General features: G+C 34.8%; 5 protein-coding genes across 10 annotated transcripts; 3 read left to right on the plus strand and 2 right to left on the minus strand.

The window, feature by feature from the left end:
• The first annotated feature begins 16,440 nt into the window (after window positions 1-16,440).
• LOC114262728 (zinc finger CCCH domain-containing protein 20) lies at window positions 16,441-17,958 on the plus strand. Its single transcript, XM_028203098.2, has one exon. It carries the CDS (start codon window positions 16,477-16,479, stop codon window positions 17,494-17,496), a length of 1,020 nt encoding a protein of 339 aa, XP_028058899.2. The 5' UTR covers window positions 16,441-16,476; the 3' UTR covers window positions 17,497-17,958.
• An 8,477-nt stretch (window positions 17,959-26,435) lies between these two features.
• LOC145805248 (protein FAR1-RELATED SEQUENCE 5-like) lies at window positions 26,436-28,371 on the minus strand. The gene is made up of 3 exons (XM_082900348.1): window positions 27,980-28,371; window positions 26,658-27,117; window positions 26,436-26,501 (listed from the first exon to the last, which is right to left on the minus strand). Exons 1-3 carry the CDS (start codon window positions 28,369-28,371, stop codon window positions 26,436-26,438), a joined length of 918 nt encoding a protein of 305 aa, XP_082756474.1.
• Window positions 28,372-36,031: 7,660 nt separating this feature from the next.
• LOC114262747 (uncharacterized) lies at window positions 36,032-38,682 on the plus strand. The gene is made up of 3 exons (XM_028203133.2): window positions 36,032-36,366; window positions 37,550-37,679; window positions 37,783-38,682. Exons 1-3 carry the CDS (start codon window positions 36,231-36,233, stop codon window positions 38,372-38,374), a joined length of 858 nt encoding a protein of 285 aa, XP_028058934.1. The 5' UTR covers window positions 36,032-36,230; the 3' UTR covers window positions 38,375-38,682.
• Window positions 38,683-51,641: 12,959 nt separating this feature from the next.
• LOC114262727 (vacuolar protein sorting-associated protein 32 homolog 2) lies at window positions 51,642-57,664 on the minus strand. 6 transcript variants are annotated; one of them, XM_028203097.2, is made up of 9 exons: window positions 57,391-57,634; window positions 56,288-57,269; window positions 55,887-56,027; window positions 55,602-55,701; window positions 54,754-54,839; window positions 54,567-54,658; window positions 53,116-53,230; window positions 52,837-53,032; window positions 51,642-51,931 (listed from the first exon to the last, which is right to left on the minus strand). In XM_028203097.2, the coding sequence occupies exons 4-8, from the start codon at window positions 55,690-55,692 to the stop codon at window positions 52,841-52,843; spliced, it is 576 nt and encodes a 191-aa protein (XP_028058898.2). In that variant the 5' UTR covers window positions 55,693-55,701; window positions 55,887-56,027; window positions 56,288-57,269; window positions 57,391-57,634; the 3' UTR covers window positions 51,642-51,931; window positions 52,837-52,840. The 6 variants fall into 6 exon arrangements, with proteins under 6 accessions (XP_028058898.2, XP_028058895.2, XP_028058896.2 ...); XM_028203094.2 differs by lacking the exon at window positions 55,887-56,027 and having other exon boundaries at window positions 57,178-57,269; window positions 57,391-57,664; XM_028203095.2 differs by lacking the exon at window positions 55,887-56,027 and having other exon boundaries at window positions 57,178-57,309; window positions 57,391-57,646.
• Window positions 57,665-64,795: 7,131 nt separating this feature from the next.
• LOC114262746 (clathrin interactor EPSIN 1) lies at window positions 64,796-71,145 on the plus strand. Its single transcript, XM_028203131.2, has 11 exons — window positions 64,796-65,053; window positions 65,156-65,207; window positions 65,920-65,999; window positions 66,125-66,203; window positions 66,331-66,414; window positions 66,535-66,680; window positions 66,773-67,030; window positions 67,799-67,959; window positions 68,901-69,097; window positions 70,111-70,495; window positions 70,759-71,145. Exons 1-11 carry the CDS (start codon window positions 65,013-65,015, stop codon window positions 70,977-70,979), a joined length of 1,704 nt encoding a protein of 567 aa, XP_028058932.2. The 5' UTR covers window positions 64,796-65,012; the 3' UTR covers window positions 70,980-71,145.
• The last annotated feature ends 944 nt before the right edge of the window (window positions 71,146-72,089 follow it).

Consider the following 72,089-nt stretch of genomic DNA (forward strand, 5'->3'; position numbering starts at 1 on the left):
TAGGGAAGGGGTGTCTGTTGATATATCCAAGGTAGAGGCAGTGCAAGATTGGGTACAACCTAAGAGTGTGTTTGAGATTCGCAGTTTTTTAGGATTAGCTGGGTATTACCGTCGGTTTGTGAAAGATTTCTCCAGGCTAGCTTCGCCATTGACTAGATTGACGCGGAAAGGGGTCAAGTTTGTGTGGAGTGAGACTTGCGAAAAGTCGTTCCAAGAGTTGAAGGTTAGATTGACCACTGCTCCGGTCTTGATTATTCCGGAGAGAGGGTTGGGTTATGCGGTGTATTGTGATGCCTCACGAAACGGTTTGGGTTGTGTGTTGATGCAAGAGGGAAAAGTGGTAGCTTATGGCTCACGTCAGTTGAAAATTCACGAGAAGAATTACCCTACACATGACTTAGAGTTAGTAGCAGTGATCTTTGCCTTGAAAATTTGGAGGCACTACCTTTATGGTGAGAGGTTCGAGGTGTTCTCGGACCACAAGAGTTTGAAGTACCTGTTTACCCAGAGGGACTTGAATTTAAGGCAGAGGAGATGGATGGAGTTCATTGAGGACTACGATTTTGAGTTGCACTATCACCCGAGAAAGGCCAATGTTGTGGCCGATGCCCTTAGTAGGAAATCCATTAGTGATGTAGCTTGTATAGCCATCCGGGAATGGGGGATGCTGGGTGTACTTGGCGAGTTTGATTTGCATTTGGGCGAACCTATTGAGGCTGCGGCCTTATTTTCTGTTGTTGCGCAGCCTACACTTGTGACTAGAGTGTTAGAGGCACAAAGAGGTGACCTTGAGGTAGAGTCCTTCCGAGAGAAGATCTCCAGTGGAAAAGTTGAGAAGGGTTTGACGGTGTATCCCGACCAGAGTGTGAGATACCGAGACCGTTTGTTTGTACCGGAGTCTTGCCGAGAGGAAGTACTCCGAGAGTTCCATCATTCACGCCTTGCGGTGCATCTGGGAGGCACTAAGATGTATCGAGATTTAGGTCGCCAGTTTTGGTGGTGAGTTATGAAGAGAGATGTGGTTGTTTTCGTATCGAAGTGCCTTACTTGCCAGCAAGTGAAGGCCGAGCATCAGAGGCCAGCGGGTTTGCTGCAACCCTTGCCTATTGCCGAGTGGAAGTGGGAGCATGTGTCACGACCCAAACCCGGCCCTATGGGTTTAGCACCGTAACCGGCCAATAATCCGAGATTACCGAAGGCCTGCAGAACAGTAATACAGTAAAACAGAGTACAGGGCCTGGCGGAAGCCAATACAGTAAATAAACAATGTCCAATGAGCTGTGACAGTCTGTATGCAAAAGATTTTCCATGCCTTCATACATAAACGGTACAAAACAGTATGAACAATATTCACATCCATTCAAACTAGGGACTCAACCCTACATAACAGTACAGAAAACATTCCGTCTGTACAAAACAGTACGGTCTATACAAAATTTACAGTCACACAGTACAGGGACCTAATCCCTGTATATCAGTACAGTAAACAGTCAGTCTATACAGAACAGTTAGACAGTACAGAAGACAGGCGGGGGAAAACAACCAAAACACCCCCAAGCCATAGCATGGCAACTCGGAACCTCGCAGTGAGGCGCAAAGGCTGGCTTGACAAAACTGGAGTTACCCTGACGCTCCTAGCTCCGATCTGGTGCCTGTACACCTACATATATATATGAGCAGTGAGCTAAAGCCCAGTGAATAACATAAAGCGTAAAGAGGTTTAGAATGAATGTCCTTACAGTAATGAAAACAGTTCAATTCAATCAGTATTTCAGTCGTTCAGTACAGTAAACAGTCATATGTGGTACATCCATTAGCATAACAGTAACAGTAGGTCTTGAAAGACCGAACAGTAATGATGGCCATCAGTCAGTAAACAGTAGTGGTTCCACGAGGGAACCGACAGAGATCTCTGTAACAGTAACAGTAACAGTAAACCGTAGGTACTAAGGATGCCACAGTACAGTTCAGAAATAAAGGACATACATTCATTCAGTAAATAATACCAGTTCAGTAAACAGTTCAGTTCAGTATTCAAAAGATATCAGTTGAACATATCTTTACACAATTGTTACTCACAGAGTTCTGGGCTACAGTATGCTAGAGCGTGTCTCCCCAGTTGCCAACCCTACACAGTTCACAGGTTGAACACACTAAGCTACACAGTTGGGAAATCTCATAACTTAATCCCTAATTTGCCTTGGTGTGTTCTACAATGATATCCTCATCAAGATGCCTTAAACTAGGCCTAAGAATGCCTAGGATGGGATGAGGATGCAAAAATACACTTAGAAAATATTTCGCAAAGTTTGCTGAAAATAGGAGCCTCGCTCGAGCGAGACTTTCTACGCTCGAGCGTAAGTCCAAAATCAAAGTCTTCGCTCGAGCGAGGAATCCTTCGCTCGAGCGGTCTGCAAAACAGTAAAAGTACTGGATGCTGAAATTTTACGCGCGATCGTCGCTCGATGGTCACTCGAGCGGAGCCCTGGACAAAGGTGCTCGCTCGAGCGGGGAATCCTTCGCTCGAGCGAGGAAGCCAAATCTGGAATTTCCAGATTTGCCTCCCAAGCTCAAACCAAGCATTCAACCACTCCAAACTCGACCTCTTGGGCCCAAATTCTAGAAAACATCATTAAATTCAATGTATAACAAGTTTCAAAGCTCAATTTGTGAATTCAAGCCCCAAAGGTGAGTCAATTAAAACCACATTCAAACCCATTTTCAAGAACAACATTCAAACATGTCGTGTATGAGTTTTAAACCAAATTAAAGCTCCAAAGCTTGATCAAATGAGCTCATTTCTTTTCAAACCAGTTGGAAACATGGTCTATAACAACAATATGAGCATGCATGCACTAATGTCCATGTAATCAACCTCAAAATGCAACAATACCAACATGCATGCAAGAAATGATCTTCAATCCATCATTAATGAACCAAATCATGACTTAGCTCTACAAATTAACATGAATCATGCAAGAATGAACTCAAGAACAGCAACAAGAAGATGGATGTCCTACCTTAGTCTTGTAGAATTAGGAGTGAGGGAGCTCAAATATGCAAATACACTTCAATTACCAAGCAATTCTTCAAGTTTCCAAGGAATTCACAAGGTAGAACTCAATTTCTCTCCCTCTCCCTCTCTTGGTCGGTTAAGCACAAGAAAATGGCTGAGCAAATGTGTTTTGATTCAAGTATAAGGCTCAAGTGTGTGTATATAAGATAGTGGCAAAATGGTAAATATGGCAAACTCTTTAATTGGCTTATTTTAATCTAATTTAATCATACCTAATCAGTTTTCAGATAAATATACCATAAAATCACATTAATTATGAGGGTCACGGAACATCAATCGGTTTCTAATTCGGCCGCCGATAAGGCCTTCAATTAGCAGTTTAAACATATAAACATGAACAGATAATCAGACAATCAAACAGATAGAATGCAATTAACTAACATATACTCAGTCAATTCAGTTTCAATTTCAGTCAGTCAGTTCAGTACTTTTAATCAGTTCGATTATCAGTCAGTTATCAGTTCCGTTTAGCAGTAATCGGTGATTATCGGTAATCAATCAGTCCTTAATCAATAAACAGTATGAGGGTTGTTACAGCATGTCACTATGGACTTCGTTGTAGGTCTTTCGAGGACTCAGCGGGGTAGTGATGCCATTTGGGTGGTTGTAGACCGGTTGACTAAGTCGGCGCACTTCATTCTTATGCGCGTGAGAGATTCGGTAGATCATCTTGCCGACTTGTATATTTGGGATATAGTGAGATTGCACGGGGTCCCAGTGACGATCGTCTCAGATAGAGATCCTCGTTTTATTGCTAGGTTGTGGCAGAGTTTGCAGAGTGCCTTGGGCACTAAGTTGACCTTTAGTACGGCTTATCATCCTCAGACTGACGGGTAGTCCGAGCGTACTATTCAGATCCTTGAGGATATGCTTCGGGGTTGTGTCCTTGACTTTAGTGGGACGTGGGAGAGGCACTTGCTATTGGTAGAGTTTGCCTACAACAACAACTTTCAGTCTAGTATCGGTATGGCACCGTTTGAGGCCTTGTATGGCCGACCGTGTAGGTCTCCAGTTTGTTGGGCCGAGGTGGGTGATGCACCTTTGTTGGGTCCGGAGTTGGTTAGGAAGACGACGGAGAAATTTGAGCTTATCCGTAGGAGGCTTGTTACAGCCCAGAGTCGCCAAAAGAGTTATGCCGACCGTAGGAGGAGACCTTTGGCGTTTGAGGTAGGTGATCATGTCTTCTTGAAAATATCACCCAGGCGAGGTTTGATGAGATTCGGGAAGAGTGGGAAGTTATCCCCTCGGTTTATTGGTCCCTTTGAGATCCTTGAGAGGATTGGCGAGGTTGCTTATAGTTTAGCCTTACCGCCGCAGTTGTCCGGAGTGCATGACGTGTTTCATGTGAGTATGCTTCGGAAGTATGAGCCGGATCCATCGCACGTGTTAGATTGGACCGACTTAAAGGTAGATGAGGATGCCTCATATGAGGAGAGACCGGTTCGGGTCTTGGATAGGCGGGATCAAGTCCTGCGTAGCAAGACCATCCCTTTGGTAAAGGTTTTGTGGAAACATCACGGAGTGGAGGAAGCCACTTGGGAATGTGAGTTGGAGGTCCGCGAGAAATATCCAGACTTGTTTATTGATGAGTAATTTTGTATTTAAATTTTGTAATGTTGATTGGACTTAAGAGCTTTATATATGTCTTAAGTTGTAAAACATTGGTAATGTTTTGGTTTAATGAAAGTATGTTGTAGAACTTATCTTGATATGGGAGTTGATTATGACATTGCATACGTTGACTATATTGTCGAATTGGAGTTGTATCATGTATATTGATTATGATATGAACTGTGAACCATGTATGTTGGAAATGGTTGGAAATGGAAGAAAATTGCATGTTGATAATGCACTTGTAATATTATGTTGTAATATTGTTGAGAATGGAGAAAAAAAAAAAAACCTATTTTTGAAAAACTTGTGTTTAATTTCGGGGACGAAATTCTTTAAGGGGGGGAGGTTATAGCGATCCCGGTTGTCCCTTTACTGTTCTGTTGTATTCCGGACTCGATTCCGTGGAGTTGGTAGTTGTATCTATCTTGTTGCTATCCTTTAAATCCATTGTTTGAGTTTTGGGATGTTCATAGGCTTGTGTTGAACAGGTGGGCTAAGCCTTGGTCTATATCCTCGTTGCCCAGGTTTTTGGTGTTACGCTCGAGCGGGTCATTCTGCGCTCGAGCGGAGTTTAGCTTCTAGTTTAGCGCTCGAGCGGGTGTTCTGGCGCTCGAGCGGAGATTGCACACTCCCAGTATTTCGTGTCCCTGCAAAACTTCTGCAGATGTGTTTTCTACGCTCGAGCGGGTTTTTCTGCGCTCGAGCGGGTGGCGCTCGAGCGGGATTGTTGGCGCTCGAACTGGTACTACTGTCTTGGTGAGGGTTCTGGGAGAGGGAGATTTGCGCTCGAGCGAACTGGTTTTCTCGCTCGAGCGGATGTACTTTATTCCTGTGTCTTGGCGCTCGAGCGGGCCTTATTGTGCTAGAGCGTGTCCAGATTTTTGTTCTTGACGCTTGAGCGTTGTGTTTTCCACTCGAGCGGGACTGTCGTATAACAGAGGGCAGCTGGGCATTTTTAAATCACTTTCTACACTTCCTCTCGCTCTCTTACTTTCTAAAAAGATATTTTGAGAGCCTCTCTCTCTAGAAACTCCCTTCTCTCTAGGGTTTGATCTAGTTAGAGTACTTTCCTTCCCTTTGCCCTTTGTAAAGGTTGTGTTGATCGTTGAGGGCTCCGTTTTGGTCCGTGAATCTTGGAGTTTGGAGCATCTTGGTTTTCTACATCTTCTCCTCTCCGAATTTGAGGTAGGGATTCCTACTCACTTTTATGGTCTTTAACATAGATTTTTGGTGATTTTGATAAAGTGTTGAAGTTGGAAAATTTTGGGACTTAGGGTTTCAAAAAGTCAAAGGGAGTTTTATTATTTTGAATCTAAAATGAGTATTTTGGGTTTCAAAATAGTGGTATTGATGTTGGTTGTTGATATATGGACCATTGGGTCAATATTGAAAAATATGGGAGAAAGCCCTAAATTGTTGTTTAAAATTAATTGGTATAATTAATTTGGAAAAATTGTGAACTTATGGAATTGAGTTGAAAATAATGGAATTGGCCCATTATGTTGTGAAATGATGGAGTTGGATTTATAAATCGCTTGCTTTTGAAAACATTGATATTTTATCTGTTGGAGCTTTTATTATCTGTTTAGAAATAATTGCTTGGGCTACCGGTGGAGGGTAGCTTTGATTGTTGTAGACAATGCATGATGATTAGGCAAACTAAAACTAATCAATTGGATATGTCATAGAGTATGACGGTTGATAGAATACATTAACGTTATGTATTGATTGATTGTGTATATGACCTTTGTGTATATATGCATTGTGTGTGTGGGAGGAGATAGGGGATGTACTCCACGGTTTAGGGGAAGATAGGGGATGGACCTCTAAACCGGATGTTGTTTGGGAGGAGATAAGGGATGGACTCCACTTATACAGCTCATATGCTTGTCAGATAATGTGTTGATACAGCTTATATGCTTATCATTGGAAGTGTTGATACAGCTCATATGCTTGTCATTGGAAGTGTTGATATAGCTAATATGCATATCTGTTGAAATGCGGATACAGCTTGTATGCTTATCTATTGAGATATTGATATAACCTGTGTGTTTATCTATTGTAAAAATGGAAAATGTTTAATATGAGTCTTTGTCTCATATAAGTGGTTGGCCAGGTTCTGAGCCATTGATGGAAATTGTGAAATTGATAAGAAATGGAAATGGATTATGAATTGGTTTATGAAAATTGAACATTTATCAATTGCTAATGTCTTAGTCATTGCTCATACTGTGTTTAGCATATCTCTACTGGGCTGTGGCTCACCCTATATGGGAATATCATTTTCAAGTACAGGTAGCATGCCACCTCCAAGGACGTAGTTTGGGAGGCTAGAGGCGGGCAGACTTTTGTTGTTTAGTTTCTTGATGTATTACATGTATATTCAAGCCAAGGGCTTAATGTGTAAATGAGTTAGTACTCTTTTGTTGTAACCAAATGTTAACTTGGAAAGCTGTAAACCTTTAGGGCATTTGCTTTTGTCGTTAACATGTAATACTTTTGGTAATGGAACTCTAATGAATAGAAGAATGTGGAACTTTTATATATCCTTGCATGTCTCTACTGATGGGTTTATTGTTTTTATTTTGAGGGCGTTACAGAAAATTGAATCGGGCTACGGTTAAGAATAAGTACCCTATGCCCCGTATAAATGATTTGTTTGACCAGTTGAAAGGGTCCCGTTGTTTCTCTAAAATAGACTTGAGATCGGGTTACCATCAGTTGAGGGTCAGGGAGGAGGATATTCCGAAGACGACATTCCGTACGCGGTATGGCCACTATGAGTTTCTGGTGATGCCTTTCGGGCTCACCAATGCACCGGTAGTGTTTGTGGATTTGATGAACCTGATATTCCGGGAATTCCTAGATCGTTTTGCAGTCGTTTTCGTAGATGACATTCTGATTTATTCACCTTCTGAGGAGGAGCACGAGGAACACTTGAGAGTGGTGCTTGAGTTGCTTAGAGCCCACAGGTTGTATGCCAAGTTTGGAAAGTGTGAGTTCTGGCTAAGCGAGGTTAAATTCTTAGGCCATGTGGTTTCCGAGGAAGGGGTGTCTATTGATACATCCAAGATAGAGGCAGTGCAGGATTGGGCACAGCCTAAGAGTGTTTTTAAGATCCGCAGTTTTTTGGGATTAGCTGGGTATTACCGCCGGTTTGTGAAAGATTTCTCTAGGTTAGCTTCACCGTTGACTAGATTGACACGAAAGGGGGTCAAGTTGTATGGAGTGAGACTTGTGAAAAGTCGTTCCAAGAGTTGAAGGTTAGATTGACCACCGCTCCGGTTTTGATTATTCCAGAGAGAGGTTTGGGTTATGCAGTTTATTGCGATGCCCCACGAGAGGGTTTGGGTTGTGTGCTGATGCAAGAGGGGAAAGTGGTAGCTTATGGCTCACGTCAGTTAAAGATTCACGAGAGGAATTACCTTACACATGACCTAGAGTTAGTAGCTGTGATCTTTGCCTTGAAGATTTGGAGGCACTACCTTTATGGCAAGAGGTTCAAGGTATTCTCGGACCATAAGAGTTTGAAGTATCTGTTTACTCAGAGAGATTTGAGTTTGAGGCAGAGAAGATAGAGGATTATGACTTTGAGTTGTACTATCACCCCGGAAAGGCCAATGTTGTGGCTGATGCCCTTAGTAGAAAATTCATTAGTGATGTCGCTTGTATAGCCATCCGGGAGTGGGAGATGTTGGGTGCACTTGGCGAGTTTGATTTGTTTCTGGGCGAGTCCGTTGAGGCTGCTGCCTTGTTTTCTGTTGTTGCGCAGCCTACACTTGTGAATCGAGTGTTAGAGGCACAGAGAGGTGACCTTGAGGTAGAATCCCTTCGAGAGAAGATCTCCAGTGGGAAGGCTGAGAAGGGTTTGTTTGTGTATCCCGACCTAAGTGTGAGATACCGAGACCGCTTGTTTGTGCCGGAGTCTTACCGAGAGGAGGTACTCCGAGAGTCTCACCATTCACGCCTTGCAATATATCCGGGAGGTACCAAGATGTATCGTGATTTGGGTCGCAAGTTTTGGTGGTGGGGTATGAAGAGAGATGTGGCAGTTTTCGTAGCGAAATGCCTTACTTGTCAGTAAGTGAAGGTCGAACATCACAGGCTAGCGGGTTTGTTACAACCCTTGCCTATTGCCAAGTAGAAGTGGGAGCATGTCACTATAGACTTCGTTGTAGGTCTTCCGAGGACTTAGCGGGGTAGTGATGCTATTGGGTGGTTGTAGACCGGTTGACTAAGTCGGTGCACTTTATTCCTATGTGCGTGAGAAATTCGGTAGATCACCTGGCTAACTTGTATATTCGGGACATAGTGAGGTTACACGGGGTCCTAGTGTCGATCATCTCTGATAGAGATCCTCGTTTTACTGCTAGGTTGTGGCACAGTTTGTAGAGTGCTTTGGGCACTAGATTGACCTTTAGCACGGCTTATCATCCTCAGACTGACGGGCAGTCCGAGCATACTATTCAGATCCTTGAGGATACTTCGGGGTTGTGTCCTTGACTTTAGTAGGTTGTGGGAGAGGCACTTGCCCTTAGTGGAGTTTGCCTACAACAACAGTTTTCAGTCGAGTATCGGCATGGCACCGTTTGAGGCCTTGTATGGCCGACCATATAAGTCTCCAGTTTGTTGGGCCGAGGTGGGTGATGGACCTTTGTTGGGCCTGGAGTTGGTGAGGGAAACAACGGAGAAAGTTGAACTTATCCGTAAGAGGCTTGTTACAACCCAGAGTCGCCAAAAGAGTTATGCCAACCGTAGGAGGAGGCCTTTAGCATTTGAGACGAGTGATCATGTTTTTCTGAAAATATCACCTAAGCGAGGTTTGATGAGGTTTGGGAAGAGTGGGAAGTTGTCCCTTCGGTTTATTGGTCCTTTTAAGATCCTTGAGAGGATTGGTGAGGTTGTCTATTGCTTGGCTTTGCCGTCGTAGTTGTCCGGAGTGCATGACGTGTTTCATGTTAGTATGCTTCGGAAGTATGAGCTGGATCCGTCCCATGTGCTGGATTGGACCGATTTGGAGGTCGACGAGGATATCTCGTATGAGAAGACACCGGTTCGAGTCTTGGATAAGCGGGATCAAGTCTTGCGAGGCAAGACCATTCCCTTGGTGAAAGTTTTGTGGAAACATCATGGAGTGGAAGAAGCCACTTGGGAACATAAGGTGGATGTTCGTGAGAAATATCCAGACTTATAATGCATATTGAGTATATATTATGAAATGCCTCTTGAATAGAGATGGAATGACCGGTTATGGGTCAGGCTGTTGAATATTGAGTTGTAATACTGTTGAGAATTGAGAAAATCACGTTTTTAAAAAACTTGTACTTAATTTCGGGGACCAAATTCTTTAAGGGAGAAAGGTTATAGCGATCCCGGTTTGTCCTTCCTTTATTTATTGTATTCCGAATTAGGTTCCGCGGTTGTGTTGCTGTCTTATTCTCATTTCCATCCTTTACTCTTTATATTTGAGTCTTAGGTTGTGTTAGGCAGGTTTGAAACAGGTTGGTTGTGCTTTGAAACCAAACGTTGATGCCCAGAATTTCGCCTTCACGCTCGAGCGAGCCCTTCGTTGTTGCTTCTCCGCTCGAGCGTAAATTTCCATCTCCTAGTATTTTTCTCTGCAGGTCTTCGTACGCTCGAACGGGAGTTTTGACGCTCGAGCGTGACCCTTTGATTTTTGTCCCTCCGCTCGAGCGGGGACCATGTCTGCAAAATTTTTGCAGGTGTGCAATTGACGCTCGAGCGTGAGTCTGTGTCTGACGCTCGAGCAGGGCGTTCCACGCTCGAGCGGGGAGTGCAGTATATCAGTCCGAAGTTCGCCCTTTTTGATCACTTTTTTAACTCATTTTATCTTTCTTACTTTTCAAAACCTCCATTGGAGAGCTCCTCTTTCGAAAACCCAACTTCTCTCTAGGTATTGATCTAGTTAGAGTGATCTCCCACCTTTGAGCCTTTGTAAAAAGTGTTAACCTTGGTGTGGGCTATCTTTTGATCTGAAAATTTCTTGATTTGGAGCACTTCGAGATTTCTACATCTTCTTCCTTTGAGCTCCGAATTTGAGGTAGGGATAACTACTCATTTCTATGGTCTTCGACATAAACTATTGGTCATTTTGATGTAATGTTGAGTTGGGTGATTTTGGGTGTTAGGGTTTCAAAATGTATAAAGAGGGGTTTTGTATTTTGAGCCTATATAAGTGTATTTGGGTTCTAGAAATGAGATTATTGGTGTTGTTGTTGATATTTGAGCCTTTGGGTCAAAGTTGCGAAAAAGGAGAGAAAGCCCTAATTTTTGTTATGAATTAATTTATATAATTAATTTGGAAATGTTATAGAAATATGAAATTGAGTTGGGAATAATGAAATTGGCATAATATGAGATGGAATAGTGGCGTTGGATTTATTAATCACTCACCCTTTTGAAAATTGTTGATAAATTATCTGTTGATATAATTATTTTCTGTTTAGAAATAATTGCTTTGGGCTATCGGTGGAGGATAGTCTTGATTGTTGTAGACAATGCATGATAATTACGCAAACTAAAACTAATCAATTGAATATGTCATCGAATATGACGGTTGGAATAATGCATCAAATTTATGTATTGATTGATTATGTATATGATATGTGTTTATATACATTGTACTGTGTGGGAGGAGATATGAGATGTACTCCACGGTTTAGGGGAAGATAGGGGATGGACTCCTAAACCGGATATTGTTTGGGAGGAGATAGGGGATGGACTCCATCGATACAACAAATATGTGTATCTATTGAAGTATTGATACAGCAAATCTGTATATCATATACGAAGTACGGAAGTGTTTTGTTTGAGATTGATACAGCAATTATGTGTATCTATTGTGAAGTAGGAAGTGTTTAATTTGAGTTGTTATCTCAATTAAAATGGAAGTACTGTTGATATGAGATGTAATCTCATTTAAATTGTTTGGCCAGGTTCTGAGCCATAGTTATGAATTGAGAAATTTGATAAGAAATGGAAAATGAAATGAAACATGGACATATTGGTCATATAATTGAAATGGGATATGAATTGATTTATGTAAGTTAAACATTTATCAAATGCTAATGTTTTAGTTATTGCTCATATTATGTTTAGCATATCTCTGCTGGGCGTTGGCTCACCCTGGAACATCATTTTCAAGTTCAGATAGCATGCCGCCTCCAAGGTCATAGCTTGGATAGTTGTGGGAGTTGAAGACTCTCTTGTTTATTTTTGTGTATTAAATGTATATCAAGCCAAGGGCTTATTTTGTGTAGAGTTGGTACTCTCTTTTTGTAACCAAATGTTGGCTTGGAAAGTTGTAAGCCTGTAGGACACTTACTTTTGTTGTCAACATGTAATACTTTTGGATTAAATACTCTGATGAATAGAAATATGTTTATTTCTCTTACATTTATGGATGTCGTGAATGTATGATAATATGGGTTTATTTTGAGGGCGTTACAGGTCTTCTAGACCGCCTGTATTTACTACTTTTGAATGTACTACTCGAATATTCTACGTGAAATGTTATGCTTCTCAAGCTTAGTATGAACTTGCTTAGCTTGTGTTTCATTTTGTATTATAATTATCATTCATAATCTCTTTATTCAGTTGTTATTTACTAGGCCCTACCTCACATTTTGGTATACCATGTAGGTGATCCAACTCAAGACAAGGCGTAGTGGCGTCGGTCTTACCCCAGTTTTGTCGAGCTAACCATTGTGCCTCACCGCGAGATTCTCATCTACCTAAGTTTTGATATGGCCAATGTTCACCCTTCTATTGTGCGCCCGTGTGTTTGGTCAGGAATTGTCGTCCATGAGCGTATCTTTTCTCCCTTTTTATTTGTCTTTTAAACAAACTTGTAATAGCACGTTGTACTTCCACATGTGTATATGTTTATATGTGTAGCAATGTCTTTTGCCTCATGTAAATGCACAACTCATTGGACGTTTCTTACATAATAGCTTCCACTATCCCCATTTATATACTTTGTTCATTCAGGCCTTCGGTAATTGCGGATTACTGGCCGGTTGTTGTCCCAAACCTAGAGGGGCGGGTTTGGGTCGTGACAGGGAGAGTTTAGAATTTTTTTTGGTTTGTTTGGTTGTATATTTCGGAAATAGTTTTGGAGTATGGAAGTTTGAGATGATTTGATATTTTGTTGTAGTTGAGCAAACGTGTGTGAGAGAAAAAAATGATTAAGAATGAGAGAGGAGAGAGAAAAAGTGATTGATTGATGTGTAAAAGAAAAAAAGTGATTTTGAATTTTTTTTTTTCAAATTCACTAAATCAAACAAAATTTTGAAAATTTTTCTCAAAATCACTCTCTCAAAAGCAAACTAAATAAGGCCAAAGACTTTGTTTGGTTTGCCTTTGGAATTACGATTTTCAAAGTAAAGTTTTTAAATCATTTTTCAAAATTCATAATCAAACATATAATTTTATATTATTTAAAACTCAATTCAAAACTCAATTTTAAAACTCATAACCAAACACACAACTTAAAACTCAATTTAAAACTTATAATCAAACTCTTTTCAAAACTCTATCTTAAAAGAAAAAATTCAAAAAAATAATTATTTTATTTTATTTTTTAAAATTATTTTTAGAATAATAATTTGAGTGTGGAGTTGTGTTTTGAGTTATGAATTTTGAAAATAGAAAATTTGTTTAGTTATGAGTTTTGAAAAGAATTTTGAATTGTATTTTGAAATTTTTTGAAATTATTATTTTTAAATATTTAAATTTTTTCTTAATTTTATGTTTTAGGGTCAATAATTATTTATTTATTTTAATGTGCACTATATTTTATACATATATGTGCTGTATTTTTTTTTAATATTAATTTTTTTAATTTTAAATATACTTTTTATTTTTTATTTTAAATATTTTAATTTTTTTGTTAGGTATTGATATGATTTGAGTGTAGAGTTTTGAAAACAGTGTGGGGTTTCGAGTTACGTATTTGGTTATGAGTTTTAAAAATAATTTTTGAATTGAGTTTTAAGTTATGTGATTGGTTACGATTTTGAGTATAAAGTTGTGTTTTAAATTAAAATATTAAAATTAAAAGTTAAAATATTTACAAAATAAAATAAAATATTTAAAATAAATAAATTTAAATAAAAATTATATATTTTAAAAAAATAAATCTAAAAAATTCAAAATATAACTCAAAATGCAAAAACTCGACAATTTTGTGCATTTTAAAACAATAAGGTGCCGTTTGGTAACATTTACGTTTTCAGTTTTCTGTTTATATTTACAAAAATTTTAAAAACTCAAATAAAAACTTGTTTGGTAAAATTTTTGATTTATAAATCAGTGGTCTCAGTTTATAAATTTAGCCAAAAAATGAAAACACAAAAAATGTGTTTCCGTTTTGAGTTTTGAGTTTTTTTTTTTTACCACCCAACATTAGCCACCACCCGCCACCATTTGCCACCACCGTCTTCCGCCGCCACCACCCATCACCCACCCCCTACCACTACCTGCCACCACCACTCATCACCCACCTGCCACCACCACCCACCCCTCGCCGCCGTCACCACCACCACCCACCCCTCGCCGCCGTCACCACCACCACCCACCTGTCATCCACCCACCACCCGCCACTACCATCCACCACCCGCCACCACCACCACCTGCCACCTACTTGCCACCACCACTCACCACCCACCACCCACCTGCCACCACCATCCACCACTCACCACCACCAGCCACCCGTCACCACCACCCACTTGCCACCCACCCGTCACCACCACCCACCACCCACCACCACCACCCACTACCCACCTGCCATCCACCTGCCACCACTCACCACCACCCGCTATGGTCACCCACCCACCCACCCACCACTACCACCACCACCACCCGCCACCTACCCGCCATCCGCCACCCACCTGCCACCACCACCCACTACCTGCCACCCGCCACCACCACCACCCACTACCACCCACTACCGCCCATTCGCTACCACCCACCACCACCACCCACTACCCACCCACCATCTACCTGCCACCACCCACCACCACCACCACCCGCCATGGTCACTCACCCACCCACCACTACCACCATCCGCCACCTACCCGCCATCCGCCACCCACCTGCCACCACCACCCACTACCTGCCACCCGCCACCACTACCACCCACCACCACACACCACCGTCCACTCGCTACCACCCGCCACTGTCACCCACCCACCATCACCATCACCATCACCATCACCATCACCATCACCACCCGCCACCTACTCGCCACCGCCCGTCATCCGCCACCCACCTACCACCCGTCATCTGCCACTCACTCGCTACCACCCACCACCCGCCACCGTCACCTATCTACTCACCACCACCCGCCACCTACCCACCACCACCCGTCATCCGCTACCCACCTGCCACCACCACCACCACCCACTCGCTACCACCCACCACCCGCCACCGTCACCCACCCACCCACCACCACCACCCGTCATCCACCACCCACTTGTTACCACTACCCACCATCCGCCGCCGCTACCACCACCACCACCCACTCGCTACCACCCACCACCCGCTACCGTTACTCACCCACCCACCCACCACCACCATCCGCTACCCACCACCCACCGTCACCACTTTCCACCACCGTCTTCCGCCGCTACTTGCCACCACTTGTCATTTCTCATTCTTTTTTATATTTTTTAAATTTTTTTAAACATTTTGTCAATTACCAAACGCGTTTATAGTTTATGTTTTTTTAAAAATAAACAAAAAATAAACAAAAACCAGTTTATAAAATTTTTGTAAATAGAAACTGAAAACGTAAACGTTACCAAACAGATTACTCAACTTTAATTTATTTTTTGAACCTATTTTAAAAAAAAATTAATTGAGTTGAGCATAAGTAATATTATACGATTCTATAATGAGTTTATTATCAAGCTTTACTCATCATACTAATGACTTACAAACTGTATTAAAATTAATATTTTATATAGCGAGTCATTACTTACAAAATAATAACAATAATAATAATAAGAACATGAATCAAATTTGATTAGGCTTGGGAAACATTTTTTAGGTAAAATTTCTAAAAATCACTATAAATTATTAAATTATTTTATATACTTTTCTACATGTTTATTCATAAAAAATTTAAAAATTATTAAAAAAATCAATTCTCAAATCTCTTTACTTGATTCATTTTTAAATTGTTTATTTAAACCTCATTTAGCCTCTGTTTGGCAAGTTGGTTCTTGGGCTTTTTTGGCTATTTTTGCCACAAAAGACAAAATAGGCTATTTTAGCCATAACAAACAAAACATCACATCCAACCCATAATCATTACATTCTTCTCTTACAAAAAAACTCAAAAAAGTCAAAAAGCCAAAAAGTCCTTCCCAAACCAAGCTTTTAAGCCCAGGTTAAAATAACTAAAAAAGTCAAAAAACCAAAAAGCCAACCCACTTCTCAAACGGAGTCTTAAGAAGCCAATTTATAAATTATTTGTGGATTTATTTATTTAATTCATTTCGTAATGAATAAAAAAATCAACTAATAAATCATATCTAAAACAATCTTTAATCGGAAGTTACTAGATAAGGCTGTGAACGTTTTTCCAACACAGACCAGTGAACTTTAAGTTTGACCATATTTTAACTTCTAGTGGAGGTGGAAGACGGTAGATTTTTTTGACACGACCACGGTTAGCTTAACTTAACCACGGTTAAGTACTCACTATAAATAGGACCCTATGGCTCTTTCCCCCTAGCGCTCTCAGAGAGAAGCACACACTGATGATGGTGATAACCAGCGAAACCACTCGTTCAAATACGATCGTCCATGTCCCACCATGGAACCTCCTCGACGATCCAACTGCCACCACCGTCAACCTCTACCGCAATGCCACTGGTGACACCACCAACTTCGAAGCCCTGGCGGCGCTCCACCGCTATCTTCCCTCAAACACCACCACCGCCGCCGCGGACTCTGATTTTCTGAGCGACGACTACCACATTCCTCTGGGCGCGTTCTCATGCGATCATTTTCGTATGTTCGATTTCAAGGTGAAGAAGTGCGCACGTGCGAACTCACACGACTGGACGGAGTGCCCGTACCTGCACGCCGGCGAGAAGGCTCGCCGGCGTGACCCCCGGAAGTTCCACTACTCCGGCACAGCGTGCCCGGAGTTTCGCAAAGGACAGTGCAAAAAGGGCGACTTGTGCGAGTTCGCTCACGGCGTATTCGAGTGCTGGCTCCACCCTTCTCGCTATCGTACGCAGCCCTGCAAGGACGGCACCCATTGTCGCCGCCGTGTCTGCTTCTTCGCTCACACTCCCGATCAGCTTCGGGTCTTGCCTCAGACCAGTCCCAGAACCACCGATTCGTATGACGGGTCGCTGAGTCGACTCGGTTCGTCTCCGACATCGACTCTGTACTCGCCATCTGACTCGCCGAATGTGAACTCGGTGAGTGAACTCTCTTGGTCGATGATGAAGAATCTGCAGATTGGGAAGGTGAGGATGAGCATGAGTCCGACTTCTCAAATGGGATCCGAGTGTTGTTCGCCCCGAAGTCCGTCGGGTCTCCGATCCGGGTTTTCGAGCCTCCCTTCGACTCCTACTCGGACCCCAAGTCGGTCTGGACTCGATTTCTGGGACCAGACCTGTGAAGAGGAGCCTGTAATGGAGAGGGTAGAGTCTGGGAGAGACCTGCGTGCAAAGATATACGCGAAACTCAGCAAGGAAAACTCACTGAAGCGAGTTGATTTGGCTCCGGGTCCTGATTTCGGGTGGGTGTCCGAACTGGTGAAGTGACCGAAAACGGATCTTGGTTTGGTTCGTTGTTTTGGGTTAATGGGTTTTCGGGTTCAGTGGCATGACATGTGAATATTAAAAGACCTAAAGATTAATTGCAGATTAATCTGATGTGAAGTTTTTGATCAGTGATTAATCTTGTGTAAATAGTGGATCGGGAAGGAAGAGATTAGACATTAATCTCTATTTTGTGTTTTGTGTTTTGTGTTTTTGTTTTTTGGGATAAAACTTGCAAGTTTGTGTATAAACAACAAGGGTTTTGTTGGCTGCTGAAGAAAGTGATGTAGCATTTTGTTTTGTTGATCATATATTTGTAATTGATCTTATGAATTTGCTGTGTTTAGTTTTGTTGAGAAAGTGATGATCTTTTGTAAGCTCATTCACATTCAAACCCATCTGCTCTTAATTTTACAATTTGTAAGAATTAAAAAATATGTATGTATTGTGTTTTTTTTAGCACCATATTAAAGATTTATTTTGTTTGTTTGTTTGTAGTTGTGATCTCCTCTTGATTTTGATTATGCACTTGTTTATTTTGATAATAAATATTAAATAAATAAATAAATAAATGAAAAGGGTTGGTAAACTAGAAAGAAATTGGGCAAATTACATATACACCCCTCGAGGTTTGGCTAAATTACAGATACCCCTTGAGGTTTGAGAAATTACGAATTTTTCCCTGAATGCTATATTTGCATAAGAAATTAGGGGTAATTTGTTATGAAATATAAACCTCAAGGGGTAAATTGTTATGAAAATACAAACCTCAGGGGCGGGATGTAATTTCCGAAACCTTAGGGGTATCTGTAATTTAACTAAACCTCGAGGGGTGTATATGTAATTTGCCCAAAGAAATTTGATTTGGATTTTTCTCGTGCTTCTATTTGATCCAGCGGGCCCAAATTGTAGTTATTGGGAGTCTCATTTTTCTTATGACTGGGCTTTTGGCATGGGCTCATCTGACAAATTCCATAACGGTTGGTTCTTCAATAATGGGTTGTCTAAATGATAAAGCAATTTTTCAGAGCCCAAAAGCCATCAAATTGGGACAACGGCAATTCTGTAGTGGTATAGACGCAGAAGCATCACAAAACTACATATTATTGCAGCAAATGATGTTTTATAGAGCCTCTACACATGTATGCATTGACATTTTACTAAGTTTATTATCTTTCCCAACGTTAAGGTTTGTTGATTCTTCCACCATTTAGGAGATTTGAGAAAACATTTAAAAATAAATAAAAAATAAAAAAATTAAATAAAATATAAATATATTTTATTCATATTGTACTTATTTTTTTTCTTTACTTTTTAAATTCCTCTTTAAATTCTCCGATCAAACGCATTTTTCATTCAACTTCAACCATGGCCCTGTGTGGGCTTTAGAAACTGAAACTGTCAAGGCTTACACGAAAAATGTGAGACACCAGTACTAGCCACGCTGGCTCCAATACCAATTGAAGCCCTTACATGACCACTACCCAAGTCCAACACAAAGGCTGCCACGTGTTATATTTTAGAAATGAGATTTTTAAGTAGGCCATGTGCAACTCCCTCTCCCTCTCTCCCCTTTTGCTTGAAGCAGCAAAAAAAAATAAAATACAACATGCCATCGCATAAGCGGGCATAATTTGGAGAAAAAACTTAAGAGGGACGGTTCTAAAGATGTGTTTGGTAACGTTTACGTTTTTAGTTTATATTTATAAAAGTTTTGTAAATTGATTTTTGTTTATTTTTAAAAAAATATAAACTACAAACGCGTTTGGTAATTGATAAAATGTTTAAAAAAAATTTAAAATATAAAAAAGAGTAAGAAATTGCAAGTGGTGGGAAGTGACGGCGGAAGACGGTGGTGGAAAGTGGTGACGGTGGTTGGTGGGTAGCTAGTGGTGGTGGGTGGTGGCGGGTGGGTGGTAGTGGTGGGTGGGTGGGTGAGTGGGTGACGGTGGCGGGTGGTAGCGAGTGAGTAATGGTGGTGGTAGTGGCGGTGGCGGGCAGTGGGTGGTGGTGGCAGGTGGGTGGCGGATGGCGGGTGGTGGCAGATGGGTGGCGGTGGCCGGTGGTGGTGGTGGTGGTGGTGGTAGTGGTGGCGGGTGGTAGTGGCAGGTGAGTGGCGGATAGCGGGTCGTGGGGGGTGGGTGGTGACGGTGGCGAGTGCACGGGTGATAGCGAGTGAGTGATGGTGGTGATGGTGACGGGTGGTGGATGGTAGTGGCAAGTGGGTAGCGGATGGCGGGTGGTAGCGGGTAGGTGGCGGTGGTGGTGATGGCGGGTGGGTGGTAAGTGGTAGCGAGTGGGTGGTGGTGGTGGTGGTGGTGGGTGGTCAGTGGTGGTGGCAGGTGGGTGGCGGATGGGTGGTGGCTGGTGGTAGCGGGTGGGTGACAGGTGGCTGGTGGTGGTGGGTGGCTGGTGGTGACAGGTGGTGGATGGTGGTGGCAGGTGGGTGGTGAGTGATGGTGACAAGTAGGTGGTGGGTGGTGGTGGCGGGCGGTGGATAGTAGTGGCGGGTGGTAGTGGGTGGTGGGTGGTGGTGGTGGTGGTGGTGGTGAAGGGTGGGTGGTGGTGGTGAAGGGTGGGTGGTGGTGGTGGTAGTGGTGGTGGTGGTGAAGGGTGGGTGGTGGCGGCGAGTAGATGACAGGTGGGTGGTGGTGGTCGTGGTGGTGAGGGGCGGGTGGTGGTGGCGAGTGGGTGGTGGGTGGTGAGTGGTGGTGGGTGGTGGTGGTGGAAGACGGTGGTGGAAATGGTAGCGGGTGGTGGCTAGTGTTGAGTGGTAAAAAAAAAAAAACTCAAAACTCAAAACTCAAAACGGAAACATATTTTTTGTGTTTTCATTTTTTGGCCAAATTTATAAATTGAGACCACTGATTTATAAATCAAAAATTTTACCAAACAAGTTTTTATTTGAGTTTTTTAAATTTTTATAAATATAAACTGAAAACTGAAAACATAAGTATTACCAAACGACACCTAAGCGATTTTTGGCGTGATTCTTGGTCCGATTTTGAGGCGTCAACACCGGCGATAAACAATTTTCGGCGAGGGGAGGGAGGGTTTGCCGACTGTGCTATGAGCTGTTTTGGCTCTTCTTTTTTTTTCGGTTTAGATTTGATCTTTCTCTCTCCTCCTGCGATTTGGGCATATTTTCGACGCCTTTTAATGGTTATTCCGATCCGACGACCCAGAGGTTTGTTTCGACGTGGGTATTCCTTGTTACGGTGTGTTAGTCCTGATCTGGGTGTTAGTTGTGTTTGCTTGGTTGTATTGGCTTGTTTTCGTTATTTGTGTTTGGGGTGTGTGTCGGTTTCGTGCGTTTTTCTTTTGTCGTAATGGTTGGATTCATTGATGTTGAAGAAAGGTTTCTTCCTTACATCTAAGTCGGTCGTCAGACGCTCATCAAAAGAAGATAAAGGTAAAGGTATAGTCATGGAATGGGAGGTCTTACAGGCTAAGACCAAAGGTTCTTTGTCTTCTGATATGTTCAAATTCTTGGATCCTCTGAACATTGCTTTGATCAAGGATTCTCTTGACGATGACTTTTTGTTTGATCGGGATTCTGTTATGACCCAATTTAAAAATTCCATGGGTTTCGATGAAACGGACTATAAGATTGACTCTCTCCCAATGACGTGCCATGATTTGCCTGAGCCTTCACATGTTGGTGTTGGTTTTAGTCCGGGTGGTTCTTCTAAGATGTCGCCCTGCTCTACTAATTACGATAGTGGGTTTGGTGGAGGCACTAGTAACTTGTCTGTTGAGGTTTGTGCTAATGAATACAGAAGGCACCAAGGTTCGTTGAGGGGTGATAAATTTGCAACAGAGGCCAAGTGAAGGCCTAAAGTGCATCTTGGCAAGAACTGTCTCCTCATTGATCGAAAGTTGCGTCAAAATTTGTAAATTGGTGGCTCATTTCAATTTTTACACCGACAAAGTTTGTCAGTTGTTGATATCCAGCTTCAAAGGCATATAATTTCCAATAAGCAAATTGATGAGGAGGAGATTCCTACGAGTGTAGTGTCGCCTTTAACACATCCTTTATTTATTCCTATCGTCGATTCTTACTTTTTGTCATCCCCACTTCCTCAAGTTGATTGCGACGACTTGTCACCACCGAACCCGGAAACATCGTTGTTTCTTGATCCTAATCCTAATTCCGTTATGGTTTTTTGTGCAGAAGGTCGTAAAAGAATCCATGTGCCTCAACAGAGTAACTCAAGGTCCATTGTAACCATCTCTACCCCAGATGCTGGAGGCGTTAGGAAAAGCGGGGCTTTAAGAAAGCGCAACTCAAGATCTAGCCAACCATCATTTGCTTATGCATATGGTAAGCGTAAGAGAGAATATTGGATTAAAGATTACTACAACAATCCCAGTCTCTTTCGACTGCAACGGCATCGTGTATTTTGTTCCCAGAGTTTGGGTGATGGTTAGAAGTCTGTTTGTGGGGCTTGGTTTTTCTGTATTTGTCCTAACTTTGCTGTGTTTGTTTGCTTATGGTTGTTTGTTGGTACTAATTGTATGGTTTCTTTGTTTCTAATATATAATGATGATTTACTTGTCCTCAAAAAAAAAAAAAAAAAAAAAAAGCTAGAAAATTATATTTGTCATTTATTATCGATTTTTTTAGATACGATAAATCTTATATATACATACAGCTCCTCGAATAACAACCTCCTTTGACAATTAATTTTTGTACAAGAATTAATTGTTTGATAAGGGGTTCTTCGATGCTTTATATTCTTTTTCTTCTTTTTATTAGGAGGACATAGCCCCCTTCTTTGTTCTTGCCTTTTCTCTTAGTTTTGACATCATTATTTGTACTAAAAAGAGTAGATGGCTGTGTCGCAGTTGCTGCATTGCTCACTTGACTTCCTTCCATCAGTTATTGTCTTTGTCAATGGTATCATCTATCTAATGATTAGCTCGCTTATATGTTGAGTACAAGTACTATTATAGAATAACAACCCGAATACGCGTACCTATTTAGTTAAAGAAAAATGCTTCATACCACTAATTCAACACCACTAAATAGACCACTAATGACGTGGCGCCGATGTGGAAAGACTGTTGCTAACTCTTGCTCTTTTCTCTCTCTTTCTCATTGATTTCAAATTATAAATTCATTTTTATTTCAGACATTCATTTTTAGACTCTCTCTCTCTCTATTCGGTCATTCCTTCTCTTCTCTCTCTCTTTCTCTCTCGACGAGCTCCCTGATGAGCGCAGCTCTCTAACCCCAGTGATGATTGAGTCTTTCTCCGACCGAGCCTACCTCAATCCTTAGTCATGACGATCGACAGACTGTTTTTTTCGTTTCTCACGACGACGATGATTGAGTCACTCACGGTGACTGAGTCTCTCTCATTCTTCCAACCGGACTCTCTGTCTTTTCTCGACAAATCTGTCTTCTCAACAGGTCAGTTTTCTCTCTCTCTCTCTCTCTCTCTCTCTATATATATATATATATATATGCGGTGATTTTGATTTTGATTTGTTGAGATTTTTGTGACTTTGATTTTGATTTGATCTGTTTAGGAGGATTTTGATTTTGATTTCGATTTGCCCAAATTTGACATTGGATTAGCTACAGTGGTGGGCGCTGTGATTGATGAAACTAGGATTTATGAGGTTTCGACATTGAAGGTGACTGCTCTGAGGTTCCAGCATTAAAGATTGATGTGAATGGTTGAGTTCAATGAATAAATGAATGATATTGTCTCTATTCCATTTGAATCTATTACTAATTTACAAGGACTTAATCAATTCGATGTGAATAAAACAAGAAACCATTTGTTGTTGAATTGTTTTGGCAAATTGTTCAGGTAATATTATCTTTTCCCGAGTTGTTTTGTCAAAGGATAAACTATTTCATGTTGAAGCAACCTATTGTCTTATATGCATTTTTGCATTATGTAGAAATCCTATCTTGTTATATCTGATGCAATGAAGCATAGAAAAAAGAATAAGAGAAAACTCTGTCATTTTTTAAATAGTGAAAATAAACACGTTTGCATCATTGTTCTCAGCTTGAGAAAATTTGTCTTCTAGTTTTTATTGCTCGAAATAATTTTAAACACATGCACTTATCTGCATCCAGTTAATATTTAAGATTAATTTCTTCAAACGTGAATTTTAAAGACTAGACTTCCAAAAGAACATTCTCCATTAAACACCTAATTAATCATTTCATAAGAATCTGAGATATTAACCTCGAGTTAGTTCAAACACTATTAACCCATGCGTTACTGGCATGATGTCGTCGAGTGGACAAAAATCAATTATGAATGAATAAAACATGACTATTGCACAATTAATGGGCCTATTATTAGTAATGGTGTTCACTTCTTCAAGCATTGAGATGTGAGTAGTACCAACATTAGCTACCACATGATATAACCTGTGAAGCCCCATTATTACGACCATGCAATCATTGATCCCCAATTCCTTGACATCTTTAGTTATTTTCTCCAATGCCAAGACTTCACCAAAATTAATATCAAGAAGCATATCTTCCACTTGGTGGAGGCATATTATTCACCAAAAACATCTCATATTCTCATGAATGAAATTACAGGGATTCAAGTAATTTAGTTTGGCTTGATGCTCATTGTGGAAGTAGAGTTCAAAACTACAATTTATTCTTCCTAGTCTAATAATTTGGTATTTCTGGATTTATGAATGTGTGTCTCACTCCCTCCCTCTTTACACACAACCTTTGTTGTCTGTTGCCCATTTTTTTTTGTTTGCTAATAGTCCTTTACGACACATGCAGCATCGTTTTGTTCGCCATGTCTCGATTAACTACAATCTAACAAGGACGGGATCAAAATATAAATTGTTTGCTTCACAACAAACCAGGATGTAAGGCTCCCTATTTAGCCTTTCTTTTTGTTATTATCCATAATTTCTTTTGCTAGTTTACATAAAAATTCAGACTTATTGTTTACCTATATATAGCCTTTGTGTTTGTTAGTATAGATTGTATGTGCTTGTAAGTTTACATGAGACTGCAATTATTGGTTATTATCTACCTAGATAATAGCGACCCTTGGACTGTCTATTTGACTGATTTTTTAGGAGCCAAGCCTGAGGGTCTTTTATTCCTTATGTTTTCTGAGGACAGCGTTTCAGTCTGTTAATTGGGCTATGCGATCTTGACTTGATACCTGGAAGCACAACACCTGTCATCTTGACAAAAATAAATGAAAGAATTCAACAGTTGTTTCAATTGTTGTTTGAAGGATTTAATTCACTTAAAATACACTGCTTGAGATTTGGCTTCATATTTTTGTATATGTCAACTTCAAGTGTTAGCGGCAGTACCTCAGGTCAATTGACATATTGCAACCAAAATTGTCCTAAATGTCGAAAAAAGCAACTATTCGAATTTATGAGACAGAGCGAAACAAAAACAAGTTATTTTATTGTTGTCATGATTGCGGTGGTTTTATTGGATGGTGTTTGCCTACAAATTCACAATGTAGACATGAAGGACAAGTGCAAATAGACAATATGCCAACTGTCACCGAACAACTTCGAAGTATGGGCGAACAACTTTGATTTCAAAGAGAACAACTTCAATTTCAGAGTGCGCAGATGTAAAAATTACTGACAGACATAAATCGAAGTTGGTGTTGTATTTATGGGATCTTTTTCTTCCTTGTAATTGGTGTTGTATTAGTTATGAAGATGTAATATTTTATATGAAAGTTAGAAGTTGAAATAGATGATATGTATAAAGATTTATGACTTATGACAGTTATTTTTGAGAAGTATGAAGATGTAATCTGTTATCTGTTTGTCTGTTTGAAGAATGGTTGAACACAGATTGTTGTCTGTTTGTTGGTTTGAAGAATGATTGAACATAGGTTGTTATCTGTTTGTTTGTTTGAAGGATGACTGAACATAGGTTGTTATCTGTTTGTCTGCTTGAAGAATGATTGAACACAGGTTGTTAACATAGATTGTTAACATTTTATTTTGAAGACAGATTTTCAACACAGATTTTTGAACACAAATTTTGAAGACAGATTTTTCAACACATATTTTGAAGACAGATTTTTGGACACAGGTTTTCCAACACAGATTTTGAAGATAGATTTCTCGACACAAGTTTTGAACATAGATTTTTGAACATTGATTTCTGAACAGATATTTTGAACACAGCTTTTTTAACACAAATTTTCAACACAGATTTTTGAACACATTGACGACAAATTTCTGGACACATATTTTTGAACACAGATTCTTTGAAATTAGATTTGTAACATATTTTTATCATATTTTCAACAAAAATAAACCAACACACACCACTCTAACTCCAAGTCTAATCCTGCAACATAAAACATTCCCAAAAAAGACCAATCCCTCCATATCTATATAGAGCTAGACAACAAATATAACAACAAAGCAATATCAAACTTCTATAAATCTCATAAATTATGCTCCATCAAGTAACAAAGAAAGATGCATTAAATTACTTCCACCACAAAATAAACTCCAAGTCAAGTCACATAAAATGCATTAAAATTACAAATTTCCAACTAACGAAAACAAAACTTATTTTGGTTCATTGGTACATTGAAGTCAACAAAAGAAGATAGTACGGCTCCATAAATTTGATTCGTAGCACTCATGGATTGTTTAGTTCGCATTATGTCAATAACTCCCGATGTGCCTCCAATACATTCCGATGGGGTAAGAGATGTGTCGACTCCATAAATCTGGGTTGGAACAGTCTTTAAACTTTGTCTTCTCATAATGTCCATACTTCCCAGTGTGCCTCCAATCGCATTTACCATTTCTCCCTATTCAATTACAATGACATGAAAAAAACAGTTTAATATATATTATTCAAAAATAAAATAAATTGATCGATGTAAATCCATATTATATACACGTACCGGCACATACATACTATTTTGCATGCCAACCATATAAGGTTAAAGCTCTCTACGTGCACTAGGTTGAGGTTCAGATTGAGCTTTAGCTCCAAGCACCTTAGTACCCTATATTAACCAAGATGAATGTGTAGAGATATATGATAAGTTCAATAGAGAAAAATAATACAGTATTGAAAAATAAATAGAGAATACCATGAAATTTACCTTTGATTTGTTATGTTTTGTTTTGTTTGCTTTTAACCGATTGACTATTTGATTTACTTTGGCGACCTTTTGTTTCGTAACTGGACGACCTTTTCGGTGAGCAACCAAAGGACTAAGCAACTTTGTATTACTGATTGCTTTTCTATTAATGCTCCCAATTGGGAATGATGGTACATTACTAGTAATAGGTGGCACATTACTAGTAGAAGCTAGTACATTACTCCCATCACCCTCATCATCTTTCATCACTCTTGCCTTGATTTCATCCAATCCATGATCGATAATTTTGATTTTGTCTTCAGAGTTCCTAGCTACTTGTACAATGCCAATCAATTTTTTGTTCATCTTACCATAGACCTTTGCATTAAAATCATCCCTAAATCTAGTGTATGTGGTTTTGATGCATGTGTACCCTCTATCCAAATCTTTTCTCCATCGTGGTAGAATGAATTTATTTGGAACCTCATTAATGCATCTTGCAATGAGCACAACGAGTGAGTGAGCACACATGATGCCCCTAAATTGAAACAACTAACACATACATTGAACATCAAATTCTGTCGAATTATAATACACAATAAAGTCCACATGCTTCATCTTTTCAAAAACTACCACGGCTTCCTTCATAAAATATGTGCAAATTGAACCCTTCTCTTTCACAAGACACGACAGACAATAAACTAGTCTTTTCATCTCTGTTTGTACTTCTTTGAATTTTGCATTGGTGTAGGCATCTTGAAATTGCTTCTCAAAACCATACACAGTTAGGCAATCAAACACTTTGTGTCGGGACTTGAAGTCAGCTTTCTTCTCTCTCTCTCCCTTACTTCTCAAGGCATTTTCATATTGTTCAACAAATTGCTTTAATGTAGTCTTCGGGCTGACATATCCATCAAAAAAGAAATTCATGCTCTCACTTCGTTGTGTAGTTGACATACCAGCCTAAAAAATGTCTTTTACATAGACATGAATCCATCGATGTCGCTCATCATATAGTACCCCCAACCACTGATTCTCATAAAGATTAAATTCTGCAATCATCTCTTTCCATCACATCTCAAATTTATCTTTTGTGAAAGTATCATACACTACATTTTGCAAAGCCAACTGCATGGATTCATATTGAAAATAGCCTTCTAATTTCTTCGAAATTTTCTTCACTGTATTGCATAAACACCGTCGATGTCGAGTATTTGGGAAGATAATTTCTATAGTATTATATAGTTTTGTATTGATCAGTTATTATAGCTTTTGGAGAATGATCTGACATACAATTTAACCATGCTTTCAATAACCAAACAAATTTATCAGTGTCTTTACTGGATAACAACACACAACCAAGCAAAATCGACTGTCCATGGTGGTTAAGTCCTACAAACAGAGCAAATGACATATCATTTTTGTTAGTGAGATAAGTTGTGTCACATGAAACAACATCTCCAAATTCTTCATAAGCTGCCCGACTCATTGCATATGCCCAAAACAAGTTTCTAATGCGAAAGTCAGTATCAACATCAATCATATAATAGAAACTCGAATTTTGTGTCTGCATTCTCAAAAAATATTTTTGAAGTGTATCGGCATCTCCTTCTCTAACCCTCAATCTTCTAGCTCTGTCAATGTAATTCTTTGCATCTCGCTCATCAAATGTTAATGACTCATAACCCCCAGCCTCAACAACTATTGACTTATAATTCCTAGACACCCCAATCCCTGCTTGATCATTAATTTCTAATCTTCTTTTCATAGGAGTAAGAATTTTCTTGTTCATCGCAAAATGATGCGAGTCGGTAGGAATCAAGTCATGGTTACGGTCAAGGTTAACTGTGGTTAACATAAATCTCCCATCCTTTTGTAAGGTTGTTCGTACCCTTGCTTGGAAATCAATTTTTGTGGACAGAGATGGCTTTAGAGGATTTATTTCTGATTTTTTGGTTCTCTTTCTTGATTAAGAACATTCAATCCCAAAATATCTTAATTCCCCATCATCGCCACAAACTTGTGTTTTATGAGCTATGGAATATCCAATATGTTTAGCATATTTGGCATAAAATGTGTACACTTCTTACCTTGAGCTAAAACACATACGCCTCTTAGGTTCCTCAACTTCTTCACTCTCATTTAATAAAGGATTCTCACCACTATTTGAATCAATCTCTATTTCTGCTCATTCAAAAATTACAATCCAATATTCATCAACCATTTATAGTTTCTTCATCAACAATGCAAGTCTAAAAAACGGAATCCATTTTGCTTTTGAAAAGCAATTTTTTTGGTATTAAAACACAGCTCTGGAGTACCCTTTCAATATTTTTTTTTCCTTCTAAAAATCAATTCATGATGATAGCTTTGGTATTGAAATTTGATTACAATTTCCAAACAACTCAAAATCTAAAAAACAAAAGGCAATTTGTCAACAACTATGGTAAAATAGAAAATAAAAGGGGGTTTCCTCAATGAAATTTCAAGAACTTCATATAACTCCAACAACTGTAACATAGAATTATATGGTTTTAGTAACAAAATTCATATTTCAGTATTCAAAGAGGGTACAGAAAAATAAAACTCATTAAAGAGAGATCTCCAGCCTCTAGCAAAAATAAATTGAATCCTCAAACCTCTTTTGATGGTTCTCTTCAATTAATTTATGTGAAGAAAAAAATATATAGGATAGAATTGTCATTTGATGGATCATTGAGATAAGACATGAAAAATCAAAAATTCTTTAACTAGTTATAAGAACATTGAAACAGAGAAAGACATAAAATAGAGAGACAAACTGACCTGGAGGAGAGTGGAAGTCCAAGTCGGAGGAAGATGCCAAACAGTGGAGGAGGGAGAAGATGGCGGACGGTGGAGGAGAGTGACGTCGGACGATAGACCTGCAGATTTAGAGTGAGAGAGGGAAGACGGAGGAGAGGGAGACAACGAACGTCGGACGGTGGAGGAGGAAGAAGACGCCAGATGGTGGAGGAGAGGGACAATGGAGGAGAGATCAGCTAGAATAGATCTTGAAAATGGAACATTAATCTCTGCTTTACATTTGAGCGGGATTTCTAATTTTTTTTTTTTTTACACAATGCCTGAAACACACACACTGTATATGCAAATATTCTTTATCTTGCCTTGTTGGCTGCCAACTCCTCAGTGGTGCTTTTAGAGCTTCCGATTTAGTGCTCTAAATCGGAACTGTTAGTTAAAAACCTGCAATCCCTTTTCCTCGGTCGAAGCTAACAGCTACTTCCACACGCGAATCGGCATGTTCGCAAATAAATAAAAATGTCTAAACTCCAACTTTAAGAATCCCTAACCCCCGGTTGGTGACCCTTGTATGCATTCATAAAATAGCTGTAGAAAAAACTATGCCTAGTAAGGTTTGTACTACCTTTCATTTATTGGGCATACAACTCCTAAAGTTTTTTCTTGCCATTTTAGAGAGAGGGAATGGTTGAGAGCACCATACAATGAGGGTGTTTGTTTGGATTTTTTTGAGCCAATTTATGGTTTCTGACTTTTGAAAAGTTATTTTGGACTGTTTAGTTAAACTTATTTCAAATAGTTTCTGATTCTAACAACTTATTTTAAGTCAAAAAAGCTAATTCTGAGAAGTTGCTTACCCCTTACTTCTGATTATCAGCTTCTATTGTGGACATGTTAATTTACGGTTATACTCTTAGATTTTTTTTATATTTTTATTTTTTTAAAAATAGAAAAAGACCAAAATAGACTATAGAATATTATTATTATTTTTTATGAGAAACGTAGACTAGTAGTGAATAACAAAAAATAAAAGTTAATTGAAAAAGTTACTTCACAGCTTATTTAACAAATACTACTCAGCAACTTAAAATTATAATTCAACAGTTACACCAAACAGATTAACAGCTTTTAACTAAAGTCATAATCTATAATCTGTTAAGTTAAAATCTATAATCTATTTTAACAGTTACACCAAACGAAGCCAATATTCAATAAATGGAAATATACTTTATCAAAATCAAAGAAAAAGGTTGTCTTGTTGCCAGATTATTAATTTGTTTGTTGAAAATAAATAAATAAATAAAAAGTTGTGAAAAAAGGTTCACATTAGGAATCACATGTTATGGTCTAACCACAGAATCAATGTGGTCCTAAGTTTAATTAGCTGCATTGATTAAGCTGTTTTGAATTAATGTATTACAATATTGCTGGCAAGGCCAATCTTCTTAATTAATTGATTTGAAAAGGAGAGAAGAGAAGAGAAGACAAGACGAGATGGAAAAAGAGTTGGTGCACAACAATAAAGAACAGTATGAACAAAATTTTCAAAAAATGCAGTAATAAAAGAATATCAAATATATTAGGGTTATTTACCTAAAAACTCTTAAACTATTGAAAAGTATCAGTTTGATCTCTTAAATTATAAAAGTGTATGAATGGACCCTTTAAATTATAAAAATGTACCAATTGGATCCTCTAATAGAAGTGGCCAAAGTGAAATACGTCAATAATTTAGGGGTCCATTTGTATGTTTTATAGTTTAAAGGGCAACGCTATACTTCTCAATAGTTTAGGAAATTTATTTGTATGTTTGTATAGTTCAAGGTGTCACAGTGATATGTTTTTAATAGTTTAGGAGTCCCCATATAAATAACCCAACATATTAACAATCTACACTAACACGAATTATTATTGAATTCCGTTGCATATCGTAAATAAAGATTTTGATATTTATCTGGTTTAGTGATATTCAATTGACAATATTTAATTCGATTATTGAGATCTTGAGTTTAACTCTTTTAATAATTAATGACTTTATATTTTATGATTATATATGTGACAAAAAAAATTACTGTAAATATCAATCCTAAGGAGCCCCATACCTCAAAGTTGGCAACAAAAGGAGGCGTATTATGTTACCAACTGCATGGTGCAATGAGAGCATAATGGGGACTTAAAAAACTTGCATATATTCTAGAATTAAAATTCTTAGAGATTTGACAATCAAATTACTCATAATATAACCCGGGATGGGTAGTATTGTGGTTAAGATTTGGGAATTAAGCCCTCAGGTCACAGGTTCAATTCCTTCCCTTAGGCCAATTTCTTGGGCGAAACACAGTTGGTTAGGAGGCTGGACCTCAAGTTGTCTAATCAACACTTGGTATAAGTTTAATGTTCCTCCGCAGTGCGTGTCTTGACTTAAACGGAGCTTATCTTGAGAGGTCGGGGTAAGTTCTCAAATTATAGTCTCTTCGCTCGGAACGGCTAATAGGACACTTTGGTGATCTCTGTAAGGGGCGCTACCTTGAGTTATCATGAAAAGATCATCCAAAAAAGTAAAAAAAAAAAAAAACCTTTAGTAAAAGAATAGTGATTGATTACTAAATATTCAATTTTATAGCTAAAAATACAACAACAGTTTTGGCGAATAAGAAATTTCGTCCCCAGAAAATGATTTCATTTTTAAAATCTTAATTTATTATAGTGCGTAAAAAATTTATGTATTTATAGCATTAGTAAGTAATCCTCAATTAAGATCAATTGGTACTGGTTAACCAACTTAAAACCAAGTAAGCATATATAGCCATAAACATCAACAGTTAAGGTAGAGATGTTTATGGCTCTTCAAAAAGTGACTTGATAGGTTGAGTTGAGTAGAGTCGTATCAAGAGTCGTATCAAAAACAAAAAAAGAAAAAAGAAAAAAAAGGGGAAAATGTTATACAACCTAAATAATTTATCAATTTTTTATTAAAATTTTTACATGAGTATGAGATTCACATAAATCTATATATATGTGGAACCTGCACTTATGTGAGAGTTTAGTAGAAAATTTGGTAGATTATTTGGGATTCTAATCGTAACTTTAGTTGTCAAATCGAGATTCGTATCATGAATTGAAATGACCTTATATCAAATTGTGAATCGAATCGAATCGAATCGAATCGTGATAGATTTAGCCACTTTTTATAAATTATTTTAAAACATATATTTACATATTTAGATGTTAAATATGTCTTATGAATATAAAATATTTAGACTTAAATTAATGAAAATATTATTTTGAATGATAATCATGTAATTTAATAGGTAAGAAGTTAACAAAGGTTCATATGTAAGATTACTATCTTACATTTTTTATTTTTTTATATATTTCTTATCAATCATTTTTAATAAAGATAATAATCAAATAGACAAACTATCAATTTTCAAAGTAATAATAATTAACAACGATATGGATCTGAATAATGCCATATGTACCAATTAATGTACTAACTAGTATACTAATAAAAAATGTGACATAATTTTAGAGGTTTTGAATATTTATAATTTGTATAATAGGCGGGGTCAGTAACAATAACATAACACTAGTTGGTACATTAGTGTATACATTAATTGGTGCATGTAGCACCACTAGATTGATATTTGTTCAATAAGTATACATATTTTTCTAAGTAACAATGAACAAATAATAAGAAAGAATTATTTAGAATATTTTATTTTAAAATCCAAAATAGTTTAAAAGGTATAACTGACCTCACATATGTAATATTCAATTTAATAAAATAGCAATAGATAATTCATAGCGCAAGTTTAATCTTAAATATCTTTAGAAGATATATTATGATTTTTTAAAGGGCAAAAATGAGAAGATATATTTAGAATATCTTTAATATTATGATTTTTTAAAGATATATTATGATTTTTTAAAGATATTTTAAATATCTTTAAAATATTTAGAATATTTTATTTTAAAATCCAAAATAGTTTAAAAGGTATAACTGACCTCACATATGTAATATTCAATTTAATAAAATAGCAATAAATAATTCATAGCGCAAGTTTAATCTTAAATATCTTTAGAAGATATATTATGATTTTTTAAAGGGCAAAAATGAGAAGAAATGTTAAAAATATGTTAGGTCGACTGAATCTGATTTTATCATATTAAAAACTCCATGATCACTAAAGTAAAAACAAATCATGTATATATGTTAGTTATTTTGATATTAAAAGCTATTAAAAGTTGTATTATGTCATTTTTACTAAAAAGATAGAGAGAAAAAAAAGTCAAAAATATGTTGGATATAATAATTTTAAAAATTGCATGAATGGTAAAAAATGAATCATATCGTGAATAGTTTGTGAATCGTGCGATTTCCAAAATAAATTTACCCATAAATTCGTATCAATTTTATAAAAATTATAAATCAAGTCGTAAATCAAATTGCAAATCATAAGATTCTAAAAACGGAGAAAAAAAACCTTTCGGATGGTCTCTTCGCAAACCCATGTTCAAAATTTCTTTTTGTGATCACATTGGTTTATGGTACAGTTATAAGAAAAGGGTCCAGTTTGTCTCATATTTGAGATCAAGATTGGACTGTCCAGTCTGGCCTATGAGTCCATTTTTGGGCCTCGTTTCGATAATCCGAACCGTTCAATGAGTAGAACGCGTCGAGTACTATATCCCTATAAAAAGTTACATTGATCGGATATTGATAGCTGTTTGATCGGATCAGATTTATATAAAAAAAATGAACGGTGAAAAAATAAATAATTGACAGAAATCTGATTCGATTAATGTGATTTTTTACAGAGTTATAGTACTTGACAAGTTATATACATTGAACGATTCACATTATCGAAACGAAGCTCAAAAAATGAGCTCATGAGCCGAACTAGACGATCCAGTCTTGTTCTCAAACAAAAGACAAGCTGGACCCTAAGAAAATGGGTATTTTTCCTTTGCAGCATTACCAGTTTTTTCAAAATAGGGCAAAAATATTTATTTCGTTGTTAGGACCACCACTGCGTAATAATGCCTTCAATAATTCAGTCCATATGCACAAGTAGAGGTTGGAAAACATGACCTAAATAAATTAAGACAGTAATGCTAGGGATGGGAAAAAATTGCCTAAAAAAATATTTTGAATAATAAAGATTGTGCACTTGAGATTCATTTCAAATATGGAGCCTATTATATAAGAGTTGAATCTAAATCACATAACTTTTTGGTGTTGGTAACTTTTTTTTTGAAATTAAGGGAAAAAAAAGAGAACCTAAAGGGTGTGGGTTTTTTTATTATGATAAGTCGTTCTCCTTCTGTTTCATACATGTCTTTGGGCGATATGATTTTCTTTAATATAAAATTAATCATATGACTGTGTGATTATGAATTGGGTTGCGGACATTGAATCTTTTGTTTTAAAATCACTTTAATTCGCTATTTTAATATATATTATTAATTATTGAATCTTGTCTCTCAAGATTTACATTTTCGAAATTCACACTTTAATTTAAAAGTTGAAAAATGCATTAATGTTGTTTTTAGTTGAGAGATTTAAGGTTGAATTTAGAAAAAAAAATAGAAAAGATAGGTGAAATGTGAATAAAATATACTTACATTTCAAGTAATTTCGTATATACATTTTTTCTTTTCCTTTTCTTTTTCAAAACTCTCTCATATCCTCTAATCAAATAAAGTGTAAGACAATGGTAAAAAAGAATTTGGGGACAAAAAAATCTTCGTCCCAATTGGAGCTTTGTGGACATTAAATGTTTTTTTTTTTTTTTTTTGAAAAACAAGCTTTACAAACACACTAGAAATTATTACAAGGCTTTAAAGGAAAGTGTGCAAAAGCTATTTGCCCCTGTTTAGCCACAATTGAATATAAAAGGTAATGGTGTACCCATCATACAGTATAAGTAGAGAAAGATCACTAATATAGCAACTAGAAATATAGCATTAATGATGACAGGAGAGTTATGCACCATCTTCAAAATTGACAGAGCCAAAGCAATTTGTGCCTGTTCAAGAAAAGGAAATGAATTAAAAGCAAATGAAGGTAACATGTTGTCTTTCTTTTTCACCAACAAATGTGGAAAACTTTAATTAATGATGAAATTGCAATGGTAAGTTTCTTAGTTGAGTGACTTGACTCTGTTGTTTAAAAATATGTGAAAATATTTTGAGATGTATAAAAATTGTATTAAGATTAATTTTCCAGGAATTTGGTGATTAATTTTGAACACTCTTTTATCACATTAATGATTATTGGCCCCTCTTTGGATAATTAAAGCTAACAAAATCTACAAGTCCAAAAACACAAAAACATTAAGTAAGAAATAAAAATTGTAATGCATGCAAGAAACATTATCATTTGTAATGTCCCAATATTAACTTAAAAGAAATTAAATGAGTTTTGAATCACTTGACTTGTGAACCAAAACCAAATAACAAAAAAATTAGATCACACTTGAAAAAAATTTAGTAACAAAGTATATTTTTTATATATTTTTTTTGTGTTGGAATTTTGTACATAGCAATTTTGACCAAGTAAACCTTTGCATCATGGAGTTGATCGTATGGCAGTTGATTGGGTCCCTCATTTTTAAGCAACAAAAAAATAAGCTAAAATAAAGTTAATATATGTACATATATATATATTTGAAAAACTTTAATAGTGTTCATGCAAAGTCAAGCTAAGGGCTATATATAGACTGTTTATAAGCCGTCACCAAAATGAAACTGCTTGGTTCTCTTAACAAGTAACATAATTGGTGCTCTTGCGTGTTTGAATTCTCTCTCTCTCTCTCTCTCTCTCTCTCTCTCTCTCTTTGTGTGTGTGTTAGTGTGCAGGCAGCCATGGGAAGAGCTCCTTGCTGTGACAAGACTAAAGTGAAGAAAGGACCATGGTCTCCTGAAGAAGATGCCACTCTCAAGAACTACCTTGAGAGTCATGGCACTGGTGGCAATTGGATTTCTTTGCCTCAGAAAGCCGGTTAATTTCCTCTCTCTCTCTCTCTCTCTCTCATGTTAATGTTTGTCATTTGGATCCTTTATTCCAAATTTCAGTGCAAATTAAGTGTTGTTATGCTTTCTTTTGAAGACAAAATGGTTCCACACCCACTGGTTTGCTTATTTTTCACATTTGTCTCAGAAATCGGCTATGTTTTTGTTTCTCACTCACATTTTCCCATCTGTACTTATCTCTGGCGAAAACCCATTTTTCAAAAGATTGTATTTTGACATTGAAATGGGTTTTCTTTGCTTTTGAGCTAATTTCTTGATAACCCACTTTCATAGTTTTTGCACTTTACGCGTGAGAAAAGTCTAATTGTGGCTTATGTCTTCTTGTCGCAGTGATCAATTGTTGAGTCATATTACTGATTCCAATTATGTACATTTTGTCAAATGTTATGTTTTCTAAGTCAGATCTTTGAGTCCATTTCTTATGAATGATAACTTGTTCTGCAAACTTCTACTCCATCAAAATTTCAGCTTTTTTTATTTTTATTTTTTATAATTTACATCTCTATGTGTGTATGCATATGTTGCTGTTTGGTGAAGTTATTGACATGTATAGTTCAGAGATACTCATATTTTTTTTTTTTAAATTGTAAACGTTTCTTTGTATAATTACTTAGTATATGTGAGATCGAGATTAAATGTAAAAAACCCATGATAAAAATAAAATGTTTGTTTGTGTAAATTAACACAAATGATTATTATGTATGAGCTTCCTCTTCAGAACAAGATTCTTTGCAATACTTTCTTGCAATAATTAATATTATTGTAAGAATGATTGTGTTTTGAGTTTAAAAATCTACTTAAATTATAATTAATTATGTTTTGGACGTAAACCACCAACTAAAACTAGTTGTGCAAAATTATTGCAAGAATAATTATTGCAGAGAATCATATTCCTTCCTCTTCTACTTCATGATTGCACCTTTTGTTCTAATACTAAATCAATGTTCAATTTTATATTATTGCTAAACCCAAAATTTTAAGTACTCAAGGCACTTGTCAAATTTTACCCAGAATCCAAAGTGTAATATGGTGTAACATAATTTGATAATAAATTATTGCTCCACACAATTCATGCCCAATTATTTTTTCTGAATATGTAGTATTGTTGTTGTTGCTTCTAAATATAAGCCCCCGATGCTTTTATCTTACAGGGCTGAGGCGTTGCGGGAAGAGTTGTCGTCTGAGATGGCTGAATTACCTAAGGCCAGACATCAAACATGGAGGTTTTACTGAAGAGGAAGACAACATCATTTGTACCCTCTATACTAAATTAGGCAGCAGGCATGTCAAACATTAAATAATATAATACTATAGTTCTTTTCCAAATTAATCAATGATAATAACTAATTTATTTGAAATATTTGTGGATTTAATAATTGACTAGATGGTCTGTCATAGCCTCTCACCTACAAGGAAGAACAGACAATGATGTGAAGAATCACTGGAACACCAAACTCAAGAAGAAGCTTTTGGCAGCTGCTGCCAAAACCAACAATTCAATCCCTCTCATCAACAACAACAACAACCCCAGTGATTTTTATGGCTCATCAACACCTTCAATGGAATCATATAATGCTCCTCCTAGTTTTCCATCTCTTTTCAATCAAAATTCTCCACCAATCTTCATTAATTATGGGCTAAACATCAATGCCCAGAACTTGATTCATCACTACCCTCTTTCTGAACTTGGTGAAGCGTGTGAATTCAATGCAAGTGCGAAGAAAAGCAACATTTCAGGCTTGTCTTCTTCGTTTGCGATGGAGAGCAATCACGAGGGATGGTCCGGTGGAGATGTCGGGTTTTCAATGGATATGGGCAGCACTGGATGTCCTCAAGATGTTGTCAATGGAGTTTGGTCGATTCAAGACACAGTTGGTGAATTTGGAAACTCATATCCAAGTTTGGTTAGCTCTTTTTATGTTGACACTAAGCCACAAGGAGGACTACCGTATCAAAGTGTCACAAACCAGTACTGAAATGAAGCACACGAGTTTCTTTGTTCTCAAATTGTTTTTTTGTTTATCTTTTCTAACACATTTCTAATCATTAAATTATATATCGAGATTTAGGCATTTTGAGATTGTTATATAATTTGATGGTTGAAAATGTATTAGAACATGAAAGTAAAAGAGATTTGAGTATGGAGAATTGTTAGCTAAAATGGAGGAATATTTGGGCTTTGTAAGAGATTGACTACTATTTGTTTAAGCTACTTGATACAATCAGCATATTTATGTAAATCAAATTTTATTATTAGAGTTAAATGAAAGTAATGGTTCTAGTAGATGCACTGGTAGGGTGTGATGGAAGAAAACCTGAGGTCTGGGAGTTTGCTCTTCCTGGAGGTTTCAAGTTCGAATCTCACTCCCCACGGGTTACTGTGCGGGCCACTGGAGGTTTGCCCGATCGTTAACTTCAGGGCCCTCAAGATTAGTCCCATACTTCCGCTGTGGGGATACCTGAGTCATCAAAAAAAAAAAAAAAAAAAAAAAAAAGATGCACTGGTAGGGTGTGATGTGAACCTTTGGTAGTTATGATGGTAGATAATATATATTTTATGTAAATCAAAGTTGAAGTAAATAAAAAATAATTAAAAATTGAAGTCAAGTAAATGAAAATTGGAAAGTACTTCTTAGACTAGCTCTGGTTTTTTTCTCTTTCTCAAGGAAACAGTGATTCAGGGCCACTAATTGCATTGGCATTGAAACATATATCTCACGGAAATCAAGGGTGAGGATGTGTTTGTAATCTTGTCGCTTGTCGTACTGAATACTTTTTGCTCTCAAAGGATTCATGAAATTTGTTAGAGTGGTCCTGAGATATGGTTTCAAGACATTTTTTTTACTGTGAAGGATTCCATCAGCATGTTTGTTTTCTTGGTGGTCATGTCACGAAATTTGCATGGGGTTGTGACCAATTCAAAGCTGCAAAAAAAAAAAAAAAAAAAAAAAAAAAAAAAAAAAAAAAAGCACACCTATCACAAATAATTATTTAGTAATTTCAGAATATAGACACGTGATATTCTCTATCATTGTGATTGGTAGAAAAGATAAGTAGATGAGATATTATATTTAGTGATTGAAAAATATAAAAAATATATTAAATAATAATTAATTAAAAAGTACGGAACTCAAAAAAATATTAAATAATTTTTCCGCATATCACCTCACACCTTAGCCATTAAGGATTCTCTCTCCAATTATTCCTCACGGAGATGTGATTTCTAGGTTAGTTCTTCTACATGCACTAAATTCATTCATAAAATCAAATACAACTTTTTATAAATTATTTTATTTATTTTTACACATAAGATAATGGAGTAAAAATCTACTCCTCAACTCACAGTAGGACCCACCATTTGAAGTGTATGATTGTATTTTTTCAGAATTGTCTTTGTATGTGATTTGTTAACCGAGTAATATTAAAAATTCTGAAAATTTTATCCAAAAATTACTTAGAAAATATGTAATTTAAATTCATTTTACACATAAATCTCATAATACATACTTTTAATTTTCGCTACACACTCCATTCTTCTCAAAACCACAAGTGAAAGAAGCTATAATAATGATTGCTTCTATATACACACACAAAATAAACAAGCAAACAAGTAAGTTTAATTGGAGTCTTCAGTGGGTTATAAGCTTTGTTAATTAGTTTTTGGTTTTTGTTAACTAGTTTTTGGTTTTTGGCTTCAAGTGTTTTGTGGTCTTGTGAACTAGTGTTGGTTTCTTACCAACTCTATGTCCGGTCCCTTTTTTTGTCCTTTTTTCTCTTCCTTGTTGATGTTATCTCCTATATATTGTATGTTTTCTTTATTAATAAAGAATTTTCTTTACTGATATAAAAATAAATAAAAATAAACAAACAAACAAACAGTTCTTTTGTTTTGAAGACCTTTTTTTTTTTTTTTTTTTTGAAGACCTTTTCTTGATGTAATCATCCACTTGTTACCACTCCTCTTTTCATGATCTTTTAATGTTGAGTTTTATTATTATTATTAGTGGTATTATGCGCACAAAAGTAGCAGTAAGGTACCAAGGAAATTGACTTTTTGAGTTGTTGAAATGTATATTATCATATTCTTTGTGTGAGGGCTGAATTTCAAACACGAAACATGGTTATGTAGGTTTGGAGACAATTTCAAAACTTTGGACCTTTTGTATTGTTTTACACTTAAACTAATTTGTAGTATTCCACAAAAGAATTGATGTTGAGAGAAAATAAAAGGCCAACTTTTAGCTTAGCATTAATTCCCCTTTGATTATTATGTTTGTTAACATTAATCAATCATTAGGATATGTATTCTGATGGATTAATCTTGCACTTGTAATTCATCGGTTCAAGTTTAAAGTTGAAATAAAACGATTCAGTTTTAGAATGTGTAATTGATGTTAGTTTAATATAATTGCACTTCAATTTTAAATTTGGACCATTAGATAATAGTACATGTCATCATATATATATATATATATATATATTAAAAATAATATTTTTTTCATACTTAGGTAGCACATTATATGAGCTTCTTTTTTTTTTTTTTTTCCTAAGAGAGACACGTCAGTCTTTTTTATTTTTTATTTTTTATCGGTTTTATCCCTTTTGAACAAACCCACACAAATCCCAATTTCAATTACACACATACACAGACAAACTCAAAAACCTAATTCAAGTTTTACATAAAGGCAAAATACAAAACCTATATGGATTATACTTTGAAAATCTTCCCTATATCATTCTCTACAATCACAACTCACCAGTATATTTTAAAAATCTTCACTATATCATTTTATACAACCAAAAAACCTACACAAATTGTTAGATTCCCTCTCTTACTCCCTCCACGGCCCAAACTTCTCTTCATCTCTCTCCCCGAAACACATCTCTATCACCAATTGCTCGAAGATCTATATTGTTTGATTCTTGAATTTCTTATTCAAACGTAGACAGAGTGTCTCTCTTCCCTATAAGTCCTCTCTCTCTCTCTCTCTCTCTCTCTCTTTTTGCTTCTTGGTTGATTTTTTTAATGTTTTTTTTAAAGCAAGAAAAAAAAGGGAAAAAAAAAATTCTATATAAAGTTGTGTGTTTCTACTTTTCTCTATGAATTCTTTTAGTACTGTTTAAGGCTCAAGCCTATAATTTAATATCATATAAATTTATTTTATGTATTTATTTAAGTTATATTTTTGTAGCATGAAAGGTTAAAATTATCAAATGAATGTTTCTTTTTTGTATTATAATTTAATATAATTTAAAATTTTTATATATATTTATTTTATCTATATTTTTGTGTTATATTTTTATATGTTTATTATTTTGTGTTATTGTATCATGTCATTTTTTATCCATGTCAAGTTCGTTTATAATTAGTATGAAAGGTTAAAATTATCAAATGAATGTTGTTTTTTTTTTTTTTCTTTGTGTTTTAATTTAATATAATTATATATTTATTTAATTTATATTTTTGTGTTATATTTTTATTATTTCGTGTTATCGTATCATATCATTTTCGATTCATGTCCGATTCGTGTCGTGTCAATGTGTCATGTCAAAAAATTTCATTATTAACTAAAAATATAATATCCAATTTTATATAAACTCTATTTGAGAAATGCTTATTTTCTATATATTTTTCACCGTGTATTTGGTTTTATCATTATCAGTTTTCTTTTATATAATTGATATTTTAATTTAATTACTATGATATTTAAAAAATAATTACCTCAATATACAAATAAATAAATAAGACAGAATATGCTTAATTATGTACATCACATTGATCAAATTAATATTTTTTATATTTTGTCTATATTATTGATGTCTTAATAATATTTATATTTAATTTAAATTTTATATACCTATATACAATATGTATGAATAATTCAAAAAGAATATTAAAGAAAAAATAAATACTCTACATAATTAATTTATGTATTTTTTCTTAATTCAATCACAACATATTTGTATTCAATCTTTAAATAAAATTTGTGTAGATCTATTAATACATATTTTTATTTTTCAAATAAATATAAATAAAATTAAGTAATTAGAATCACTTTTAGTTTTATATTACTAATTTTTTTTCTTCTAATTTAACTATTATTTTTAATATCAAAATCAGTGTTTATTTTACTATCTTATAATTTAATGTATATCATATAAAATCATTATATAATAATTACACTTTTATAGCACAATAGAACTAAAATTATCAAAATAAACAAATAATTTAACTAAATTTATCATACATAAGTATTCGAGTAACACTTTTTATAGAACAATAATGCTAAGATTATTAAAATAAATAATTAAAATTAATATTATTATTTTGTAATACATATCATAATATGATACACCATGAGTTATAATCAAGTCATAATTTGTATATTATAGAATTTTTCGCTATTTTTATTTTTTTTAGAAAAAATATTTTGATATAAGTAAAATTCATGATTTTTGATAAAGTTGAGTAACCAAATTGAGGATTTGATTTCAGGTTGAGAATACAGTTTTTTTATTATAACTTGAAAGAAATTAATTTTATAAGCCTTCTACATAATATCACATATGATGGCAAAAATTTTCATCAATTATTAGCAAATCTGTTTCATTTGACTTTCAATTGTTAAATTTTTTTACACAAAATATTAAGACTCAAAATTAATTTTTTATTTTAAAAATAAATTCTCATACATCGCACGAGTCACATACTAATATATATATATTGCAGAGAAAGTATAAAAGAGAATTCAAATCTGTATTTAGGCAGAGTTACCAACACAAACCTTCCCTGTTATAAGCTATTCCTAGACCCATCTTTACTCAAATAAGGAGTGAAATTTCATTTGCGCTAGGATTTTTCACCCGGATGAGCTTTGTCTTCATTCTTTTGAATGGTATCACGTTGGGGACTAATTCATGCCCCCATTAGCACATTTATAATAAGTTTGGCCCATTTTTCTTGACCATTTGGTATTTCACTAATTTTGTAGCTTTAGTATTTGAACATATGAACTATAGGCATTGCATTATTATTATGATGAATATTCCTTTAGCTTTACTACTGATGTGGGAAAAAAAATCAAGAATAGACACAGATCACAATCCTTGTATATGTTGTGTGACTTTTTTATATCTCTAACATATTTCATATTCTTCTCAAGTGAATTTACGTAAAGAGACTTCTATTAACTCGTCAACATGGAAGATTATTGATCACACTACAAAATTTCAAGGAAAATCATCTCGACGTGTAGAGCAATGTTACTATTGTTAAAAGCTTATTGAAACAATTCTCCAAGAATTATACGCGCAATTTTTCAATATTTTTGTACTTTCATTTAAGAACATATCATGACGATTATTGTGTTGGAAAAATCTTATTCGAGAACTTCCAACGAATTGATAGAAATTAATTATTTACCCCCAATAGATAGTGTATATCCAGATGAAGTTTGATTTGTCTATTTACGACTGCACAGACGAAAATAGACAAGAATAGCCTCTAAGTAAGTGGGTAACAAAATTATTGTCTGAAATTAAAGCTACATGACAACAAGAGATGCAATTAATAAAATTATAATATGTTTTTTTAAGCACACAATAAATAACTGTTTATTTATCAAACTCGTACCTTATTATAAAATTGTAATTTGATTGAAATTCCTCAAATCTCTTACCATACTATTTTAAAGTCAACATGCAAGAATCTTTTATTATAATATTGATCCAATGCAAATATTTTCAACCAATTAAGATAAAACATCACTTTCTTTTGTTCATCCCGCAAAATAGTGAAAGTTTCCAAGTCAACGAATCTATTAATCCTTTGAAAAATATAGTCCTTCAACCTCAATATTTATAATCTAAATTAGTTAGGACTGGGTTGCAATTAATTAATTCATTAACTTAATTTATATTATTTTTTGTAATTATAGCTTTTAATTTATTAGTCTAAAAGAATTAAAGTAAGTTGTAAATCTCTTTAGGGTAGTTTTTGATAATTTGCGTAAAAAGTTGAACCTATTTAGATAAATAATTTGTCATATAGATTTTTTTATTGTGAAAATAATTAGAATGCCTTAAAAAATTATAGGGAAAATTATTTATAAGTCCTATTAGGGAGACTTATCTACATATGGTCCTACAAAAAAACTTTTGTTCCCATAGTCCTGTGTGAAGTTTGTTGACATATTTACCCTCAATATTAGGAATGGCAACGGGGCGGGGCGGGGCTGGGGACTACTCCCCCCATCCCCGATCCCCGACGGGGACCCCTATCCCGGCTCCGTCCCCGCCCCCGATCGGGGATCAGAGATCCCCGACCCCGGATCATCCCCGGTTTTTTTTTTTTTTTTTTTTATATGTGAAAATCTATAAACATCAATTAACATTCTCAATCACCCTTCACTACTGGATGTATAAATTTTGAAATTTAACAGTTGGAATATTAATCCTAATAGTTTCATTTTTTTAATTAATTAGAACTGTAGCAACATCCATAAATTTGTAGCAACATCCATCAGTTGGAATATCATTTTTTTAATTAATTAGATCAATAAATATCAATAAACATCCATTTAAAAAACATCATCTGTAGCAACATCCATAAATGAAGCTATCATCAATAAATCTGTAGCAACATCCATAAATCTGTAGCAACATCAATAAATCTGTAGCAACATCCATAAATCTGTAGCAACATCTATTTAAATCAATAAATATCAATAAACATCTTGTAGCAAAACATCAATAAACATTAATTCAGCAGCTCATACATACACAACCCACACACAAAGCATCCTGTAGCAACAAAATAACACAACCAAAACATGTGTCCAGCATCACACAAGAAAATTCAACAAGTAGCAAAGAGAATAATTAATCCCAAGCACAACCCGCAAGGGATAAGTTACCCAAAAATTGAAATTAAAAAAAAAAAAATCCATTACAACATAAAAAAGCAAATCCATTGTTTCTTTAAACCCATACAAACCACACAACTTCCATCATCTCCTTCAACTTGAACTCCTGTTAAATAACAAAAGGAGAAAAAATAAATAATTAATACTAATAATAAAACGTAAAAAATGTTAATTACAACAAAAAAGATGACAACTAACACAAAAGTGGCACATGATTGATCCGACTCGATCTCATCATCATCATATATAGTTGCATAGCCCACCGATTCCGATGTTGAATTTCCTAAAAAGTAAAGAATATAAATTCAATAGTGAAATTATTCCATGGTAATATAAATAATAAAAAGTGAAATAATAATATGTAAATTGGATGAAATAATACCTTTCATCTCTTCACCCCACAACCAACTTTGTGCACACATTAATGCTTCTAATGTGTTTGGATGAAGTCTACTACGATGTGGACTCACCAACCTTCCACTAGTAGTAAATGCTGACTCAGAAGCAACAATGGATACAGGAATAACTAAAATGTCCCTAGCTATTGCCTGTAAAGTCAGATACTTTGGTCCACTAGTTTTCCACCAATTCAAAACATCAAAACCTGAAGTTCTTGGCAAAACATCATCTTCTAGATAATGGTCCAACTCTGATCTTATATTCTTCATTTTTTTACTTCTCTTTCTACTAATAAACAAATCAAATTCTGAAAGGGTCTCTGTAACAATTTCTGGATGAGCAAAAGAGTCACCAACAACATCGGTCTCCATACCAACTCGGTGCTGATACTCTTGTAACAAATCATAACAAATATGACGAATCCTATCAACTTCATCTTCAGCTTTGTCTCCATAAAGTTTTTCAAAATAAAACTCTAATACACTCATCTTATACCTAGGATCAAGTACAACTGCAACCCCAATAACACCATGTATCACTAACCAATATTTATCAAATTTTTCCACTATTTTTGATGCCATTGTTCTGATCACTTCAATTTCACAAGAGAGCCATTGAGACAGTGTCATCCTAATCTCACATAAAGTTGGGAAACAAACATTGGCGGTCGGATATTTTGTACCAGAAAACAACTCAGTAATAGAAAAAAAAATCTTAAACCTCCCACTAATCTCTCTAGCAAACTCCCATTCTTGCTCAGTTGGCACAGTCTTATATTGGGGCTCTCTAATTTTCAACCTAGAAAAGACATCCTTATACAATAAGGCTTTCTGAAGCATCAAGTAGGTCGAATTCCATCTAGTTGCATAATCAAGTCCTAATTTCTTAGTATGTGGAATACGCAATTGGTTGACTGTTTCTTCAAATTTTTTTACTCTTTTTGGTGTTGCTGTCCAATAAGCTACACACTCTCGAATTTTCTCCACACCAACTCGTATGACATCCAATCCATCTTTCACTATCAAATTCAAAATATGCGCACAGCAACGCATATGAAACAAAGTACCACCCAACAAAAGCGATGAATTACTTAACTTATCCATCAACATGGTAATCATGGCATCATTTGTGGAGCAATTATCAACAGTAACAGTCGAGATTTTTCTATCAATATTCCAATCCATCATACACTCAAGCAAAGTATCGCAAAGAACTTCTTTTGTGTGTGGACATGGAACATAAATAAACCTAAAATATGATGTTCATAAACAAGTATTAATTACATGCAAACTGAACTGAATAAGATATAATTTTTAAATGATTTGCAAATTTACAAAAATATACCTCAAAATGCGACTTTGTAATGTCCATGAATCATCAATAAAGTGTGCGGTGACAGCCATGAATCCTTTCTTTTGATTGCTAGCAGTCCACATATCAGTTGTGATTGCCACCTTACTTTTATTATGCTCCACCAAACTCAATGTCTTCACCCTCTCATAATCATAAATCTTTAAAATATCACTCTTTATCGTATTTCGTGAAGACACTTTAAACAATGGTTGAAGTGCTGCTGAATATCGTTTAAAACCAACATGGTCTATAATAGAGAGGGGATATTCATGCAAGATTATGGCATGTGACAACTTTTTCCTAGCAAAATCTTGATCAAAGATATAAGAATTCATTTTTGGAATCTCTTTACTAAAGTTGTTAGTTAACACTTTTTGCCTCATGTCCATCACTTTTTTCCTAGTACAACTCTTATGGTGATCATGCAAATGCCTAGTTACATTTTTTGAATCACTTCCAAGATGCTTATTACAATAATTACATATTGCCTTCCACACCCCATTGACTTGTTGTTTTTTAAAATGTTCCCACACAACACTACAATATAAATTAAAGAGGCAAAGAAACCAGATTAAGAAATTAAGAAAAATAAATGAATGTTCTATGCCCTTGAAAGAGAAATACATAATTTGTGATCTACAAAACTAGAGCACTTGATATTCAATAAGCCTTTCTTGTTTCCTAGCAATAAACATTTTGTGACCTACAAAAGTTGAGCACTTGGTACTCAATAATCGTTCCTTGTTTTCTAAGAAGTGTTGTGATGCATAAAAACATCAAAGTTTATTTAGTAATATTGGCTGTAAGAGGGCCTTTTTTTTTTTAATTTTTTTTATGTAGTTTAAAAAAAGAAAAAACATAATCTTTTCTCTTATTTTCTTCTCTCTCTTAACTTGACAAATAATTTCTTTTCTTTTCTATTCTAGCTTGCCAAACATAGTGTAAAACTAGCTTTACTTTACTAAAACATAGCCAATTTGTAGAAACTTTCCCATTCTTCACCAAATAATTTACATTTCTGGATACTAAGATTTGAACCTATTTTAAATTTTTCTTAAACTCTACAATCAATCAGTGCTATTTCATGGATAAGTGAAATTGAATTAAATCTGGTTTCATGAACATGTGCAGGAGAATAAAACAAGGCTAGTAGTACAAGTCAAGAACAATTCTAATTGACCAAATAATTTGATAATTAGAATAAGGGTCCATCTTTTCCATGAAAACAAACCTGGACACAACCCCTGTGAAGAGCACCACCTCCAAGATACTTGTTAGCAAAATCCACTTCAAGAGTTTCACAAGATTGATCTTCTATCAAACCAGACCTGTAAACCTACAACAACAACAACAATAAGCTCTATAAATGTAAATCTACAGATTAGCTAACCAATCTTTGTTCCATATCATGATCAAGATCAAAATTCAAAGCATCCAGAAGATTAGAGAGACTCCTAATCCAACTGATTATCAATATAAAATAGATCGAAATCTGGGAAACCAGATCTATATTGTAAAAAATATAAAATAGATTCAAAGACAAAAAAAAAAAAAAACAGATTCAAAGACTCCTAATCCGGCTGAAGAAGGTTCAATATAAAATAGATTCAAAAAAAAAAAAGATCTATATATATTCAGGGACAGATCTATAAAATAGATTAAAAAAAATACAGATCTATAAAATAGATTCAAAAAAAACACAAATCCAGCTGTGAGAGAGAGAGAGAGAGATACCTAAACAGAGATGGGAGACGCGGTGGTGACGGAGGGAGGATCGTTGGTGACGGAGGGAGGATCACCGGTGACGGAGGGAGGCGCGGCGGTAACGGAGGGAAGAGAGAGGGACAGACCACTGGCGAGAGAGAGAGAGAGAGAGAGAGAGAGAGAGAGGAGCGGCGTGAGTGTGAGAGGCTTGAGTGTGTGTGTCTGTGAAACCCTAACAAAGACAAGCATATGCCTATATATATATCCAGGAACAAAAGGGTCATTTTACCTCAGGGACCATGCGGGGCGGGGCCGGGGCCGGGGTCGGGGGCGGGGGCCGAGCCGGGTCCGGTTCTGAAACACATATCCCCGTCCCCGGCCCGGATATCATCGGGGATTGATTTTTGAATACCGTCCCCGGCCCGTAGGGGATATTTTTCGGTGAATAACCGCTGAATTCGGGGTCGGGGGGTCGGGTCACCGTCGGGCCGGTTTCAGATTGCCATCCCTACTCAATATTAGTTACGTACCGTAACGTGACCATATCAGATGGAGCATTACATAAACGTAACGTGACACCTATATAAACGTAACGTAACATGTCACGTTCCGTTTCGCAAACTTACTAGGTTTTTGATTTTTTAAATTGAATGTGAAACTGTTACTTGTTCGTGTATTTTGAAATTCACATTCATATAGATATGAAATTGAATGTTACCATAGATTAAGTTTGTGAAACATAACATAGATTAAGTTTGCGAAACGTAACGTGACACCTACATAAACGTAACGTAACGTAACGTGACCATATGAGATGGGACATTACATAAACATAACGTGACATAACACTTACATAAACGTAACGTAACGTGACACCTACATAAACGTAACGTGACGCAAATAGGATCTTGTGGAATACATTCCTATCTAAATAGGACTTGAAACTCTATAAGAAAATACACAAGACTTAACATAGCATAAGTATCCGAAAAATGACTAATAAATAAGTCTCCCAAAATTATAACTAGGACAAAAGAAATGGAACTCTTTTATCTTATATGGGATTTTAAATTTTACTCTTTTTTTGGCCAACTGAAAAAATAAAATAAATTATAATATAAAATTACACCATTTGTCAATGTTTTTTTTTAACAAATAAAGTAAATAAGTTGACGTTATAGAACCAATGTGGCCCTTCGATATTTTCTTAAACTCAGTACAAGAACATATTAATTTGTGGGCCATTTTCACCGATTATCTTTGACATTGAAACCTTCAATAATTGGTGTTTCATAGAAAATCTCTAGGGTCCCAAAATTTTGATCAAGATATTTACTCAGAAAACAAAAAAAAGTAAGACTGAGATTTGAATATGTATTATGAGATTCACTCATAGATTGAATCTCGACCGTACATTGATGATTCTTGATACAATTCAGAACAATAATTCCGAGTTTATAATATAATTATTTTTATTTTTTTTATAGCTTGTAGAATGACTTCTTTTTTTTTTCTTGGACGAATTAATATAACTGTGTTTGATAACCACAAGTTACGTGAATATTTTGCATGCATCCTGTTCTAATCAATGCCTCTCAGTTTGATATCTTTTCCAAGCCCCAGCTGAGATGACTTCTTGACTCCACAACTTGAGTTTTTAAATCCTCTTTGAAATTTTTTTGAGCATCCAATGAGTATATAATATTTCATATTTCATAAGTATATATTAATATTAACTCTAAATATATATATATATATATGAAAGGGATAGTAGTTAGGTAACCGTCCTCTTACTTTTTAATGAAACTGCTGATTCTCGTAACTTGAACCCGCGTCACCAATTAACTGTTAAGAAAAATAAAAATAACAGCTTGAATTGTTCAACTTTGAATTATTCAAATGATAGAGGGATTATTTAAAAAATGCATTTTATTCCTAGAATTTCAAATAATGTATATTATAAAAAAGGAAAAATTACCAACACCCCTTAAGGTTTGACTAAAATACGGATTCTCCTGAGGTTTGAGAAATTACATTCCGTCCACTGAAATTTATATTTGCATAACAAATTACCCACTGAAGTTTATATTTACATAACATGCAAATATAATCCTTAAGAGACAGTTTGTAATTTCTCAAACTTTACGGGAGAATTTATAGGAGATAATAATTTGCCCTATAAATAATGTGTAATAAACATATCGTTAATTGTGTGCGCGCTTGTTTCATGCTTGCTTAGCAGTGACTTGCATGAGTTAAGAATGATTTCATTACAGTAATGCAACTGAAAAGAAGAGTAAAGCATACCATTCATCTATACCTCAGCTATTCATTAAGAAGAAGAAGAAAAACAAATTCAAAAATAAAAATAAAAATAAAAATAAAAACAAAAACTGTACAGTTCAAATTAATTTTGAGTGTGAACCCATCACATAAGAGTTGAATTCAAACCAAATATAATTTTTCTTCATAGCTTTTTGTGCTTGAATTCTTGATTTCTAGCATTCATACTACCTAGGTTTATCTTCCATTAAATCATGAGTATTGCCACTAAGGTCATTCGTTAACAAAGCTTTAAAATGTTATCCTTTACGACACGCATTCTCATGAAAAATATACAACAATTTCAACTTTATTAACAAGTGTCTCACAACACTAGTTAACAAAATTTTTTAATCACAAGTCAATTTTTTTCCAACAAGTTAGGCAGGCAATTCCTTTTATTTATTTATAAATTAGAACTAAGCTAACCCTCCATGCCAATTTATCTCATTACAAGGACACTCATGGTAATATATAGAATCAAAGATCTTCCATTGAAACTCTTCCTGTTTCCTCCTCCCCCTACTAAACACCCAACCTCTTAAGCCAAAAACAAATAACAATAATAATATAAATAAATAAATAAATAAATTTGGGTCAACTATTACATTTATTCGGAAATTTCAAAAGCTTGGAGAATTTTCATTACCTGTTCAAAGGATGCATGCAAATGGAAAATGACAAGATCACTTCAAAACACCCAGCATAATCCCTGTTTAAGATTAATCGAATTTACTTAATGTACACAGAAACTTAAATTTGGGCATGTAAAGTATAGGCAGCCTAGTAGATCAATCTTTTTATACAAGCTCTTCCCACTTGAGTTGATAACTGCGAGGACAGAAAATGCATCGGTGTTAGTTCCAACCCACACAAAAAGCTCGTGACATACGATTTTAAATGCTTCATCAATTACAGAAATCCTCCAATCCAACCAAATTCTGCCTTAAGAATTTATTTCACCCATGAAAATATACCAAAATACATGGAGGCAATGTGGACTCTAGTTGTACTTGACATGGACAGAGAATGCAGGAAAGATGGGAAATAACCGTTGTCTAATAAATGGAATGTACACGAGAAGGTGAACATAAAGACAACATGATTAAAGTGCCTATCCTCAAAACTATGTCAAGCGACGCTGCATTTCATAAGTCATTGGTAAAACTACTTTGATTCTGTATGATACAGCAATAAATGTTTCAGAAACCAAATTGACTGCATTTTGGATCCTATATATACACCAAAATGAACCTGATAAAATACCATAGGATGCCCAAAGACCACTTGGGTTTGGCAATTGCTTTTTAGCACCTTTGTTGTTAGCTTTTTTTTCAAATAACCACTTGGGTTTGGCAATTGCTTTTTAGCACCTTTGTTGATAATTTTTTTTTTTAATTATTTAAAAAAAAATCAATTTTTTTTGACTTTATGGTTCTACTAGACTTGTCAGACTTCAAAAGCTAAAAATATATAAATTTTTAATTTTTTTTGGATTTTTTCAAAAAAAAAAAACAAAAACAAAGATGGACATGAAAAGTGTTTTGACACTCTTTTTTTTCCTTTCAAAACCTGTCTTTTTTTTTTTAAGAAAAAAAAAAAAAACTCAGAAACATTTGCCTATCTCATGGGAAAGTGACTCCCTCATGAGAATGACATTGTGGGATGCAATAGCCACTTTCCCATGAGCTGTGCGTTGAGGATCAAAATTGAAAGATCAGAAAAGTGTATGTAACCTCTTCAAAGTGCCATTTCTGCCTGTAATGCAGCAAGCTCATCTTCCTCAGCTGTGTTCTTCTGAGGAGCTGGACGAGCAGGTACCCTGCCAGCTGGAACTTGTGCTGGAGCAGCAGGAGCAGATGTGGCAGGCTGGAGAAGCTGTTCCTCCAGCTCAGCTCCTTCCAATTCTTCAAGCTCTGCTTCTAATTCATCCTGTACATTGATTGAAGTTGTAAAACATATCATAATTTGTGAAAGAAGTTCAATCGAAGGAAACAAATTGCAAAGACATATACTTCATCAAAATCGGCTGCAGCACCAATGGGAGCTGACAATGCCTCCTGGATCTGTTTCATATTCTCGGTCTGCTCATTAATCTCGTCCATTGTTTTGTCCAGATCATCAATATTCCTGCATTATAAGATGCCGTTGGAGATACTTTAGGTCAAGGAAACTTCTTATACACATAGAAATTATATTTGCAAAAAGCGATGCATAAAACACAATGCTCCACCTCTGACCTTAAAGCAGATATGCTGAAAGATCTCTCACCTCCATCCAAGTAGAGGCAATTGGACATGTTGGAACTACGAATGCTTAACCAAAGGTTGACTTACAAAATTGGTATGTGATAGTCACAAATGCTATTTCTCTCAAAAAAAAAAAAATGACTTGCCATATGTCCATATAAAGGCATGTCCTGTGGTCTTCTGAAAATGAATACCACATACTTGGGTGGCATTAGATAATTTTGATCATTACATAAGAACGTATTTAGGATTTAAGATATCTCAAATTTCACCGTAACTAGCCATGGTTCCAAGCCCTGTAACTACATCTAAGCAACAGAAATTGATCCTAAAAATTCTATGGATGATAAAACATTAATTTGTATGGAAGACAAAACAATGGCCAAATTAAGCCATCAGCTTTCCCCTGAAGTGTCCTACAGGTAATCTGATACCAATTCATACCAATTCCTACAACAAGCTATACTTCCAAATTAAATTAAAAAATTGTCAGTTACAAAGGCAACGACAAATTAATAAAAAAAAAATGAAAAATTACCATGACACGCCTTGAGGTCTTTGACAAACAAAGGGACACCCCTAACTTTTTCAAAAATTACATTGACACCTCTGTCAGGTTGTAGGTTGATGGACATGAAACGATTCTTCTACTTTCCCTCTAAGTTAAATAAGATCAATTAGGCTAACATCCCAAGGTTTCTACCAAATACAAGGACACCCCTTAGTTGGACACTTCAGTGCATAAAATGTCGACGTCAGAGGTCAGAGGTGGAGCATTATAATGAAGAGGATCAGTTATAATGAACCCATAAGTCAGGGAATGCATATTAAAATGTAAATTTATTTTTATAAAACCTTTAATTCAATTGATGCTTAAAAATTTAAAATGTTGCATTTTATTTTAAGAACATAATTGTCTTTTCATTTTCATCTAATAAGGGTATTTTTGTCCAATTAATGATCACATACGCAATACGGTCATTTTTGGTATTTTTAGAATATTAAATTGCCTGCGTCACCATATTCCGTTAGATTTATTAGTGTTCTGTTACCATGAGGGGTGTTCTTGCATATTTTCAAGGTAAGGAGCGTTAGTGATAGGTTTGAAAATGGAGAGATTGTCCCTATATTTGTCAAAAACCTTAGGGGTGTCAATGTAATATAATCTACTGAAAGCAACATCAATGTAGCTACAAAAACAATAATCTGCAACTTACGTTGCCTTCTGCATGGCTTTCATTGCAGATGCTCCAGACCTTAAAGCATCAACAGTCTCTGTGGTAGCCTTTGCACCTTCCAGCATAATCATCTGAAATTTAAGCACAAAGTTCATCATACTCAAAGAGAGTTCCTCATGAACATTACATGAGTTGATGATACGAATGTAAAACATTGCAACAGAACCTGATCATGAATGCGCAATTGAAAATTTCCCAGCTGTTCAATTTGCTGTTCATAAAGTCTCTTCCTCTTTAAACATTGTATTGCCGCTGAACAAACAGCAACGAGGTGCAAAGTTTAATAGGAAAACAATCAAATAGCATGCTGACAGGGTTTTGTAGCGCAACTTTTTAACATTTAAGATCCAAAAACGATGTCATGCTTGTGCTTATTCATGCTTTCAGAATTGTTGATCTGTCAAGAACATCCCAAACACCAAAAGTACAGACAAGGAAGCATGAAGTTATTATTAAGTGTGATCTGTTCATGTTAATGGGTGACTAGGAACTAACATAGAAGTTCGATAGAGAGAAAAAAATAAATCAGACGCTGAATGGTTTTACCAATAAATCTATTAACATTTACGATCCAATCTAGAAAGTACCACAATGCTATGCTCCCGCTCAATCATACCTTTTCCTAATTATTGGCTATAATAAGAAAGTTCCAAATATCAAAAGAACATACGAGAAAATCAAAAAATAAATGGGGTTTTAGATATATGTTTATGTATTTTTTTTCCCTGTTCTAATAAATAAAAAACAAAACAGACACTATGATATGTTATGTGTATCCTGAGGCAATGATGCCGTTACTGTAATACATGCAAATGCACTAACTAAATGAGAAGAATATACAAGATTATAAAACCACAGCAGATAACCCAGAGACAAAAATCATAAAACTAACAATTCCACAACCAAGTGGAAAAGAACAGACATCACAAATCTTATAGTGTTAATTCCCCAACAAAATGTCAAACACAAATATGGTTCCTTCACAAATAAATATTTTAAGATTTCTAATCATACCTCTTTTGTTTTTCACTCGGCTAAATTCCTTAGCCTTTTCGACCTCCGCAGCAGCTTTCTTTATAAGTACGTTCTCCTTTTTTTCTAGCATTTCAAGTGTCTGCATATAGTGCCAAAACAATTTTTTAACCAAAGAAACAACATGCAACAAAGATGACCAAAAGCACTCTATTGGTATGAAATGAAAAATCAACTCTTTCATGGTGGAAGAAACACAATTTTTCTAGATGACATGGCATATAATAAGTAACTTAGGAAGATCTTAAACTCCTAATAAAGATTCACCTAACACTGTCATATTTCTTCAGTCATCTTCTCACATTTATTTCCAATTACTATTTATGGATCACAACTAAGTAGTAAACTCAATGTTCTGAATTCTTCTAGTATCCAAGATTCTCACTATGTGTACTTTTTTTGTGCAAGCTGTATAGACAATATGAATATGTAAAATTAGCCGTTACCGTACTTCTGAACTACGAGTAGGTGTCAAAATTGAGCCAAAGGTATCTAATGATCAAGAAAATCAATATTAAACTGGATGTTCAATTTGTCTTTGCTTCCAAAAATAGGGGGAAAAACTTTAGAGATTCCTTTCAATGAGAGAAAAACATTAAATAACTTGATTTTATATTGATTTATAATCTTCCATTTTTCGCACTTCAATGAGATTAATCGAAACTCACTTTTTGCTCTCCTGGAAGAAATTCAGCGTAGAATCTGATGGCATTGTTACGTGGTTTAAAACATAGAGCAAGTTTTACAAGTTTGCTAGCAGTAAGCATCGTCAGTATTCAAATCTAGCTCAAGCCAAGCCCAAACACACCTGAGATTGATCAGCTTAATACAAATAGCCCACAATTGGACCCAATTAAGCTCACATAAGACAATCTCACATCAACCAAAGTTTATGCACAACATTATAGTTTTGCCATAGCAATTAACAAAATTTTCATCAAGCAATCAACCAATTACATACCATAAATGAAAAATACTTCAAATAGGTTGAATCATTCATATCCGATACATATCAGACACTGACATGCGTATGATACATATCCTCAATATCATTTAATTAATAAAATGTTTTTTCTCGCACATGAATACATATACTAAATAAAATTAAAAATAATAATCTCAATTGGCGTGTGGAGGAAGGACACGATAGAGCCCATGACAAATTAAGGGGCAAATTGCATGCATTTTTTTTTCCCTTCTTTCCAATGGAGGTGCAAACTTTGAATGCACCTCATCTACTGCTGTCATGATTGCTTTTGAGCGCCTTTGAAATTGCAGTTATTATCTTATACAATAAAAATATTTTAAAAAAATTATTATTATTGATGTATCCGAGCCACATCCGTGTCTTAAATTTTTAGATTTTGACGTATGGCCGTATCACTTTCATATTGTACTCACTATTAATATATCTATATATATAGATATATATTTATGGATCTTCAAATTTTAGAAATTCCACCTGATTTTGTATGTTCTATCTACCTAATGAATAAAGAAACCAAATTTTATAGAAGAACACATGGTTACAATATCTGATGAGTAATAATTATTATACCTCGTTTAATTTGTCTATAGTTGCTAGGGCATTTGTTTCCTTCTTAGGCTTCCCGACAATTCGCGTAAACATGGTCGATTCAACTCTGAGATCTGCGCCGAAAAAATAAAAAAAATCAAATCATTCAAATCTCTGCAATCAAAAACATCAATTGATCTGTTAAAACCTACATAAATCCTTCATGAATACACGTACCAATATATGTATATATACCTGGATATTGATGTGAAGTGAAGTGAAGTGAAGTGAAGGTGTGAAGACAACGAGAAAGTCGATTCGGTGGCCTTAGAGTTTGTGATTAGAATAAGAAAGTGATGTGAATTTTGAGTAGAAGAGGTCGATCGTGCTTGAGAAGACGAAGTTGCTAATGGAGAGAAAGAGGAGTGACGGTTGGTCAGTTAAGTTATATAACAGACCAATCGTTATTGAAGATAAATTTACAGGCGGTTCATGGATCAATCGCCGAATCATCTGCACCGTGCAATTTATCCTTTTTATTGAAAAAACAAAATTTATAATACATTGGACTTTGTTTGTTTCGATGTATTTATTTTCTATCATTTGATTTTCTATTGTTGATCGGTTAAAACTGTTAGGGATTATAAAAAATATATCATGAAAATTGTCATGAAAAATTTTTCATCGTTAAATTACACATATAATAAAATATTACACATTAATTAAATGATAAAAATTCTTCATGAAACATTTCATAATATTTTTTTCATAATTCCTAATATTATTCAAATGGAAGTAAAATATTTGTTGTGTAAAATAATTTTCACTAAAAGATAAAAAATGAATTACATTCTAAAAATTCGCAAGTTAATTTTGTAAAGGTCATGGAGCCAAAAATCCAATTTTAAATTTTGTTTGGTGAGAAATTTAGAAGCTGAATTAGTTTGTTTATAAGAAGAGCAAAACACTAATAAATCTCAAATTTTAATTTGTTAAACTATTTGGTCCTGCTTTTTATTTTGTAGACTAATAAGTCCTATTTGAATGTTAAAAGCTCACTATAAGTCTTTTTTAGTTCCCTCCTTTCCAAACATCAGCAACATTAACTACACCAACAACATCATCAATAGCAACTACATCATCAAACATTAACTACATCATCAAGCATCACCAACATCATAAAACATCATCAACATTGATCAAACATTAACTACATCATCAAACATCAACTACATCACCAACATCATAAAAACATCATCAAACATCATCAACATCATAAAAACATCATCAAACATCATCAACATCATAAAAACATCATCAAACATCATCAACATCACCAACATCATAAAACATCATCAACATCATCAAACATCAACTACAACATCACCAACATCACCAACATCATAAAATATCATAAAACATCATCAAACATCAACTACATTATCAACATCACCAACATTGTGAACATCATCAAACATCAACTACATCTTCAACCTCATCAAACATCATCATACACCAATATGGGATACAATATATTGATATTTATACAATATAACAAACAAAGATACCATGTCAAATATAAAATATAAAAAACAAAGATACCATACTAAATATAAAAAGGACTAAATGGTTTACAAAAAAACACTCAGGACTAGATAGAGCAACATTTTCTAATTTGAGATTTATGAGTAATTTTTCATTATAAGAATAAGTTCAGATCAAATGACCAAAATATTCTATATATATACTAGTGGGTGTCACACACAATGCGTGTATAATTTAGATAAGTAAGTATAAAAACAAATAATAAAGAAATTAATATCATAATATGTATGTTATCTTAATGGTAATAGTGTTTTTAATGAAACTCAAGATTTTGAGTTTAAATCTTACTCACGTCTTTGAATAATTTTTTATTATTATTTTAGGTAGAAAAATTTGTCACGTGTCAGAAGAAGAAGCCACCACACTATTAGATACCCAGTCATGTGCTCACATATATAATAGTATTTTTTTATTTTAAGATAAAAAAATTTGCCACGTGACAGAAGGAGAAACCACCATACTATTAGACACAAAGTCATTTGCTCACATATATAATAGTATAGAAGATATATAATATACATTGCAAAAAAACAAAAGAATAATGTTTGGGACCCCCTTTTGGGGGTCACCCCCTCACCCCCCTTTGCCACGTGGCGGGTGGTGATTGGAGGAGCAGGAAAAAATAAAAAAAAGAAAAAGAAAATGTAACCAATGAGAGAGAGAGGGGGTCAAAGGGGGTGGGGAAAAAGGGGGATGAATCATTGTTGAAAACAAAAAAACAAAACAAAACCATTCCTCTACTCTCTCTCTCTCTCTCTCTGCATATCTCCTCTTTTTCACCACCACCGTCGCAACCACCTTCTTTCTCGGTGATTGCACATTCGCTATTTTTCGCGACTTTTTTTGACTTCGACACCACCTTTGGCTTCGATGCAACCTTCTTCGTCTTCACTGGTGCACCCTAGGGTTTCAACGGTGTGTAACAAACCTTCATTGTAGATCTGATCCTTGATCGTTGCCTTTAAATCAGTGTTCTCTATCTCTATCTCTAGATTCAGAGCTTCGATAGCACTCATTCTCCGTCCTCTGACAGCACGCAGTGGAGCTCCAGTCGCGTCTTAATCAACATATACACACACACACACTCTCTATCTCTCTCCCTCACACACACACACACACACACACACACACACACACATTCATTTTCTCTTCCTTGAGATTCATCTGCATTTCAAATCCATATCTAGGTTCCATTTTAGTTGAAACCTTAACCATAATTAGGTTTGCTTAGTGTTCTTTATTTCTCTCTATCTCTCTATGTGTTAGATCTGTTTTTATTTTTAGTTGTTAGATTATTATTGTTATTGTTGTTGTGGTAGATTTGGATACATGAATATCTCAGAACAGATCTTTATTATTTTGTTTTTGAGTTGATTGTTGTTATTGTTGATGTTGATGATGAAACTTTATAATAGAGTAGGCTTTTTTATTTTTATTTTTTTATGATGAAACTTTTCCATGGATGTGATGTCCTAAAAATTAGAAACATCAAGGAATATATTAACAAACAAATATACGGTTTTTCTAAGGTTATAAGAGAATGAAATGTTACTAACGAGTCATTTGGTTAATAACCAAGTAAGATCTTAAGAATGTTGGGGGAGTCAATATAGCCTTTGTTCTAAATCCAACCACCTTAGATAGCAAAGTTACCTTTTTGACAGATCTTGATAATATATTAACATAAGGTCTACATGAGTTGACAAAGTATAAGGATATGTTACAAATGATATATATATATATATATATATAATAATAATAATAATAATTACAAAATCATATGTTAAATACCACAAAGGATTTATCATTTACTATCTCAAAACATGTTTACAAAACTAGTTTCTAAATCTCCTAGGGTAACCATACGTCTTTAAATACTTTAGTTTTGCCTTTGACTGGTTTAATAATTTGCAATACCTAGTATGAAACGCCATGAGTTTTGAATGTCCAGTAACACATACCCTATCCTTTTTCCCAATCTAATACAGCATTACAAGTATAACAAGCCAGTAATGAAGCATAATAATCATTCAATAAACAAGGATTACAAGATTAGATGTTAGTAATTTAGAAATCCCCCAATGAGATTTCATTCTCTCAACCACAAGGATTGGACTTGGATTATTCGGTACCGTTGTCGTTCCAAGATGTAATCTTAGCTTAGAGGTGGGGTCTAGCTCTAAATCAACGGAGGAGCTACTGGGCCTCTTTAAAGAGGTCCAAAGTATTCAAAGAATACAAGGCTTCTTCGGGGTTATGGGAGTCGAACCCAATTATGCCACGAACCCCTTTTGTTGCTTTGCAGAACTTACCCCGGATGCCTACGCCGATTATATACCATGTAGTGCCAATTGAGGACCTCAAAAGAGACGGCCAAACAAGTGGGCTTGCTTACACCCAAACTGTACCTAGGGCTCGCTTATACCCTAAAACCATCGCACAAAGTCCAAATACAACCGATCCATCCTAGGGTTAAAATATAATTACTTACGCAATACCTTACTTTAAACAGGGAATATGTCCCACCAACCAATTCAATAAACACAACATTTTCTCATAATACAATTCAAGTAATCGAAACCCAATCACCACCCCAATTAGGTTTCCCACTGTGTTAAATGTTTTAAGTTAAGGTTAGAACAATTTATCGAGACAATAATTTTCATACAAGGATGAGCATCACCAAAGTACCATTGCAAGGAAATATTGTCACAATATATGTAATTGCCATACTAAAACTCAAACAAGTGACAAGAAGCACATTCATGAAATTAATAAAATGAGATCATCAACAAATATAAATTTCCAAATTAGATACACTTTAAAAATCACAATCTAAGAGACATTTCCAGATTTTTCCCAAACTTGGTCTTGCCATGGTTTGTAGATAATTTTATCTAATTTTCAGAACATTTTTCAGAAGTTTCATAATTTTCCTAGATTTTTAGTTATTTAAGAAATACTCTAGTACCGTCTAGATTTGTCGACTATTACGAAAAACGGATTTTCTCTCAAATAGCTCACTCTTTTTTGATAAAATCCTTTTTCCATGAAAGATAACACTTAAAGGAAGGTTTTGACATAAAAATGAATTTAAGGATATTTTTCTACATTTTTTTGGAATTTTTGCAAGATGACTGAAAAACTGATTCTTTGAGCAAAAAGCTTGAAATAAGGGAAAAAGTAAGAAAATAGGGTAATCATGGATAATTTTTCACTTCTATTGTGATACATACATGATAAATAATATATATTAAACTCAAAAATTGGAATTGAAGGTGTGCCTTTAGAAATTATGAGAGATCGGTGTAGAAAAAGTTAATTTTGTACCGATTAAGAGAAAACACAAGTAAGAGTGGAACATGACTCAATTCTTTTCATTTTTAACACAAGTACACCATTAAAGCTCATTTGGAATAATATTTAGAACCTCTAAGAACATGTATTTAAAAAAGGAAAGGAAAATAAAAGAGAAGGTTGTGTTGTGGCTTACTTGAAACTTTGTGAAGAGTTGCACAAAATTTTCTCTTTTTTTTCTCTTGAAACAAAATTTTCTCTCCAGTTTTCTTTTTCTTTCTCCTCTTCAAAACAACAAAATGAGGGGACATTTATAGAATTCTAAACCACCTAAAACACATGGCTAGCCATGTTGTATGTGATTTGAGGGAATTTTTCAATTAGTTTAGTGCATAAATTCATATATCTATGTATGAAGATATTTTGTGTACAAAATCTATGTTTAAGAAAAGGTGCAAGTATGTATATATACAATGGTATTAACTTGAGGTCAATTTGTGATTCAAGTCAAATGTGAGGACTAAGACCTTAATTTATAAATTGAAACATTTAATTAAGTGTAGTATTTAATTGAATTAGGATTTCTATTTCAAGTGTAGAATTAATTAAATTAGTGATAGGAAAAATAATTCGGTTTGGGTTCTCATTTTTTAATTAAAAAATGATCAATCGAACTAACCTTACGAAAATTGGAAATCTAGGGCTTTGAGTGATTATTCTATAATTAGGGGGTTAATTAATTATTATTAGAGTATTAGAAATTATTCCTAAGTTATTGAGATCAATTAGGATTCGCATAGTTTCAATCGGGACGTATTCTCGATTCTAGGGTTAAAATTGAATTTAAATAAGAAATTGAGGGTCTTTATATAAATAATTCAAAAGTAAGGGTCTAAAAGAAATTACAAAAATTCGGGGCCTCACAATGGATAAGTGGAAAAAAGATCAGATTTGATTTAATTTCTTTTTACTTTCTTATTCTTCTTGTGGATATGTGGATCTTATTTTTTTTCTCTAAATATCAAATGAATCATCACTCTATTGTTGGTAATACATGAGTGAATCATTATTTTGTGAAATGGTTTCATACTGTGGATGGATATGAGATTCTTTTCTTGAATGTTGTGAAAAATGAGCCACACTTTTTTCTTGTGTTTGTAAACCTAAATGAACAGATAACAAAATATGTTTAAAATTTGAATAGATAAAAAAATTAAATAGATAAAAAAGACTAAACAGATAAAAAATTGAATAGATAGTTTTAAACATATAAGTGAAAAAATTGAATAGATAATAAAATTTGAACATATATTTGAACAGATAAGGGTAAAAATTTAAACAGATAGGAAAATTTTTTGAACAGATAGTCAATGAAAGTCAACAGATAAAAAAATCAACAGATAAATTAAGGGGTAAAATTAGAAACAAAATGTCCTTCAAAACTAATAAAATAATTTTTCACCAAACTATTTTACAAATAGTAGACCTTTCATTAACAAAAAAAAAAATTCATTAAATTTAATGCCTTAAATACTCTCCAAATTAATTTATCACCAATATACTCTCTTTTTTTTTTTTGTGGCGTTTTGAAAATTCCAAAATGATAAGGGTTTCTCAAGGTCAACCCTTCAAAAGCCCGACAAGAGTGAAGAAGGCAGATAGATCGCGAAACATTAGTCGTTGCTGTATTAGCTAGTCATTAACAATTGTTTTCTGACTACATGGCATTTCCTTATGCTTTATATTGATCTAGGGTTCATATTCTATCTCATTATTTTTATTTTATTTGAAGTAAATACACAACATGTGACTACAAATTATGAAATTGTTTATAAACAAAAAAAAAAAAAATCTTATTTAAAGGCACAATTAAAAAAATTCATAATCTAAAATAGTAAGGCCTATAAATAAAATAAACTCATATAGTTTTAATTATAAGAAGGAAAGAGAAAAATAAATTTTACAAAAAACAATTTACAATATAAAAAATGTTAGTATTTAAATATAAGAAAGGCTCTTAATTACAATTTGACTTTAAGCTTCATTGATGATGGTAGTAGTCCCAGCACTAGCTTTGTACATATTTGAATTATTTACCTTAACCTCAATTTGTTTATCTTTTTATAACAATTTCAACCGAATTTTAATTGAATCCTTAATTAGCCTAATATAAATGGTTTAATTTTTTTAATACTTCTTCTGTCCCAAAATAATAATTATACTTTTTGTGTTGTTAATAAATTTAAAAGAAAGGTAAAATATAAAATTCATACTATTTTAGTCTTTAATTTTTGAAAATAGACTAATATTTTGGAATAATGAAAAATGAACTAATATTTTGAGACGGAGATGGTACACACCCCTTAAGATCTCATTAGTCATAATTAAAATAATGTCATAAACAAAGAAGAAAAATGATTATAACTAAAATAAATAAATAAATAATTAAGGTGTATATGTTACACCCCTTTCAAGATGTGTATATAATAGAATTTTCTAATATTTATAAAATTGAATAATAAATTATTTAAATTTAATTGAAAATCTTAACTGATTTTAATTACTCCACTATTTAAAATTAACTTACTTACATGAGTATTTTGTAAGATTTTATTTTATTTATTTAAAAAAAAAAAAAAACACACACACACGCACACACAAAAACTATTTAAACATGCACATGCACATGCACATGCACATGCAGCTAATCCCATTCAATGTACTCCCGAAAATAATCCAAAATAAAACGTCCCAACAAACAAGCCTCCCGGTCTATCTCTATCTGTTGCATTCTCATTCTCACACATTACAACGCATCCGATTACGTTTCCAACCCCACATCTCTCTCCAATCTTTGTTCATTCTTTCCATACATACTTTTCAATTCTTCTAGAATCTATCAATCAATTGTATCAATATTTAATTACACATCATATTGTTTATCTGTAATTTTGGTTTCTGTTCCAGATCCAACCATGGATTTCATGAAAGTTATCGATCAAACAGTCCGCGAAATGTGAGTTTCATTTCATCCCCTTCTCTTTCATGTCATCAATGCTTGCTCTTCATTTCGTTATCACTATATATTTATGTATATGTACATATGTTGGGGTTGCAGAAAGAGGGAGGTGAATTTGAAAGTCTTGAAAATTCCTGAGATCGAACAAAAGGTAAAACTTCCATTATAATCTTAATTTTTGAATCGTTATATGCTTCCCATTTCAGAAATATTTATGAATATATATATGCATATTCATATAGGTAGATTGTGTAACATTCAAATTGAATTTGTACAAGTTTTTTGCATTTTTTATGATCATGTGAAGCAGATGGATAGTTATTAGGTTAGATTTAATCACCCAGCATATATTGCTAGTAGATTTTTCTCCTGTGAGACTTTTCATTTAATTCTAAAGCTGCTTATTGATCATTCTAAAGCATATATAGGGTATACAAAATCATGACAAATCTTTTGTATATTATATATACTAGAAGTGGTGGACACACGTGATGGCATATGTGTGCGTATCATTATTTATTTTCAAAGAAGTGAGATTGTAAAATGTAGGATTGAATTCAAAATTCAAAATTTGAAACATTTTATGAATCTTAAAAGACCAACAATCATGAGATATAAAAATAAAATAAAATAAATTTATAATTGCCCATGTAACTGGCCGGGGGAAAAAAATATAAAACTGAATGTAGGCCATAAATAACAATTATTGAGGGTATTTTGGAAAATCTAAAATATGAGACATAAACATCAACTCTGGCCTTTACTTTATAATAATATAGATAGATAGATAGATAGATATAGATTTCTTAAGAAAACTCATTTGTGATACCGCTGTTTTTATGAATGATTTAACATTAATACAGGTCTTGGATGCAACAGATGATGAACCTTGGGGTCCTCATGGTACTGCATTGGCAGAGATAGCACAGGCCACAAAAAAATTGTACTTTCAAAATTTTGTATTTATTTCATTATTGAAAACTCGTATTCCTTTGCCACTGTCATTTTGTTGAAAGAAAAATAATTTAATTTTCCTTCACATAGTTGACCTTTTGAGATATCTTCCAGCTCTGAATGTCAGATGGTGATGAATGTTCTCTGGACAAGATTAAGTGAAACTGGAAAGAATTGGCGCTATGTCTACAAGGTAGTACTTTAATTATTTTTCACATAATTTATCCTTAACAGTGTGATAATCCAAAAATAACTTTCTTCGCCTGTATAGCTTTTTGGCTTTTTATTCCTGAAAGATTGTGAAATCATTTATGTACCAGGCATTGACTGTTGTAGAGTATTTGGTGGCCAATGGATCTGAACGTGCGGTTGATGAAATAATAGAACACACTTATCAAATCTCGGTATGTGTTATTTTATATTTTGCTTTATCTTCCAATCCAATTTATCATACTGATTGAAGGCGGTTTGAATTTTCTGTTACATTCTCTTTGGCAATACTTTTCTTCCACCAATTATTGAAGTCTCTAGCGAGCTTTGAGTATCTTGAGCCAAGTAGGAAGGATATGGGGATCAATGTGAGGAAGAAGGCTGAAAAAATTGTCTCTCTTTTGAATGATAAAGATAAAATACAAGAAGTTAGAAATAAAGCTGCTGCAAACCGGGATAAGTAAGTACATGCATCATGAACTCACACTGTATGCATTTACTTCAGCTTCTCTGAATTTTGTTGTGGGTTTGTTCTTGTGCCACTGTTGCTAGGTTCTTTGGACTTTCATCCTCTGGAATAACATACAAGTCAGGTTCATCCTCATTTAGTGGCAGCAACTTTCAGAGTAGTGATCGGTATGGAGGTTTTAGTAGTAAAAGAGAGAGCGATGAATATAAAGGAAATTATAAGGACAAGGATCGATTTGGTGAAAAAAAGTTTGACCAGAGTACTTCTACCAAGCCAAATCGAGGGGTTACCAATGAGAATCAAGGAAGCACCCCAAAGAAGGGGTCTACACGCCATGGCAGGTTTGTGTGTTCAATGAAGTTGCTTGTTTTAGTTTGCAAAGAGATCGTATTTTGTGTGTGATACTACCACACTTGTTGAGTAGACAAGGCAGTAGTAGCAGATTGAATGTTAAAACTCCAACCTATTGAATGGTCAGGCATTTGACTTTACAATCGTTGTCCCTAATAAGAAGGCAATACCCAGTATTTCTCACAAATATCAGGAAAAAATTTGTTGTATAAGTATAAAATAGACCCGTGTTATCTTTAAGTTGGGGAAAAATTAGGTAAGTCATCTAGTGGCTGCAAGCTTTACATGGTTGTACCTCGTACTGCTTCTTATGTGTTTGTTTATGGAAGAGATTCATCTTGTTGGTGCTTTTGTTTGGAGTCTAGATTCTGTCATAATCTAATCATCCCATGCCTACGAAAGAGGAAGCAATGCTGTATTTTTGTTATTTTTATGTTATTGGGATAAGTGGATTGATGTTCATCAATGTGGAAGAATTGTAAAATTTATAGGAAGTTGCTTTAATATTTGTTCCATTTGTCCATTCTGTCTGCACCGTGATTACAAAAGTCTCTACTTGATGCAGATTTAAATCTGTGATTGACAAACATAGGATTGGTCTTCTACTTTGATGTTATCCAATCATACTAGGCTAATCTATGGTGTTGAAATTTAGTAGGTCTATTGATGGTCAATTATCATTGACAGAGGCAGAAGCAGATATGCCTTCCTGAACAGTTTTAGTTATATTGCTAATCTTGAGAATGTTTGTCCTCCAGCAAGAGACAAGATACTTCAGCATCTGGTGGATCAAGGTCAGCAACAGTTATTAATGACTCTGATAAGCATTCTTCAGTTCCCACACAAAGCTCTAGTGCACCTTCAAATAATTATGATGATGACTTTGATGATTTTGATCCGCGAGGAATATCCAGTGCGAGTAAGTGTTCTTAAATAGGACCTTTAAATATATTTCTCCTTATGTGACTCATAATTGGGGAAAGAACAAAAAGCATTGTGTTGCACTTGCACACGTTCTAAATACTTTGTAATATTGTTTGGCGAATGTTGTGCATCCTCTTCAAGCATACGTTATTTCAGAACTTTGTTGGTAAGAATTACTCCTCGATAGACAAAAGCCCTGCATAAATAAAACTCTTATTCTTAGCCTTTATCCAAGCATGTTGTTTCATAACTCTGTTAGTGAGAATTGCTCCTAATAAATTTCCTACATAAATAAAACATTAAATCCTATCCTTGTCAAACTCCTCTGTTTCCCATCAACATGCCTATGAATAAACTGAACAAAACCTCACATGCAAATTTTTTGCCCAGTGAGTTCTTGAATCCATGAACTCTATTTACAATAACCAAACCAAACCAAGCCTTGTAATCCTAATCTATTGGGATCAGCTACATGAATCATTTTCCACCATTTTGCTATATGCTCAATTAAATTAAATAAGTATCTGTATTTTTTATACTAGAATATAGTTTTTAATAAATTTTGATCCTTGTCCCAGAGTTGATCTACCCGCTGCAATAAATCCAAACTGATACTATGATGTTGCAACTCTTAAGAGATGCTGAATACTCCCACAATTCGGTTTGCATCAACTTAATACCTCAATTGTTGTTGCAATTTGGGGATATCTTCTTTATTTATATATATAGTTACTAACATACTTTCAAATTTGAAGGCACAAGTCTCCATGTGTTAAAATTGCTTTTCCTGAAGATGTGGTAACTTGGGGCCAATAAGAATCGAATGCCAGTGGTTGAATCCCACTGACTACTACTAGAATATTGAAACTGCATAAACTACAATGTAAAGAACTACTGCTCTGTAGCACACACTCATATATCTTTGCCGTTTGACAGAATCTGCTGCTGGGGACTCTAACCAAGTGGATCTGTTTGGGCAAAGTTTGGCTGGTGACCTCATTAATGCTCCAGCATCTGTTCCCAAAGAAATGTGTACTGTGAATGGCAATTCTTCAGAGGTTGATCTGTTTGCCGATGCAGCTTTTGTATCAGCACCACCCCATGTAGAAGCAGGGGCAACTTCTGAGACTCAGGTCAGGTTGTTTGATTTAAATTCTCAAAATGCAGTTAGATATGTTGATGCAGCTCTTGTATGCTATTTGACTCTGGATTTGTCTCTTTCCTTTACCTCACATTTCACTAGAGATATATTCCTCATAGAATTCTTTTCTAGAAAAATGTTTTACAGGAAAATTTTACTTTTCTAAGATTTTCCAATTGTTTAATGTAACCTGAAAACTTTTGCAGACTATGATCTATTTGTTACATTGTTTAGATGAATTAAGTGGCAATATCCACGACTGGAATCTATAATCCAAATTTCTTCCCTTATTTTTTTAGTTAAAACAAACGGAGGCTGTGTGTAATTGGAAAACAAAGTTTAGGTTTGCTGGTATATGCATAGGCAGCCCGATAAGCTCCTCTTTGGGGCTGAGCAGGCAGGCAAGGCAGAAAGAGGGTGAATTAAGTCCATAGAGGACCTGAAGGCACAAAGCGAGAGCTGATTCACAGATGGCAGTAGTAATAAGGAAGTATTTCAAAATTCTGGAGGAAAGATTGGTTTTTCAGTTTCCTAGATGTTTGTCTCTCTTTTTTTTTCTCCTTTCTTTTTCCTATTATGAGTAATTTTTTAGATGAACTTTTTCACCTATTTCTAGGTATCTCATTATAATAATTCAGAAAGCTACAATTCACAAGCAAATTCGTAGTTTTGCAAACTTCTGAGTAGGAAGTGTGGAAAATATGCTTGTAACTAGGGCCGGTGAGCCTTTCTTCGTCTGGTCGGGGCTGTAGACACTTTTTTCCTTTTCTTCTTTTTTTGTAAATAAAATTTTAGTTACAAAAAATCCCTTAAAAGGGGATGCAACCCTGTACACTCTAAGCATAATGAAAGCTTCGAGATATGAATAAAACAAAACGAAATTGGCTATATATTTACCGGGACACACAATTCTCCCATATAACACCAAGGGTTAGTTATTTCTGCATTTGCAGCTAAATTCATTTTTGGTGTTAGTAACTAATCACATTTTGACCATTTGTGCAGACCAAGGTTGATCTGTTTGCCTCTCAACCTGCCTCATCTTCTGCAGTTTCTTCATCAATTGACTTTTTTGCTGCTCCTGACCCAATTGCACTACCGGAGAAAAATTCTTCAAAATCTGACATGATGAATACTAATGCTGCTGATCCCTTTGCTATAGTTTCTCTGAACAATTTTGATGGATCTGATATTTTTGGCACATTCACTTCTAAAACTGATTCAGTATCTACAGAGGCCAAGGAGAAACCTAATGGAAGCCATAACAACTTGAATGAAAAGTCTTCAGCCGAGTCTGAGCCTCCACCCAAGAAGGATCCTTTCCAAGTGAAATCTGGAATATGGGCAGATTCTCTGAGCCGTGGACTGATTGATCTTAATATAGCTGCTCGTAAGTTGCTTTTCAAACTAAATAGCTTCCCTTTGTGTAGATCTGTTTGCAAGAGTCTTGAATTGTATTTAACTGCTTCTTCACGTTCTTACATCCAAAATATTGCTTCTAAAAGTATTCTCTTGTGAATTAAACATGTTTAGATTTCTCAAAGTAGGGAACAACCGACATCTGTGTTTACTATTGCAAGAGTTTCTTAGTGCATAAAAACATGGTTTTCCTTAAGTTGTTTTGATTGTCTTATAATTGAATCCTACTTGCAGCCAATAAGGTATCTCTTGCAGACGTTGGCATCGTAGGCCTGAGTGATGGCTCGGATGAGAGGGAGAAGGTACCCCCAACTTCATTTTACATGGGGAGAGCCATGGGTACCGGGTCCGGTCTTGGTGCATCTGGGTTTACATCATCATCGGGAAATGTAGGAGATGACATGTTCTCAACCATCGGCAGCCAACAATATCAATTTGATAGCTTCAAAAAATAATATTCCTTTATCAATTCTTTTTCATCGTATTGAGTGTTTGGCTCAAAATCTGAAGAGCATTCGAGAATTGGTGTGTCTATATTATTATACATCATAATGATTTGGTGATAAGATAACTTGTCAATAGCTACTAATTATTAATATTATTATTATATTTTGACTTTAACTGTTGAATCTCTTTATATTAATTTACTTATAAAGACAAAAGGGATCACAAAGGAACAAAATTCTCTATAGATAGTGATGCAAGATGATGGTTGTGCTTGTTTTGTGCTAGAGAGAGGCAGCTAGTTGTGCCATTCAGAGTCATGACTCTATCATCACTCAAATTTATGAGCTAAATATGTAATCTTCTAGCCGCCGCGATACAGCCTAATCTTTTCAAATCTTCTTTGGTTGGGCAACAAAAGTAAACAAAGCCAAGTGCTTTAATTTTGTTAGGGTAAATTACACTTTATACTCTGTACTTTATATTAAATTTCACTTTAATCCTTATACATGAATTTATGATAGTCAACTTCTGTACTTTTGGCCAAATCACATTTTAGTCTCTGCACATGAAATTGTGACAGTCAACTCCTTCTATTTTGATAAAATCTTAATTTGGTCTCTACAAAAGTATCAATGTCCCCCTTTTTGTTACTCAATTATTTAAATATTTAACAAAATTTAGTCATTTGATTAAAATGTGACTACGACATGAGGGTAAAAAAAGAAAATCATTTACATTTTCTATCAATACACACTTTATTCTAAAATTTACATCAAAATATGACTGTATTAAGCTCAAAAAACGCAGACTGTGAACAATTAAGAAGACGAGTTAGGATTTTACATAAATTGGAATGACAAAACTCTATTTTTTATGATAACATAGGCTTATGTTGATTCATCTTTCTTTCTCTTTAATTTCTTTGTCGCATTTTTTGCATTTCAGAAGCTCTACTTTCTTGTCTTTTCATCCCAATTTGTACCATACGAACATATATATATATATATATATATATATATTGTGTATTATATAACTTTCATGTGCTTATCACGTATGACAAAGTGTATTGGTATGAAATATGGATGTTTTTCTTCTGTTATGTTCATTTTGTAGTCACA

The sequence above is a fragment of the Camellia sinensis genome, chromosome 13, assembly GCF_055761805.1.
Source record: "Camellia sinensis isolate YWXY chromosome 13, ASM5576180v1, whole genome shotgun sequence".
Lineage (NCBI taxonomy): Eukaryota > Viridiplantae > Streptophyta > Magnoliopsida > Ericales > Theaceae > Camellia > Camellia sinensis.

What these genes read in the sequence shown, in the direction of transcription:
- LOC114262727 (XM_082901733.1), bottom strand. Translation starts at nt 56,386, where the DNA reads ATGCTTACTGCTAGCAAACTTGTAAAACTTGCTCTATGTTTTAAACCA. An exon ending in CCGAGTGAAAAACAAAAGAG is followed by an intron (nt 54,840 to 55,601) that starts GTATGATTAGAA and finishes CTGTTTGTTCAG; the next exon opens with CGGCAATACAATGTTTAAAG. An exon ending in CTGCAGCCGATTTTGATGAA is followed by an intron (nt 53,033 to 53,115) that starts GTATATGTCTTT and finishes ATCAATGTACAG; the next exon opens with GATGAATTAGAAGCAGAGCT.
- LOC145805248 (XM_082900348.1), bottom strand. Translation starts at nt 28,371, where the DNA reads ATGAACAAGAAAATTCTTACTCCTATGAAAAGAAGATTAGAAATTAAT. An exon ending in AATGATATGTCATTTGCTCT is followed by an intron (nt 27,118 to 27,979) that starts GTTTGTAGGACT and finishes GTTTCAATTTAG; the next exon opens with GGGCATCATGTGTGCTCACT. An exon ending in CGAAACAAAAGGTCGCCAAA is followed by an intron (nt 26,502 to 26,657) that starts GTAAATCAAATA and finishes TGGTTAATATAG; the next exon opens with GGTACTAAGGTGCTTGGAGC.
- LOC114262747 (XM_028203133.2), top strand. Translation starts at nt 36,231, where the DNA reads ATGGGAAGAGCTCCTTGCTGTGACAAGACTAAAGTGAAGAAAGGACCA. An exon ending in TTCTTTGCCTCAGAAAGCCG is followed by an intron (nt 36,367 to 37,549) that starts GTTAATTTCCTC and finishes TTTATCTTACAG; the next exon opens with GGCTGAGGCGTTGCGGGAAG. An exon ending in TATACTAAATTAGGCAGCAG is followed by an intron (nt 37,680 to 37,782) that starts GCATGTCAAACA and finishes ATAATTGACTAG; the next exon opens with ATGGTCTGTCATAGCCTCTC.
- LOC114262728 (XM_028203098.2), top strand. Translation starts at nt 16,477, where the DNA reads ATGATGGTGATAACCAGCGAAACCACTCGTTCAAATACGATCGTCCAT.
- LOC114262746 (XM_028203131.2), top strand. Translation starts at nt 65,013, where the DNA reads ATGGATTTCATGAAAGTTATCGATCAAACAGTCCGCGAAAT. An exon ending in GCTGCTGCAAACCGGGATAA is followed by an intron (nt 66,681 to 66,772) that starts GTAAGTACATGC and finishes CACTGTTGCTAG; the next exon opens with GTTCTTTGGACTTTCATCCT. An exon ending in TGATCTTAATATAGCTGCTC is followed by an intron (nt 70,496 to 70,758) that starts GTAAGTTGCTTT and finishes TCCTACTTGCAG; the next exon opens with CCAATAAGGTATCTCTTGCA.